The sequence below is a fragment of the Stenella coeruleoalba genome (assembly GCF_951394435.1).
Source record: "Stenella coeruleoalba genome assembly, chromosome: 2".
Taxonomy (NCBI): domain Eukaryota; kingdom Metazoa; phylum Chordata; class Mammalia; order Artiodactyla; family Delphinidae; genus Stenella; species Stenella coeruleoalba.
In genome coordinates, this window is record NC_137147.1 from 62,190,126 (window position 1) to 62,262,214 (window position 72,089).

General features: G+C 37.1%; 1 protein-coding gene and 1 pseudogene across 6 annotated transcripts; one reads left to right on the forward strand and one right to left on the reverse strand.

The window, feature by feature from the left end:
- Positions 1-8,496: 8,496 nt before the first annotated feature.
- BRMS1L (BRMS1 like transcriptional repressor) lies at positions 8,497-49,912 on the reverse strand. Of its 5 annotated transcripts, none has more exons than XM_079914763.1 (11): positions 49,685-49,912; positions 43,433-43,523; positions 39,513-39,640; positions 37,647-37,726; positions 30,719-30,778; positions 18,654-18,750; positions 17,515-17,598; positions 16,544-16,608; positions 15,437-15,476; positions 13,212-13,338; positions 8,497-11,829 (listed from the first exon to the last, which is right to left on the reverse strand). In XM_079914763.1, exons 1-11 carry the CDS (start codon positions 49,824-49,826, stop codon positions 11,712-11,714), a joined length of 1,032 nt encoding a protein of 343 aa, XP_079770889.1. In that variant the 5' UTR covers positions 49,827-49,912; the 3' UTR covers positions 8,497-11,711. The 5 variants fall into 5 exon arrangements, with proteins under 5 accessions (XP_079770889.1, XP_079770888.1, XP_079770892.1 ...); XM_079914762.1 differs by having other exon boundaries at positions 13,212-13,359; XM_079914766.1 differs by lacking the exon at positions 30,719-30,778.
- An 18,529-nt stretch (positions 49,913-68,441) lies between these two features.
- On the forward strand, positions 68,442-69,013 carry LOC307181921 (coiled-coil domain-containing protein 50-like; annotated as a pseudogene). The gene has a single exon. The product of its transcript is annotated as a coiled-coil domain-containing protein 50-like (transcript).
- Positions 69,014-72,089: the final 3,076 nt, after the last annotated feature.

The following is a 72,089-nucleotide window of genomic DNA, read 5'->3' on the forward strand; positions in this document are numbered from 1 at the left end:
GTGCTGGGGACACCTCATATCAGCTCAGCAGAGCCAGTTGTTAAATTTTCAGGAACTTTGTAAGCTGGATGTTAAACATATCCATTATTAAAAATTAAACTATATAAACTTACAATTAAATCATACTGAGAGAAAAGGTAGAAAATAAACAAAACTCATCATCTCCTAATTATTTTACTACATGTCATTACTACCTATGCTTTTAAGGTTATTTACATGGATTACATCTGCATGGTGGAAACACCATATTACTCTATCATGGTGAGAGGCTGCACAACTCTTCTCAACCCCGCCTTCAGTGACATCACATTTGGTAGCCTGAAGTCGACCATGGTGGGAGTATGTACGTCACAGAGATTGACAAATCCTATAAACTAGGGCTTTATTGTTTTTTACAATTGTCTAGACTTAAGAAACTGAAGGAGGAAATGGTAATAATGCAAATTAAACTTAAAAGTGTATTGCGTCTATAGCCATTACGTTTTTGAATAGCACCCCAAAAATGAGAAAATACTCGAAAACTATTATCCAGTTCATCGAAGAGGTCACTTGCATCATTGACAAATGAGTGAACTCATGATACACATCTTCATTGTTTCACATTTGTCTTACTCCTTAATATAAAATTTTACAGAGTTCCCTCTTGAGTTGTTTCCATGTGATGCTCAAAAATATGGTGGCTTGTTTTCTGAGATTTTCTTGGTTTTGTTACCACACACCACCTCGGTCTGAACCTTCTCTTTCCTTCATCTCTATCGTTTCCATGCTGCTCATCTTTGATTATATTCCCAGAAGTTTCTCCTCAGTGGGATCCCTGACCCAAAAGGGCTCCTGTCAGGTCTGTTTGGAGAGTTCATGGGGCGGGGCTTCTCCAGCTCCTTCAGTCCGTCTTCCTTCAGGGCCCTTGGTATTGGAGAGAGCAGAACCTCAGCAAGTGTCAGCTGCTCTCCTCAAAGTGGCCCACGTTGCTTTCCAGTGAATACCTGTTGGCTACTTTAAGGGTCTCCTCTTCCCTGTTGCTTCCTTCTTCCTCCTACACAGATGCTGTTTGTGTTTTGTGGCTGATGGTGGTTTGGCCTGACCTACCTATAGTTTGGGGTCTGTAAGGAAACTTCTCCATTTAGTTTTGTCGTAAATGGAGTCCATGAGTTTTTAGTTTTGCTATCTGGTTCCTCTGACTGCTTTTATGTGGAGAATAAAAGACATCGAAAAACCATGCTGCTGTCATCATCATCTCTCCAGAATTTTCCATCTAAAATTAATTTTTGTATTAATGTAGAAGTTCAACTTCCATATTTTCCCATATGGGTAACTATTTTTCCACAGCCACTATTGAAAAGTCCACTCTTTCTTCATGGCTCTGCAATCCTCCCTCAGTCATGTATTAAGCATTCACAGATGTCCAAGTGGGATGAGTGTGCTCCTGCACTCTGCGTTTTGTTCCCCTGATCTCATCGTCTATTCCTGTGCTGATACCTCACTGTTTAATGACAAAATCTTTATTAAAATTCTAGTATCTGGTGAGAAGATATCTCAGCTTATTCTTCTTTGGAAGTGTTTTGGGTGCTATTGTCCTTTGTTCTTCCATATCCATTTCCAAATCAAGTTTGTCAGGTTCCTTGAAAAACCCCGTTATTTTCTACATTTCATTTAAGTATTTAAAAATTTAAATGCCTCTTTCATACATTATAAGGGTAAATGTTGCTTCAAGATACTTTTGTTTTAGGTGCGTGTGTGTGGTATGTGTGTGCATACACGTGTATGTTTTAGGACATGTGTCCCTGTCAAAAGGAAAGCCACTGCCCTGGGTCATCCAGAAGGTTACCTTGGCACTGGTTCCCGCTCAGGCTTCCTCTTTTCCATTAGGTGTTGATGGCCTTCTTATCCCTTGCCAGACAGTCTGGGAGTTTTTAAATTGAGACAGGAAATCATAGGAAATAAAGAAATGTTAGTAATGTCTTTACTCTTAGGAAAACAGTTTGAAGACAAACAGTCTGAACTCTTGGGCCGCCCAAATCTTGGAATTCTAACAGGGACACCTCAAAGCGCCCTCTGCTGGCAGCCAGTATTAATCACCGCTAGAGTCAATAATTACAAATAATTACTAATGCAGACTTTACTTGTACATAACTACATTTTAAGCTCGTGATCACATATAGGGAGTTATATTTATATTTACTATGATGTTCTCCAACTGACAAAATGGAATTCAAGCACATAAGCTAAAATAGCTCTAACTTATACAGAATCTACAGTTAAAAGACATTCTTTTTGAATGACACAGATAGATCCTTAAAAATAATGTCCTTAAAGACAATACACACACACACACACACACACACACACACACACACACACACATATACACACACACACAGAGCACAATTAGTGCCTCTCTCTGAGGGGTAAGATTACAGGTATCTCACTATCTAAGTTAGATATATTCTATAATGGAAGTGCAAAAAAGAGACATTTTTTTCTTTACAAGTTTTCAAGTATTACAAACAAATCTAAATGCTACTTGAAAATGAAATGAACTAGTCATCTAAAATTATTGAGAATAACTGTTAGTTAAAAATGACTATTTTTGAAATTCTCTATTATGAACAGCTATCAGGAATAAATGTATACGTCAGAAATCTGTGCTTCTAACTTTACATTTTTCCCTGGTCAAAAATAAACAACCCATGACTAACCTCTTTCATTCTTCATGTAAAATTTCTGAGTGCCTAAGAGAGATGGCGATAACAAATGATAAAAATAAATTCTATGTAATTATGAAAATTAAAGTTGTATTTACTGTGGTTGATAAAGTCATTTATTAGTATACTACAATCTTAAAAATAGAGTTGAATAGTTTAAAATAGTTAATAAAATTAAGTGGAGAGATAAAATTATATCTTAAAATTCAGATCATCCATATTAATAATTTCTAAACTGATAATTACTCCTATGTCAGCATGGTATTGGAAGATATTTAAAATATCATTTATCTTGCTCAAAAAACTTAACTATTTTGTGTATTTACCCACTAATACATACAGTACCTGTTTATTTTAACTTTAATCTAGAAAGATTATAGAAAGTCTATGCTTCCCAATTTTCAAAGCTCTAATAATCGTATGCCTATATACTGAGGTCACTAAAACATCACCCTAACTTTGGGTATAACTCAATGTTTCAATGACAATGTTTATACCCTAAGAGAAGGAACTATGAAGCAATCTAGTTCTAGATCTTTATATAAAAGATCAGTGAAGTAATTCATTTTCCAGTGTGAATATTTATTAATTTGCTATTTATAAATATTCTTTATTGAATTATCAGCTAGGCCATTCCTGATTAATAACAGTCTAGAGATTCTATTGATTATAAGTAGATTATTGGGTAAAACACAACCATACAAAACTATTTTAAGAATGCTGAGGATAAAATTGGAGAAGTGGGGAGCAAAGCTTACAACAGGGTTATTGATTTAATAGACAAACTATTTACTGCCACATCCCTTCAGAGCACTTCGATCTGTACAAAAAGTTCTGTTTCCTTTTTTTAATTCCACACTCTGTTTCTGTAGTAACTCTAAAGCATATAATCCGTTGCAATGTTCCTAAGCCTTTTACATGGTGAATTCTTTTCAGTCAATAAACAGTAATAACAATATAATGCTTGTTTCGAACTTTATCTTCTTCCTGAATATCCCTTAATTAGTACGCAACAGAATTAAATGTGACTGCAGTCTCACTATACGATTTTGAATAATTAAAAGAAAAAATACAAATTCCAAACTAAGCACCTAAGTCTTGTAAGAATTTACTGCCACCTTCAGGTTTTAATCAAAATGCAATCGTAGTACAGCTTTTACATTTCCAGGAGAGTCCCTGGTTAATGTAGTTAAAATATTAACATTATTTTCTGGTTTGGGAAGCAAAGTGCTATCTAAGTTAGACTGCAGTACAAATGTCTTTCATGAAATACCCTTTCACCTTGTCTTTCATGATTCTTCTACAATGTAATTGAAAATGAAAGCCTACAGTATTTTATCAGTCACTATAATTACATACAGGGAGCTCCCAGAACACTGTCCAGAATATACCTAGGTATCTTCAGACTAAATCTAATTTAAAAAGCTCTTCAAGCAAAACAGTTTTAAAGGTTCCATGTGTCAGTGCCCTCCAGCCAAAGACGACCAGGAACACACCTATAGTTAAACAAGTTGGGTTTCTTGCTCACTGCAACGAGGGAGCGCACCATGGGGGCTGTGGGTGTCTGAGAAAGAAGGTGTGAGAAAGGACTTAGAAGATTTGGACTTATAGTGGGAGATGTGGGGTTGTGTTCATGGAAGTGGGGCTTGGCTCTGGATGGGATACTGTCAGGAAGTGGGGGCACTTCTGTGATTGGGCACTTTAATAAATCTTATTTATAAGGCAGGAGGAATGAAACAAGGCCAAAGCCACCATGGATAAAACAGCAGCAGCTGTTCATATTAGCCAGGATAGGGGAAGCTTTCAGATTTTTGTGGTTGGCAGGCTGACCTTGGTTTTGTCTATACTTACACAAGATTATGAGGGGGAGCAGGGTCTTGGTTTTTTCGTCTCACTTCATCGCGGGCACAGAGTGGCCTTGTTTGATGTTGATGTTCTATGCGATTGTTTATGCTCAACAGAACACAAAGGCCAGTGCCAGACAGTTCCCAGTTGTCAGGGACTGCTTTTCTTTCTCAGGGGAACGTTTGCAATTCTACCAATACCTTTAGTGTTATTCCTTGAATTTGTGGTGAAACCATAAAAGTTTATTGTTTTTTTAAGATGGAAATCAATAGAATTTGAAGCCCTGGTGTTCATGATACATGTTGTAAGCTAAAAAAAAAAAAAATTAGAAGGAGGGTATTTATTAGAAGACTCATGTAACATGAGGAAGATTGGGTGCAGGTGGACTGTGGGTTAGCTGGAAGCAGGAAGTTAAATGCCAAGAACAGTCTCTCATCTCTTCAGCTCTCCATGTCATCTTTCTCCACAGGGCAGGAAACTTAATTGCCTATTGCTTAATTGTCTTCCCACTTACATTTAAAAAGGGAGACTGACTCTCTTTCCACAGATATAATTTGAAAGATCCCAGGGGAGGGTCCCAGCTGGGGCAGCCTGAGTTACAGACCCACCTAATCTAAACAACTGTGACCAAGAACGGCAGAGCATGAGAGAGATGGATGCTCCCATTGGAACCACATGGTTGGGGAAGAAACAGTTTCTGGAAAAAGTAGAACTGGAGTGCTGGGCAAAAGAGCTGAAGTTCAGCCAGGAGTGAAAAAATCAGTTCTGGGTTTTAGAAATAAAATACCTGCTATAGGCAGTACTTTTTACAATAGTCAAGACATGGAAGCAACCTAAATGTCCATCGACAGATGACTGTATAAAGAAGATATGGTACATATATACAATGGAATATTACTCAGCCATAAAAAAGAACAAAATAATGCCATTTGCAGCAACATGGATGGACCCAGAGAGTATCATACTAAGTGAAGTAAGTCAGACAGAGAAAGACAAATATCATATATCACTTATATGTGAAATCTTAAAAAAAAAAGATACAAATGAACTCATTTACAAAACAGAAATAGACTCACAGACATAGAAAACAAACTTATGGTTACCAAAGGGGAAAATGGGGAGAGGGGGATAAATTAGGAGTTTGGGATTAACAGATACACACTACTATGTATAAAATAAACAACAAGGACCTACTGTATAGCACAGAGAACAATACTCAGTATCTTGTAATAACCTGTAATGGAAAAGAATCTGAAAAAGAATATATATATATTTTTTAATTTTTAAAGGTGATTAATAAAAAGTCTTGACATTAAAGAAAAAGACAAGCACAGAAGAGTACGTATAATATTCCTTTAATGTAAATAATGGGTCCTGCTTTGCCCTATTTTATTTACCTAGCAGAAAAACAACCAATATAAGTCATGGAATCTTCTAAAGCTCAAAATGGAGAGAGAAAAAGAGGAAGTCCAGAGAACTAGGAGAGGACACAGGAGGCATCTTGCAGGCAGTGGACAGACCAGCATCCTCTCCTTCTTTGGTCTTCCTTCACCTCGGCAGCCTCGCAGAGAGTGGACTTGGGCCATGACCATGACTGGTGCTAAGAACTCCCTTGAGCAGTCACACCAGGAGGAGGGAGAGGAGAGCTCTACAGGAGGGGAAGGGGAACGAGCAGACACAACCCTTGGGCTCCCCTGACTATGAGAAGCCTGAAACCTCCCAAAAGACCCTTGGGCATGAGGGACGGTACAGCTCAAGGGTGTATAGGAAAGGCCCAAACCAATTTGGCCCTGACATAGTGGGTACTGTCATTATTTATACATATATAAGTATATTGATAAAATACGTATAGGTTAACACCATGGAGGGTAAGCTTCAAATCAAAAACTGCTATAGTGGTGGGGGAGTTGGGGGGGGGAAGAACTGGGAGATTGGGACTGATATATACACACTACTATGTACAAAATAGAGAACTAATGAGAACCTGCTGTACAGCACAGGGAACTCCACTTCGCTGTACAGTAGAAACTAACACAACATTGCAAAACAACTATACCCCAATAAAAAAAAATTGCTGTAGCCAATGAATAATTTAAACAGTACCTGAAGTTTTTTTTAAATCGTCTTTCCTTAATAAGTGCAATTACCCATAAATGTACTTAAACATAATACACTGAAATCATAAATTTATCTTCAAAGAAGTGAAAACACTTCACTATTTTTGCCATTACCAATAACATTTTCATATTTGCTCAATAATAAGCGAAATATATTTCTTTCAACATCCCACTAATAGCAGGTATCATTTAGCCTCTGCCTGAGGATCTGGTTTCCTAAGCCGTTTAACATAAATTATAATCTTTACTAGCAGAGATGAAATGCTACCATGTGGCCTGCTTCTGGACTAGAATTATGGCTCTTCTCTCTTCAAGAGAATGCAACAGTCTCCTGGCAAGTTCACCCACTTCAGACTTCTATTAGATACAGAAAAATGGAAAAGGAAAGGAAAAATGAACTCTAAAGATTGTTACTACATAACTTTTCCCCTTGACCTTCTTTAATAAATTGTGTCTTTGAAAGAGAATATATTAACTTCAAGTTTAGGAACAAAGAAATTTTAGACTTATAGTTGCTTTCTAGTTATAGATAGATGATAGATAGAAAGAAGATAGATGATAGATAACATATATAACATATATACATTTTTCAGGAAGATCAGCAACTTGAGATAATCAACTAAGTTTAAGACCATTCAAAATATAAGTTCTGCCACAATCTTTTGCCTTGCATACCTTGAGGAAAAAAACCCCAGAAATTCCTAATATATGGTAAATTTATAAAGTAAGCATATCAGAATTCTGACATTTATGTTCATTTTGTTTCCAACATGAAAAATATTAAATAATGACTTTCTGTTTATATACTAAACATAGTTCCTGGCACATGGCAGGCATTCGAATTACCAGTATTATTATCACTGGCTGTCCATGAGCCAGGGGCCACACTGGTCCAATAAACTGGGCAGAGTAGCAAAGCACATAATATAGAAAGAACTTAGAGGGGGGCTGTGGACCAGGCCTGCACAGTGAGATCCTGGTCAGCAGAGCACCAGGAAAAAATAAAATCAAAAATAAGATACTAAAAATAGAGTTGCCATGATCCAGCAATCCCATTCCTGGGCATATATCCAGACAAAACTATAATTCAAAAAGATACATGCACCCCTATGTTCATAGCAGCACTATTCACAATAGCCAAGGCATGGAAACAACCTAAATGTACATCAACAGATGAATGGATAAAGAAGATATGGCATACGTATACAATGGAATATTAACCATAAAAAAGAATGAAATAATGCCATTTGCAGCAACGTGGATGGACCTAGAGATTAACATACTAAGCGAAGTAAGTCAGAGAGAGAAATACAGATACCATATGATATCACTTATACGTGAAATCTAAAATATGACACAAATGAACATATCTACAAACCAGAAACAGACTCACAGACACAGAAAACACACTTGGGGTTGCCAAGGGGGAAGTGGGGCTGGGGAAGCATGCGTTCAAAGTTTGGGACTAGCAGATGCAAACTATTATATATAGAATGGATAAACAACAAGGTCCTACTGTATAGTACAGGGAACTATATACAATATCCTGAGATAACCCATAATGGAAAAGAATATGAATATATATATGTATAACAATCATTTTGCTGTATATCAGAAATTAACATGACACTGTAAATCAACTATACTTCAATAAAATTTTTTTAAAAATAAGATGATAACAATGTGTCTGGCACAATACCAGGAAGGGGCTATCTCACAAGAGGACAGGTGACCCCTTCAAGTTTCGACAAAACCATCTTTTGATTCCAAGTTTGCTTTCACACAGATTTTCCTAGAAGGAAAAAATATGCCAAGTAGTTGACTTGAGGAGTCTGGTCTCCTTCTCAGTGAAAATTATTAAACTGACACTCGGCTGTCACTTCAATCCACTGTGAATGGGTCGGTCTAACTCCCCCAGAGCTGTCAACTCAGGCATGTTATTAGTTTGATAACAAAATACCACAGACTGCGTGGCTTAAACAACAGAAATGTATTTTCTCACAGTTCTGGAGGTTAAAAGTCCAAGATTGAGGTGTTGGCAGGTTCGGTTTCTCCTGAAGCCTCTCTCCTTGGCTTGCAAGTGGTGGACTTCTCACTGTCTTCACATGGTCCTTCCTCTGTGTTCACGTATCTGCTGTCCAAATTTCTCTGTGTCCAAATTTCCTTTTATAAGGACATCAGTCAGACTGGACGAGGGCCCAACCTAACACCCATTTTAACTTAATCACCTCTTTAAATGCCCCATCTCCAAATACAGTCACATTCTGAGGTAATGGGTATGATGGCTTCAAATTATGCATTGGAGGGGCGGGGGAGATACAATTCAGCCCACAACAGGGCATATGAATAAAGTTTAAGTTTCTGGGCCTATGAAGTAAGGGGCAAGACTCTGAGCCACAGTGACCAATGAGGGAAACCGCCTCAATTAATCCCACCTGACATATCAGGCACACTTCCAGTAGTTCATCTATGAAGACAATAGAAGGAACATACATTTTCCCTAACCTCCTTCTGAGCTTTTGTGTTCTTTGAAAAATACTTTACATTTCCTTACATTTAGCAATTAAAATCATTTATATTCCAACTTGGCAAGAGACTACATAAATCCTAACTAGTGTATTCATTCATCCTACAACCATTTTCCTTATCAATTCATTTTAGTTCAGTTTTAGTGTACTGGACTTACTGGATCCAAAAACAAAATCAGAAATAACCAACGTTCCTGTTCTTCTTTTTAAATAATTATCAAGTATTTAAGATTGTACATGGTTCTGTCAGTGGTGTTTGAGTTCTGAGTAACAACACACATATCAAAACAACTTTTACGTGAAGAAGTTTGCAATGAAAAGTACTCAGTGTCCACTGAGAAGAAGGGACAGAATGAGGAATGTACATTAGTGTTTGCTAATAATTATTAGTGATGAATTGGATTACTGATGATTAGATTCTTTTAATGGGAAATGTCGAGAAGGGATAGACCAAACATGAAATCCTGGAAGCTGTGACAGTTAAGGTCCATATATTGATACTAAGACAGAGTCTGATCGTAAACAAAGTACCAGCAGCTGCTAGATCACATTTTGCAGATTCTAACAGTTCCCCTAAACTAGACCGTTTTTGACCAGAAGTCAAATGGCAAACTGCCAACAACGAAATATATTTTATAGTATTTCAATCATAGACAAGCATACACTTACCTGAATCAGTATCAATATTATGGAAAAGTTACATATGATATAAACATTGAAGTTCTGAAAGTAAATGTACTAAATCATAGTCAGTTTTTAAAATAAAGACTTTCTACTTAAAATTTCAGAACTTACACGGTACACTTTTATTAAAGTAGAATATATATGCATATATTTAAATTAAATATAACTTAGCTGCCTTAAATATCTAAATATACGCCAATAGAGGTTGAATTGTGGTTTAGGGATGCAGAAACATTTGTTCAACACTCCGACACTCCATATCTATTAATGTAAATTGCCTTAAATCCTTCTTAGAAGTAGACAGGTTATAAATAATAAAAGTGCACAAGTCATTCAAGACACTACGAATGACACGCAAACACATCTTTTTATTATATACTAAATTTAAAAATCCAAATATTATTAAAAATGCTTATGAAACATTGTATACATAAGTACTGTCAAATACTATCAGATTATGACATTATGTACATTTGCTAAGGTTAATTAGAAACAGAACAACGTACATAACTGCTGATAATTAATTTCAGAAGTCAAATATTTTAACATTTGGCAACTGTGAAGTAGTGATCTGCACAGGAAGATGTTTGCAGAGGTAAAATAGCGAGAAAACAAATGGAACAATGCAGATATTCCTGCCCTAAGTGTTAATAAGTAGATCTCTTCCTCATCCTCTTAAGTCTCAATATAACAGAAATTAAAGTGCACAAGACCACCAGGAATACCTGATTTGGTTGTACCCTAATATATACTACAGCCAGTTGTGCTGCCATATTGAGGGTTTCAATTCCCTGTACTGTTCCTGAGGTTTTAGAAGTTAATTTTGAATGTGACTAGGGGAAGAGAGGCCAATGCTTTCTAAATTGCACCAAGTGGCCTTAAAGTGTAGAAACACCAAAGATAAAAATATTAATTTGGGAATAGATTCAAGGAGATCATCCCTGTCTATTTTGCCCTAGGAATAAAATTAGGATACGAATCTAGTTTTACCTCTGGAAAATGCTTACTAAAAATCTGTTTCAAAAGATCAGACATGTACAGCAAGCACCACAATACTGTCAGTTACTGTCCACCACTTACATACTGCATCATAAATACCAGGCATATATACCTGCCCTCGAAAGGTTCACAAGAAATAAAGGTAGAAGCATGTTATTACTTGACACTAATATTTCTAATCAACATGAAGTATAATTTGTAAAAATAGGTCACCTCCATACAATCAAGGAAAAGGAGAAGGAAAGCTCCTAGTCTACAAAAGTGCTCCTTTTAGCTTTCAAACCCAATAGCTTAATTTCGGGTAAAACAAGATTGCAAAGTAAGGCCATCAGTTCTAAATAAGCTGATGATGCCATCTATACATACTCACGTATATATGTTTAAATTTCAATTCTGATTTGACACAAATGTACTATTACAAACCATTTATAGGAAACATTTTATAGGGCTTATTTACAAATATATGATCAGTGACAAAGACACTGAAAATCAAGAAAACTGCAGATAAATGTAGCCATTGCTAACATAGTTCGCTAAAGGTAAGACAGATTTACATAAAAACCAAAGAAAAAAGTTTAGTAAGAAACCCCTACCATATATACCTATTGGTCACTGGGCCAAAAAGGCAAATAAATGTAATGATCATGATTAAACTTTTATCACTGTCTCTTTCAATAACATATCAACATGAGGTCTATTTAGAGTACTACCTACAAATACACAGTCTCTCATGATTCGATGAGAATATTAAGTTACTGAATATATTTTTTTATTCCCATGGCACATCATACTTGGTAACACTAATAAGGTAGATTTAGATAACACTTAAATCATGATTACGAATGTTTAATTGAATATTTTCCTTTCTGTAGCTGTGAAATGTAAAGCTTAGATTTGCTTCCATCAGGCCTCTTAAACCAAACTTCATCATGGTTAATTGTTGTAATTACAGCACTAAAAAGAAAAAAAATACGAATGAATGAATTACAATATGCCTTCTCCACTCATTTTAGAGCACAAACTATAAAACCAAAATAGCTGGACTATAAGAGTAGATTCAGGTATGTAATTGTCATTTATCGGAATGCTATCAGCAGGGCATGCTGTCAAAAATATCACATTCAGCAACACTTAATAGATAATCTCCTTTCTTTTCTTAATAGAGTTGGTAAAACTTACTACTAGAACTATTAAAAGCACATTGTCCCTAACTCCATTCCCACCCCACCTCCAAAAGACGAAAAAGTGGAGCTAACACCACTCCTTATGTAGTATTACACCTCCAACTCATATCAGCCTTGGCAGTAGGAAATCTTTCAAATGCCAAACTTAATTCCCAGTGTCAAGCATCTGTGGTACTTGTACAGATTTTTTTTAACACTACTAATCTTTACATAGACATCTTTCTAAAAATATATGTGTTTAATCCTCTTTTATGCTATTTCATCTCCTTTTTAACCACATTTATGCTAAGTAGTAGTAGTTAAATGTCTCAAAAGCAATAAGATAAAGCAAAGAATCCATGGGTATCATGTATAACCTAGTAATTAATTAGCTCAATGAGCTTCTATGAGAAAAGTTACTATACACACTGATCCTGAAATGAGTATTCTATACTAAACGCAAACACTTTATTTACTACTGATGCCTAGAAAAAGATAGTTTCTTACTGTAGAAGGTTACTACTCTGAGGATTAAATCCTAAACTACTAAAGGAATTAAAGCAGCAATGGGCAATAATATTTTCCAAAGGCCACACCAGATAAAACTTATAAGGCTCTATAAATAATTATATAAACTCTATTTAAGCCTAGACAGATTGAGTTTTTTAAAAGGCAATTTTCAGTTTTCAAGTTATACTTTAATTCCCACTACTCTAAGTTTTTGTTAATTTTCAATTCCTTTCCCATTCTAATTGAAGCAAATTTTTAATCTAAAATACTGTAATAGACCCCCAAAAGTTAAGGATTAATAGAGCCACACTGTGGCAGCATACTGTCAAATTCATAACAGTCTGGATTAAAGGTCATAATATTAGGATCATAGCAAGTCATCTATTATAAGAATTAATAAATGGGATTTCTTACCTGGCTAAATAATTCCAACATTTCCATTTGTGTTAATGCTTGTGTCCATGAACTTAATATGTAACTCTGGTGTATAAAATTAATACTGGTGTGTAAACATGCTAATCAAATCATATGTCAAGAGAAAAAAAGAATCCATAGGGAATTAATAATGTATTATGAATGCACTATGGAAGCAGCAAATATTTACTGACAACAATGTGGTAAACTCTAATACTGAGTAGCACTGAAATGATAAAGGCTTTTTACCTTGTAGGACATTCATCTTTTTTGTCAATACATATTGTCTGTCCACGTATATACCATTCACCATCATAATACAATCTTCCCTCTTCGGATCTAGCACTGTGCAGGTGTTTTTCCAGTTTCACAGGTGCTAAAGGGATCAGTTCAAAAACTGTTATATTAATGAGACATTGTCAGAAGAAAAGTGCAGAACATTAAGTATTAACACCAACCCATGCATATATGTGAAAAAACACTAACAATATTTCTTAGATAACAAACCTAAATCTAATGAAAACAAGAGAATTTCATTTCTTACATTTTTATATAATTCATTCAGTTTTTAATATAGCTATTTAATAAAGCTAAACAATATATAATAAATCAATTAACTAGACAAGTGTAAGAAGGAGAAGCAGATATATTATCAATTACTAGTGCCAACTTCAAGTGAGATTTAAAATCTGAATTGTCATATTTCTACTGAAAATTATATTTTTCATATTTTCTCCCCTGCAGCTGACACTTCCAAAAAAGCAAAGTTTAATAAATATTCCAAGAGTTCCCCAGGACTTTGATTCTAAAAAGGAAATGTCCTCAAGTAGAACTTCCATTTTGAAATCCTAGAAATGGTTTGAGATTCACCAGATAAACTCATGCAGAGAAAAAAAATGTTCTTTATAGAAACACACTGTCAAAAGCATACCATGAAATACACACCTCTGCATCATTCAAATGTCACCACCTCAGAAAGGTCTTCCCCAACCACTCTACCCACTCCTCAGTTAATCTTCATCACAGCTTTATATTTCCTTCATAGCAATTATTACAATTTGTCAGTATCTGTTAGTTATCTATTTACATATACATTATTATTCTGCTTCCCCCCAAGGAAGTTCTAGGAGGTCCATCTGTTGCACCATTGTATTCCCAGAACCTCAAATAGTGCCTCCTATATAGAAGGTGTTCAATAAGTATTCACTCATTCATTCGTTCAACAAATGTTTTCTGAGCACTGCGACTAAAAGAGAGATGTTTCTGACCTTTGTGGAGCTTACAATTCTCTCAGGAGACAGGTAAACATGTAAACGATCAATAAAAAATTACAAATTGTGTTAAGTGCCATGAAGAAAACAAATAGTACACATGCTAAAGATAACATAACAGGGGTCGGGGAGGAGACCCACTCAACCGTGTAGTGAGACTCTTAAAGGAATCCATGACTCAAAAATGTTCAGAATATAGGTAGTTGCCCTTCCACCTAATTCCCAAGGGAAGCAGTTTAGTACAATATTGCTAACAATTTCCTGACATCATATAACGTTTAAAAGAATCCTTGGGTTAAATATAAAATAGAAATTGATCTCTTATAGATTATCTGTTGGGATACGACTCTTCGTATTTAAAACATGTTTTATTTAAAATTCTTGCTTCATTGTTCTTAGGATTAGGAAACCTCATATACAGTGAAAGTAGGCAGAAACAGAGAAAGTTACCCTAGACAATAATGCCCATCACTATCTTGGCAGTGATTTCAGACTTTCCAAAAAATTGTGAATAGTATAATTTGATATAAATTTTACTAAGGCATATCAGAATGTGTAAATCTTAGTGGTGTGTAAATTTTCTTGATGAATCCCACTGCCAGCACTCTAATCTCTCGCCTAGAAAACACAGGCACAGAAGAAATTTTGCCCACAATTCCAGAGGATTCACAGGCTCCCTGAAGGCCATCCACGGACTCCTAAAACCTCCCCTACACAATTACTGAACCCATAAAAAACACTAAGTACATACTTTTAAAATTACTGATCCATTATCAGCAATTGAAATGTAGTTGAAACACTAAAAGAAGAAATACATTCCATTCAGAAATCTTGAAACTTTTACATGAGACAAAGACTCCAGAAGAATTCCTCATAATTCTGGGGATAGTGTTCACTGATGAAGTGAAACCAGTGATAGGGGACTGACTTAAAAAGTCTCCACAGGGCTTCCCTGGTGGCGCAGTGGTTAAGAGTCCGCCTGCTGATGCAGGGGACACGGGTTCGTGCCCCGGTCCGGGAAGATCCCACATGCCGCAGAGCGGCTGGGCCCGTGAGCCATGGCCACTGAGCCTGCGCGTCTGGAGCCTGTGCTCCACAATGGGAGAGGCTGCAACAATGAGAGGCCCGCGTACCGCAAAAAAAAAAAAAAAAAAAAAAAAGTCTCCATAGCGAAGATTTCTGAACTCAGACTAAATGACTTACGTTCTGTTTTCACTCTGTGTGGACCCAGTGTAGCCATTGCCTTAATTTAAAAAAAAAAAAAGAAGAAGAAAGATGTCTGAGTTCATAGGCAAAGTATATTTTAGTTTCTATTTAATATATACAACACTACTGATAAGCCCAATAACAAAAACAGTGAAATACGATCTTTAGCTGCTTCAATAAATTGGTAATATCTAAGACCATAGGAATATATAAAAAGAATAACAATTTCTCCTAGAGGTGTTATCAATATCCGAAATAATCTCAAATTCTCAACTAAGAAGCTTCTGAAAATAGAAAAATTTAATAAGAAAACAAGTCTCCACTTTCAAACAAGCACAGAAAATCCTATAATGCTTGAATGTTTACAGACAGGATGCAAGACATATGATAAGGGTTCAAATATTCACTTTCGTTTATTCAACAAATATTTATTGAGTGTATTCCATGAGCCATTATCAGGCTAAGAACTAGGCACAGAATGGTAATTTATTATTATTTTGGGGTAACCTAAATAAATGCTTTTCTGCACTTTTGCATGAATTATTAATTACATTATCACAGGAAAATACAGTCAAACAGCTGACATGCATCTCTTAAGATACTCTTGCAGGGACTTCCCTGGTGGCTCAGTGGTTAAGAATCCTCCTGCCAATGCAGGGGACACAGATTTGAGCCCTGGTCTGGGAAGATCCCACATGCCGCGGAGCAACTAAGCCCGTGCACCACAACTACTGAGCCTGCATGCCACAACTACTGAAGCCCGTGCGCCTAGAGCCCATGGTCCGCAACAAGAGAAGCCAATGCAGTGAGAAGCTTGTGCACCGCAACAAAGAGTAGCCCCCTGCTCGCCATAACTAGGGAAAGCCCACGCGCAGCAACGAGCACCTAACGCAGCCAAAGATAAACAAACAAATAAATAAATAAATTTATTTTAAAAACTCTTGCAATTCACTATTATCTGTATTAGTATTAACTGTCTTAGAGAGACTGTTGCAAAGTAAAGCATATTTACAATAATATTTTGATGTATTAGTGAAAAATCATAGACTCTTAAAAAGTAGACTATAAAAAATATACTTGCATTCCACTGCTCTTTAATCATACCTTCCTTATTGTTGTCCAGTCTTCAAGAATATCAAGATCTTGTAGCATATAAACTATATACGGACGTTGAAAAGTCAAGGTCAATTTAGCTGTAAGAATTTCACATTTTGAATTATACTTCCAAACTTCTGTTTTTCAGAGAATGGAACAATGACCTCTGGACAAAAACCTTCAGCATGCTGAATTCTGACTTCAAATTATTCTTCAAAAAACTTAGTACCAGGATAAATATGTTCCAGTACTTCAGATGTTATAACCATATTCCCTTAGTCCTATGGTATCAAGGATAGCAAGATATACCACCAACCTAATCACTGGTTTGAGGTGGGGGGAAAAAGGCAGGAGAGAGAGAAGGGTACCAAAGGGAATGCCAAGACTGAATGCACATACTAATTTAATTTAAAGACACTCCACTTTCAGAGACATTAAAAATGTTAAAAAGTACACATGAGGGCTTCCCTGGTGGCACAGTGGTTGAGAGTCCGCCTGCCGATGCAGGGGACACGGGTTCGTGCCCCGGTCCGGGAAGATCCCACATGCCGCGGAGCAGCTGGGCCCGTGAGCCATGGCCGCTGAGCCAGCACGTCCAGAGCCTGTGCTCTGCAACGGAAGAGGCCGCAACAGTGAGAGGCCCGCGTACCGCAAAAAAAAAAAAAAAAAGTACACATGAGAATTAAGCAATCATGCTACATACTAAACAGCTGCTTCATATCAAAGCCCTTGTGATCTACAAAGCCATATTAATTTCAAAGTTGGGATCGTTACTAAATTTCTACTCCTTCCATACTCCTCTTAATCTAAACTATACCCTTGTGCCTTCAATCGGTTTTATAAATCATCTTTCGCTTATTACAGGATCTTGCAAATAAAGACAATGTATACTAACAAAAGTTACAAAGATATGCACAATGCAAAAATGTACATTAAAACAAAACAAAACAAAAAAACCCAGAAAATTTGAAAAAGGATATCTGAAACCACAACTGGCTTCTTTTTGTCAGGACTGAAAGGGTCCTTCCTCTTTTTTCTTGACTGAAGCTCATCGTTCCACAGCTCTGGCAAGTAAATAAAAATTAAGTATTAGCTGATTTCTAGAGATCAAAGGAGGAAAGAAAGACTATATAATTTCATAGTAGCAAAATTTCATTGGTGTCTATGTTTATATACTGCATGTGTATACTATACATATATATATGACTATATATAATTTCATGAGCAGTTATATATTTTGAATTTTCCTCTGCTTTTATTAGAGCAAAATTCAACTTGGCACTTAGTGACTAATAACTGATAAACATATGTCAGGCACTGTGGTAAATATACATCACATGAATGGTCTCGACTAATCCTCAAAGCTACCTCTGAGGCAGATAGTCTCACTACTTCAATTATAGGAGGAGACTGATTTAGAAAAGCTAAAGTGACTGTCACTTGTAGTCACCCAACTACAAGTAATGCGTCATTAGAGCTCAGCTTGTCCACTCTGTCTACTCCATATCAGAGAAATAGAATTTATAACAAGTAAAATAATACATATGCAAGAACAATAGGATAACCCAGTAAATCTTCCATCCAGTGTAGAAAGCCTTTCCACGGTACCTCTGAAAAAGCCATTTCACCTTGGACTGATCTAATTAGTAGTAAGTATTTCCTTTTCCTGAGACAAAAATCTGCCTCCCTGGAAAGTCCATCCATTTGTCCTAGTTTGTGTGGGACCAAACAGAAAAGGGTTTTATTCCTTCTTCCACATGACAATCTTTCAAGGCTTAGAGGAAAGAACATATACTACAGCTGTCTTCCAATACTATTCTTATGTTTTAATAATATTCTTACTATTCTTGTAGTATACTATCTTATGCCTATAGTTCCTGTCTCGCTTCTGTTTTGTTCCCTTTCATGTGCTCCATTCTCTACGTCTTTCTGAAGTGTGAGTCCAAATCAAAGCAACGATCACAATCATATCAGATTCTTTAGCAGTCTTGCCCCTTCCTCTCTCATTAGGACACTTCATTTACATAACATATGTAAAGGAGACTACATACAGCGAGACACCTCAGTAAACCAAAGGTTTAGTGTCACTTAAACATGACAGTCACAGCATTCCCCTCACCTGAGGTAATATCAATGCTATGCCTGTCCTCTTCAAGCCTTCTTATCTTCTCCTCTAGTTCACTCTGCACTGTATCATATAACAAAAGCTTTTCACTCTGAAAAAAAAAAAGAAAGCAGATCACACATAAGTAGAAAGAACAAATCAGTCTATCTTAACTAAAAGTACCAAATAACTCACTCTTAAAGTATTTTAACATATGGCGCTTTTGTTTAATTTCAACTTAAAAATTTTAATGATAAAATGTCAAATATATGAATAAACTAACACTAGAAAATACAGAATCTAAATATAGGGACAAATATATACAATTAAATTGTTTAAGAACATCTAAATGTATATGTGATAAATAAAGAGGCAAATATTTACTTTACAAAAAAACTCATAGTAAGCTCCCATGGCCCCTTTTAAATATAAGCAGGTCCCACCTGTACCACAATGGAGACCTTGTCCTATAAAGTATATCATTATAAAATGGATCACTTTTTCTCATCAGAACAATTCCCTGTTAATATCGCAGAATTATATTAAAATAGACTAATATATCACCAGGAGAAAAATTCAAATCTAAACTTTACAATTATTTTAAACAATTCAATTATAGTCAAAATCCTAAAATTACAGATTAATTATATCCAAATCTTTCAACAAACCTACAGAAAGATTGAGTCACTTGCTAAGAGACAAGACTGTTCACTAGTAAATCAGACTAGAATCCAGGTCTACTACTTCTAGCCCACTGTATCCCTTATTTTAAAAGCCATAGAACACACATCAGTATAATATATAGATTTATTATATAAAAAGCTATGATAGATTTCCACCCATCCACCACACCCTTATCTCTAGTAAGGATATTAGCCTATTGGGCCAGATATATAGCTAGATGTGACTGTCTCATAGAGGCCACTGGAATGCAGTTAGTTATGATTTCTTGTGGATGGCATTAGCCATGCCCATTTTCAGCATTCCCAGTGTCACTTATGAAGTCCTCTCTTTTGGGTTTGAAATTTAGAGTCTACACATGCTTGAAGGTTCTCCTGAGTGGTAGAGAAAAGATGGCTTTTGTCAGGTTGAAGCAATCCAGGAGCTAGAGAGAAAGCAAAGCTGAAGAAGACTAAAACTAGATCTCATATGAAAAATTACCTCATTACATGCTACTCTCTATGCTTACTTCCTTTTACTTACCCCTCTGCCTTTGGCGAAGTCTAACAGATATTCTAGCCTTATCTACATTGTATTACAAGAATTGGTAAATGTTATGTAGCAGAGAAAAAGGGAGAGCAGGCTGTGGCCACAGTCAAGATCGTGTGACAGCTATAAATAGAGCCGGATTCTCCAACCAAAGATGACTCCGAATGCTAAGCAGGAGTGATAAGGCTTTTGCTTTTAAGAATATTTCAATTTTAAAAAAACTTTTAAGTAAAAATTAACATTAAAAAAAAGAATATGGAAGTTTAACTGCTGCATTCTCTTTGCTTTCCATTGATAAATTTGCCCTAGGCCAAGCAGAAATTCTAAAATAAATCTACCAATCATTCTTTACAATTTAAAAAAAAAAAAGCCACAATGGGACTAAAATGTTTGAAGCTATCTCTAAAAATATAATAGGTATATTTTAAAGTATACAAATAGAAGTATCTTGATTCTATCCTCACTGTTATTTCTTTGATCTTCTCTCCCTTATCCCCAACCCCTCAACAACTTTCCCTGAGAAGGAAAGTCATAATGAAGCAGCTAAAAGACACCTAGAAAAGAAAGAGGCATCCAAACTCCCTTGCTTTGGTGCCTGGAGAGGCCTCTATAGTCAATAGGTAACTTAGCTTTTTTAAAGTATTACTAATTATAATTACATGTTTGGCTTCAAAATCCCACAACCCTCCAATCTCCACACCTATACTTAGTGAAGGGCTCACTGAACCCTTTTGCAGGCTGACTGAGCCCTTTTGCAGGCTGACACCTATGCTCCTTCTCATCAGGGCAATGCCAGGGAGCCCCAGGAAAGTGGCTCCAAGGTTCCATGTTTGTACTCGTCTCCCGCTGGCCTGGGTTCAGAACCAGCTCCCTTTCGGCAGTTCCCTGACTTAGGCACCTCACAGTTCCCAACCTGGAATGGAGTCCTCGGAGATTTTCAAAGACTAGCATTACCAGAGAGTAAACCATATTAAAAAGCTACAATCATTTTTTTTTAAAGTGGGATACACTGGAATGAAAAGATAAGCAGAACAGAATTTAAAAGCCAAGAAATAGACCCATTGGTTATGGGAAATTTTATGAAAAGGGTGACTTTTCAAATCATTTGGAAACCTGATGACAATAAATGACAACAGAAAAATAAGTTTAACTATATAGAGAAAAACTCAGGTTCTTTGCCTCATGTTATACAAAAAAATTAATGGACTAAAGAGTTAAATTTACGAAATGAAATCCAAAAGAACTAAGGGGGACGCGGGTTCAATCCCTGGTCAGGGAACTAAGATCCCACATGCCATGGGGCAACTAAGCCCACGGGCCACAACGACTGAGCTCCCGTGCCTTGACGAGAGAGCCCGCGTGCCACAAACTACAGAGCCCACGCACTCTGGAACCCACGCACCACAACTAGAGAGAGAAGACCCAGCCGCCACAACAAGAGAGAAGCCCGTACGCTGCAACGAAGAGCCCGCGCAGCACAACAAAAAGATCCTGCATGCCTCAATGAAGATCCCATGTGCCGCAACTAAGATCTGATGCAGCCAAAAAATAAAGAAAAATATCAGCTTCAAAGAACTAAAGGAAGGATGGGGACTCTTTATTTGATGTTGGGGTGAGAGAAGTCTTTCAAAGCACAAAAATTAGAAGGACAAGTTATTTTTTTAAAACTATGCACACAGAAATTAAAAACACATTAAAAAGCAAATAAAAGTAAGAGGAAGGCAATAAAAAAATATTTACAACATGACAAAGGCCTAATAACCATAAGATGGAATTAAACAAGCATGGATAAGTCAGTAAGAAAAATCTAAATACTATCTATACTCACTGCCAAAATCAGCCAAAAAGAGAGACAGAAAACACAAGTGCAAATTAAAATGTGCATTATGTGATATTATTTTTCACTTGACAAAGTTGTTTCATTCTTTTCAAGTATAATAAACAATGCCAACCGATACTGAGAATATAAACCAACTCAACAATTTGGAAAGTAATTTAGAAACAAGTATTGAGGACTTCACTGATTGTATCCTTTGATCTAGTAATTACACTGAAGATTCCATCCTAAGGAAATAACAACCTCGACCAATGTTGTATGGAAAAGGATGCTCACAACAGCAATACTTGTAATGCCAAAAACTAGGAACAAAGTAAAATCCAGTAATAGAGTATTGGCTACATAAATTATTGTACATCCATACTACTACTCTGCAGACACCAAAAATTCAGAATTCAAAAAGTAGGGAGAAACTGCTAGAGTAAGATTACAAATGAACCCAGATCATAAACTCTCTCTTCCCTAAGACATAATGAAATAAACAAAAATATGTACAAAATAAATCAACAAACCACACTTGTAGTTCTCAGACAAAGGAAGGGGCACAATGTCATGCCATAATCTCTGAACGTGGTGACTAAACTGAGACAGAACCCCAATACCTGCATTATGTACACTACACACATGCGTGCACTTCATAAAGAAAGAATGAGAGAAGGGGGAATATTCTGAAAAGTCTGAGTTATACTTCCAAATCTAGAAAGAAATGAAGGAGGGTCTGGATGAGGGAAAATACATGAAAAGCCCTAGAGACAGAAAGCCCTCTTCATCATGGTAGGCTCACCAGTGAGAAGAAAACTTCCACAGCTCAGCAGCTGACAAGCTCTGCACATAGGCAGACTGTACTGACTCACTCTTAACTATGAATGATGGCCAAAGGACTAGTTATTTGTGAAAAGCATCGAAATGAAAGACACAGAGACAAACAAACAAAAAAGAAGTATAAAGAAACAGACACAAGTCAAGACACAAAAAAAAAATTCAAAACAACTACATTTAATACCCATAGAGGAAAGCGATTACACCCATAAGGAAAGAACAGGAGTTAGAAAAAATATTAAAAAATGAGTAATCAGAGGGCATAAGTGCTCTTGGAAATTAAACACATAATAGAAATAAAATATTTAGTAAAAGGAGTGGATGAGAAAGTTGAATATGCTCTAAAAAAGAATAAAATAAGAATAAAGGGAGGGAGGGGTAGGGACTTCCCTGGTGGCATAGTGGTTAGGAATCCACCTGCCAATGCAGGGGACACGGGTTCAAGCCCTGGTCTGGGAAGATCCCACATGCTGTGGAGCAACTAAGCCCATGTGCCACAACTACTGAGCTCACGTGCCACAACTACTGAAGGCCACGCACCTAGAGCCCGTGCTCCACAACAAGATAAGCCACTGCAATGAGCAGCCCGCGCGCTGCAACGAAGAGTAGCCCTCACTTGCCGCAACTAGAGAAAGCCCGCACACAGCAATGAAGATCCAACGCAGCCAAAAATAAATAAATTTTTAAAAAATGAAGGGAGAGGGGTGGAGGGAGGTACAATAAAGATATATAAGATCTATATAATATATAATAATTATATGAAATATAAGAAAATTCAAAGATCAATCTTGAAGGTCCAGCAGCCAACCAATAACAGTTTCAAAAAGAGAAAACAGAAAATAATGGAGAAGAACAATATAAGGAACTTCCCAGAACTAAAGATATGAGTTTCCTGATTTAAAGGTTCCTTTGAGTATTCATAATGAATGAAAAGAGACACACAACAAGGCACATCATCTTGCTGTTCCACAGCACCAAGGATAAAGAAAAATAGGTATTCAGGAAGAAAACAGGTCACGTACAAAGGATCAGGAATCAAAATAAGAGGCTTCTCATAAGCAATACTGGGAGCTAGAAGACAATGGAAAAATCCCTTCAAAATTCTGAGGAAACATGATTACTTACCATCTAGAATTCCATACTCTGAATTGGGAGTTAAGATGTTTTTGGACACGAAAGATGTAGGGTTTTAAAACATGTCCAATAAATGTTTGACATGCCTCCCTTCAAAAGGTAGAGTCTAATTCCTCTTCCCTTGAATGTGGGTAGGACTTAGTGACTCATCTCTAATGAACAGAATGTGGCAGAAATCTAAGTTATTAAAAACCCTGTCACTTCTGTCTTGCTCTCGTGACCCGTTCACTCTGGGAGAAGACAGTCACCAGGTCATGGGGGCCCTCAGTCAGCCTGTGGAGAGGCCCATGGGACTAAGGCTTCCAACCAACAACCAGCAACAGCTTGCCAGCCTTGGAAGTCAGTCACTTAGGAAGCAGACCCTACAGCCCCCCCTCAAGCCTTCAGACAACTGCTTCCCTGGCTGACCTCTTCACTGCAACTTCATGTGATTCCCTGAGTCGGAACCACCCAACTAAGTGGCTCCCAAATTCCTGACAATGGAGACTGCGAAATAATAAATGTTGATTATTGTTTTAAGCGACTAAATTTTGGAGTAATTTATTACAAAGCAATAGATAACCAATACAAGAGGTCTCAAACAACTAACTTCTGTACACTTTTTCCCAAGAAGCTACTCTATGAAACTGAAAAAAGAAAACAAGATCTAGCAGGAAAGATGTAAAGGGAATTTCCAGGGTGATGGTGAAGAGATACACCTTAAGACAGAGATGCAGCTGGCCTAGAAAGCATCTGAAGGATGCAGCAGGAAGGAACAGGTGAACAAGGGGTCCAGGGGTGGAGAAGTTGCGCCCAGGAGGGAGGACTCCAGAAGGAAATGGGTCTCATGGATTACCTGATGCATTTGATCACGTGGAAAATGGCATTGGGGGTTTTCATAAATCTGCTGGAGTCTCTGGGAAGAATTGGTAAATGAGAGAAAACTAACAAACAATAAATGAAGCAATTAATCCCAAGGTTAAAAAAATAGTTGTACAAAAAGGGAAGTTTAAGCAAAGTATAACTCTTGGATCAGTAAATAATATTTATAGTTACAATAAGAACAAAAATTGTGACACAACAATATTGGAAGAATGAGATGAGGGGAACTATTATGGAATCCTCAGCTTTCATAACAGGAAACCAAAAGGTAATATCTAAAACTGATATTATTTAGAAATATGAAGGTAAACTCCAGAAGCAGTAGATAAAAGATTTTGATAGACAATTGCTGCTGGGATGTAAAATGTGGAGATGGGAGAGGGACTGCTGTTTTTCATTACAAGCCTGTGCCTTCAGAAATATGTACACACATTATCCCGTAAAAACTGACTTTTAAAAGGGTATTCAGGGAGGGGGAATTGGATGAAGACAATCAAAAGGTACAAACTTCCAGTTATAAGATAAACAAGTAATAGGGATGTGATGTACAACATGATTAATATAATGAACACTGCTGTATGTTATATATGAAAGCTGTTAAGAGAGCAAATCCTAAGAGTTCTCATCTCGAGGAAAAATACTTTTTTCTCTTTCTTTAATTTTGTATCTATATGAGATGATGAATGTCCATTAAACTTATTATGATGATCATTTCACGATGTATGTAAATTAAATCATTATGCTGTACACTTTAAACTTACACAGTGCTATGTCAATTATATCTCAATAAAACTAGAAGAAAAATTAATTTTTCAAAATAAAACACAAAATGACCCCCCCCCAAAAAGTATTTAGAGCCATAAGGAAACGCTCATGAAATGCTGCTTATAAAAAAGTTAGGATACAAAATACTATACATAGAGTCATATCAGCTATGTGAAAAACAATTATACAAACACACATACTTATTAACAGTAATTACTTATGCTTGGTAGATTACGGTTGCTTCTATTGTCTTCTTTAGACTTACTTCTCAAGTTTTCTCAATAGACAGTTATTAATGTTATAATCAGAAAACAAAAAATAATTAAATGAATAGACAACCAAAAAATCAGAGCTCTGAAGAGCTCTCACCAATCTTCTCAAGAACTGAAATCCTAACCCTGAACCCTAAGGGCCTGGCTGAGACCTTGCTACCACCTGCTGTCGCATCTGAAAACGCATTTGCAGCTCTGTGGGGAGGCTTAAATGAGATAACCTAAATAAAGCATCTCCACCCATCTTAGTGCCTGGCACACTGTAGTATTCTATAAATATGATTTTCTCCCTTAATTTGACACAAACCATCTGCTGCCTAATTGTCTCTGTGGTTTTTGGCACACTCTCTATGTGCACACCTGTGTGAACCTGTCTAGTCTCTGGTCCCGGCCCCTCCTTCCTATCTGCTGCTAATCAAACTTTTATTCTGACAACTGTCAGTGTGTCTTCCTTCTTCCCACTTCCCTTGCCTCTCAGGTTATTTCTATATGAGTCAAATGTAGAACTAAGGAACAAGCAGATACAAAGCCCTGAACAACAAGTTCAGATTTAATGGTAAACTGCATGAATGACTAGAAAGATCAAAGGATTTCAATCCTGGTCTGCTGCTTATTAATTGTGTGACCCCCAAGCAAACTATTTAACCTCTCTGAGCCTTAGTTAACCCATTCATAAAAATCAAGATAATTCCTATGCTATAAAGTTGTAAGTACTAAAATGAGAGAAAGAATGTAAAACACATAACACTCTAAATGTAAGTTCCCATTCACCCTTTATTTCCTATCTAAAATGCCCTTGAACTACTAGTGAGTATTTTCAGATTAATTATATAATTAAACAGAGTAATTATAATATTAATTATGTATTAAACATACAAAACAGCAACCCATAACTAAACCACAAGAAATTTAGGTAAATATTTAGCATCTCTATGGAGGAGGGAGGACTGTCAAAGCTGAAAAATGATGAGAGAAAGAATATCAATATAATTGTCTAAGTAAAAAACATTACTTGAAGATATCTTATTGACTTGTATTTATGGCAATATAGTAGACTAGATATCCACAAAAAACAAAACAAAATAAAACTTTCACCACACCTAGACAGACATTCTAGATAAAATACCACAAAACTCTTTTTATAAGGTATAGCTAATCCCTTAAGAAAATAAGAGATTACCCCCAAAGACCAAATATAAACAAGGAGTTAAAAACCAGTATGCTAACCTGATATTAAAGCTGGGGTTTTCCAAAATATAGCAGAGGGAGGAACACTCCCAAACTCATTCTACAAGGCCACCATCACACTGATATCAAAACCAGACAAAGATGTCACAAAGAAAGAAAACTACAAGCCAACAACACTGTTGAACATAGATGCAAAAATCCTCAACAAAATACTAGCAAACAGAATTCAACAGCAAATTAAAAGGATCATACACCATGATCAAGTGGGGTTTATCCCAGGAATGCAAGAATTCTTCAATATATGCAAATCAATCAATCAATGTGATACACCAAATTAACAAATTGAAGGAGAAAAACCATATGACCATCTCAATCGATGCAGAGAAAGCTTTTGACAAAATTCAACACCGATATATGATAAAAACCCTGCAGAAAGTAGGCATAGAGGAAAATTTCCTCAACATAATAAAGGCCATATACGACAAACCCACAGCCAACATCATTCTCAATGGTGAAAAACTGAAACCATTTCCACTAAGATCAAGAACAAGACAAGGTTGCCCACTCTAACCACTATTATCCAACATAGTTTTGGAAATCCTAGCCACAGCAATCAGAGAAGAAAAAGAAATAAAAGGAATCCAAATTGGAAAAGAAGTAAAGCTGTCACTGTTTGCAGATGACATGATACTCTACATAGAGAATCCTAAAGATGCTACCAGAAAACTATTAGAGCTAATCAATGAATTTGGTAAAGTAGCAGGATACAAAATTAATGCACAGAAACCTCTGGCATTCCTATACACTAATGATGAAAAATCAGAAAGAGAAATTAAGAAAACACTCCCAGTTATGATTACAACAAAAAGAATAAAATATCTAGGAATAAACCTACCTAAGGACACAAAAGACCTGTATGCAGAAAATTATAAGACACTGATGAAAGAAATTACAGATGATACAAACAGATGGAGAGATATACCATGTTCTTCGATTGGAAGAATCAACATTGTGAAAAGGACTCTACTACCCAAAGTAATCTACAGATTCAATGCAATCCCTATCAAACTACCACTGGCATTTTTCACAGAACTAAAACAAAAAATTTCACAATTTGTATGGAAACACAAAAGACCCCGAACAGCCAAAGCAATCTTGAGAACGAAAAACGGAGCTGGAGGAATCAGGCTCCCTGACTTCAGACTATACTACAAAGCTACAGTAATCAAGACAGTATGGGGCTTCCCTGGTGGCACAGTGGTTGAGAGTCCGCCTGCCGATGCAGGGGACATGGGTTTGTGCCCCGGTCCGGGAAGATCCCACAAGCCGCGGAGAGGCTAGGCCCATGAGCCGTGGCCGCTGAGCCTGCGCGTCCAGAGCCTGTGCTCCGCGACGTGAGAGGCCACAACAGTGAGAGGCCCACGTACCGCAAAAACAAAAACAAAAACAAAAACAAAACAAAACAAAAAAAGACAGTATGGTACTGGCACAAAAACAGAAATATAGATCAATGGAACAGGATTAAAAGCCCAGAGATAAACCCACACACATATGGTCACCTTATCTTTGATAAAGGAGGCAAGAATATACAGTGGAGAAAAGACAGCCTCTTCAATAAGTGGTGCTGGGAAAACTGGACAGGTACATGTAAAAGTATGAAATTAGAACACTCCCTAACACCATACACAAAAATAAACTCAAAATGGATTAAAGACCTAAATGTAAGGCCAGACACTATAAAACTCTTAGAGGAAAACATAGGTAGAACACTCTATGACATAAATCACAGCAAGATCCTTTTTGACCCATCTCCTAGAGAAATGGAAATAAAAACAAAAATAAACAAATGGGACCTAATGAAACTTAAAAGCTTTTGCACAGCAAAGGAAACCATAAACAAGACCAAAAGACAACCCTCAGAATGGGAGAAAATATTTGCAAATGAAACAACTGACAAAGGATTAATCTAAATATATAAGCAGCTCAAGCAGCTCAATATCAAGAAAACAAACAATCCAATCCAAAAATGGGCAGAAGACCTAAATAGACATTTCGCCAAAGAAGATATACAGATTGCCAACAAAAACATGAAAGAATGCTCAACATCATTAATCATTAGAGAAATGCAAATCAAAACTATAATGAGATATCACCTCAAACCGGTCAGAATGGCCATCATCAAAAAAATCTATAAACAATAAATGCTGGGAAGGGTGCGGAGAAAAGGGAACCCTCTTGCACTGTTGGTGGGAATGTAAATTGATACAGCCACTATGGAGAGCAGTATGGAGGTTCCTTAAAAAACTAAAACTAGAACTACCATATGATCCAGCAATCCCACTACTGGGCATATACCCTGAGAAAACCATAATTCAAAAAGAGTCATATACCAAAATGTTCATTGCAGCCCTGTTTACAATAGCCAGGACATGGAAGCAACCTAAGTGTCCATCAACAGATGAATGGATAAAGATGTGGCACATATATACAATGGAATATTACTCAGCCATAAAAGGAAATGAAATTGAGTTATTTGTAGTGGGGTGGATGGATCTACAGTCTATCATACAGAGTAAAGTAAGTCAGAAAGAGAAAAACAAACACCGTATGCTAACACATATATATGGAATCTAAGGAAAAAAAAAAAGGTCATGAAGAACCTAGGGGCAAGACGGGAATAAAGACACAGACCTACCAGAGAATGGACTTGAGGATATGGGGAGGGAGAAGAGTAAGCTGTGACAAAGTGAGAGAGTGGCATGGACATATATACACTACCAAATGTAAAGTAGATAGCTAGTAGGAAGCAGCCGCATAGCACAGGGAGATCAGCTTGGTGCTCTGTGACCACCTAGAGGGGTGGGATAGGGAATGTGGGAGGGAGGGAGACGCAAGAGGGAAGAGATATGGGAACATATGTATATATATAACTGATTCACTTTGTTATAAAGCAGAAACTAACACACCATTGTAAAGCAATTATACTCCAATGAAGATGTTTAAAAAATAAATAAAAATAAAGCTGGGGTTTCCTTGAGGGTATTTGCTGCTTATTGAATGGAGAGGCATCACTTTTAATGGCTATTTGGTTAAAAGAGAAAGATCTTGGGGGAAACTGGGATCCCTGCATGGTCGTCAAGGGTTACTACCTTTAGTGAAAAGGGCGACTGAAAAAATCCACCTGAGGGAAATCTATCTGTCTCAGCCTAGGCAATAAGTGGGGAAAAAAGTTTTCCCTGAAAATATGTTATCTTGGGCCTGATTTCTACATCTTTGGGATTCAAATATAGACCCTGCATCTTCCAGAAAATCCAAAGCCAGAAAGCAGTCATGTGGTGCTGGCATACCAGGATGCCTGGCTGAAACAACTCAGCGGAAATAAAAGCAGACACTACCTGAAGAGCTACAGCCTGTGTCCAAGGCTCACAGAATTGCTACCAATAAAACCTCCAGCATCAGAAAATAAGGAAATAAGGTGTGAGGTTTGGCAGAAATAAAAAACAGCAGAATTAGGCTCTGAAGGATGTCAGATAATGACTTATTGAATAAAAGTATGAATTAATTATTGCAATATGGAAAACCGAATAAGGCCTTACAGATGACTAATCACAGTTCCAGAAGACAGAAGGAAAGAAAATGGAAGACAGACAATACCAGAAAAGGTAACAACTGAGAAATTTCCAGAATTAACAGAGAACAAATTCTGAGATTCAGAAAGCACAACCAATCCAAGTCAGGAGAGAAAAATAACCTCTATGGAGACACACAGTAGAGAAACTGAAGAACAACAAAGAGAAGAGTTTTTGCAGCCAGTGAGGGGAAGGAAAAATTTATCTACAAATGACTGTAACCTTCTAGCACAGACTATGGAAAGTAAGATCCTAAAAACATTAACAGGAAATAACTGTCATCCTGGAATGTTATAACCCCCTAAACTGTCCTTTCACAATTTTTACAAATAAAGCTATTTTTGAACAAATAAAAACTGAGCTTACCACTAACAGACTCTCAGTGAAGGAATGCCTAGGATGTTCTTCAAGAAGCAGAAAATAGACCTGCAAGGAAGGGTTGCAATTCGAAAACAGTGAACAAGAAACTAGTAAACTGTGGATAAACCTAAAAAGAACTAAATTTACGAGATCAAAATAACGTCTCATCTAAAGTATGAAAAACAAGATGGAACTAAAATAGTAAACAACTATACCTTGTAATTTGAGAGGGAGTAACTGGAGTTAGAGTTCTAAGGTCCTTTATAGGAGTTCTAAGGAGGAGGACAGAGTTATTAATTAATATTTAGATTCTACTAATGTAGGTATGCATGTTAAAAATTTAAGGTAATCATTAAAATATAGAAATGGAAGGTATGGAGATAATCATTAAAATAGAAATAGAGGGTATAACTTTATGATGTATTTTTAAAACTCAATAAATCACACATACCTCCCAAAAAAGGTCAGGAAAGAATAAAAAAAGGATCAAGCAGAACAAACTGAAAACATAAAACAGGTTGGAATTAAATATCAAAATACTTACCATCAATATAATTGGACTAAATTTATCAGTTAAAAGACAGAGATTGTTAAAATAGATTTTATTTTAATTCAAGGTTTATGCTATTTACGAGTAATACACCCAAAATACAAGGTCAGAAAAAAGTGAGAGGAAAAAAAAAAGGATGAAAAAACCTTTTATCAGGAAAATTCCAAGCCAAGTAAAACTAGGGTAGCTGTTTTAACTATCAGACAAAATAGACTTTAAGGCAAAAATCACTGTTACAGAGATAGAAGGGTATAAAAAAAGGATAAAATGTTACATTTATTAAAAAATAAAAATTCTAAAATATGTGAGTCTGCTAATACAGACTCTCTCTCTCTCTCTCGCTCTCTTTCTCTCTCTCTCTCTCTCTCTCTATATATATATAAAGCAGAAACTGATAGAATGAAAGATATGGAAAATTAAAAATCCCATTTACAAGAGTATCAAAAATAATAGAATAATTAGGAATAAACTAAAGTGAAAGACTTGTATACTGACAACGTAAAATGCTGATGAAAGAAATTAAAGAAAACACAAATAAGTGGAAAGCCCACGTTCGTGGATTGAAAGACTTAATATTGTTATTAAGACTTAATATTGTTAAAATGTCCATACTACCCAAAGCAATTTACAAATGTAATGTAACCTCTATCAAAATTCCAATGACTTTTTTTTTACAGAAATAGGAAAAACAATCCTAAAATTCATATGGAAACACAAAGGACCCCAAACAGCCAAAACAATCTTGAGAAAGAACAAAGCTGGAGGCCTCACATTTCCTAATTTTAAAATATATTACAAAGCTATACAAAATATATTACAAAGCTATTGTAATTTTAAAAATATGGTACTGGCATAAACATTTAGACGAATGGAACAGAATAAAGAAACCTGAGATAAACCCATGCATATATGGTCAACTGAACTTCAATAACGGTACCAAGACTACATAATGGGGAAAGGATAGACCTTCAACAAATGGTGTTGGGAAAACTGGAAAGCCACATGCAAAAGAATAAAACTTGACCCTTATCTTACACCATACACAAAAATCAACTCAAAATGGATTAAAGATTTAAATGTAGGACCTGAAACTGTAAAACCAATAGAAGAAAATAAGGAGGATAAGCTTTATGACATTGGTCTTGGCAATGATTTATTGGATATGACACCAAAAGCACAAACAAGACAACAAAAACGAAAAGATAAGTGGGACTATATCAAAACAAGAAAGCTTCTGCACAGCAAAGGAACAACTAGAGTGAAAAAGCAACCTAACAGAATGGGAGAAAATATTTGCAAATCATGTATCTAATAGGGGGTTAATATCCAAAATATGTAAGGAACTTGATTTAAAAAATGGGCAAAGGATTTGAATAGCCATTTCTGCAAAAAAAAACATAAAAGTGGCTGATAGGTACGTGAAAAGATGCTCAACATTACTAATCATAAGAAAATGCAAATCAAAATGACAATGAGGTATCACTTAATATCTGTTAGGATGCCTATATTCAAAAACCAAAAGATAATAAGTGTTGGTGAGGATATAGAAAAATTGGAACCTTTGTGCACAGTTTGTGGAAATGTAAAATGGTGTGGTCACTGTGAAAAACAGTATGGAGGTTCCCCAAAAACACTAAAAATAGAACTACCATATGGTCCAGCAATCCTACTTCTGAGTATATACCTAAAAGAACTGAAATCGGGGTCTTGAAAAGATATTTGCACTCCTATGTTCATTGCAGCATTATTCACAATAACCAAAATGTGAAAAACAACCTAAATGTACACTGAGGATGAATGGATAAAGAAAATGTGATATATACATACAATGAAGTATTATTCATCTTTAAAAAAAAGAAGGAAACCCTGCCATATGCTACAACATGGAAGAACCTTGAGGACATTATGCTAAGTGAAATAAGCCAGTCACTTAAGGACAAAGATTGCATGATATCAATTATATGAGATATATAAACTAGTCAAACACATAGAAGCAGAGAGTAGAATGGTGGTTGCCAGGGGCTATGGGGAAGGGGAAACAGGGAGTTGCTGTTCAATGGGTATAAAGTTTCAGTTATCTGTGATGGTTAAGTTCTAGAGATCTGTTGTACAACAAATGTGCCTAGAGCTAACAATACTATATTACACATTAAAATTTGTTAAGAAGGTAGATCTCATGTTAAGTGTTCTTACCCTAATTTTAAAAAGAGAGAAAAGGGCTTCCCTGGTGGCGCAGTGGTTGAGGGTCCGCCTGCCTATGCAGGGGACGCGGGTTCGTGCCCCGGTCTGGGAGGATCCCACGTGCCGCGGAGTGGCTGGGCCCGTGAGCCATGGCCGCTGGGCCTGCGCGTCCGGAGCCTGTGTTCCGCAACGGGAGAGGCCACACCGGTGAGAGGCCCGCGTACCGCAAAAAAAAAAAAAAAAAAAAAGAGAGAAAGAAAGAGAGAGAGCGGGTTAGGGGGAGGGAGGGAGGAAGGGAGGAAGGGAAGAAGGAAGGAAAGAAGGAAGGGAGGAAGGAAGACAGAGGAAAAAAGGAAAAAGATAAAACAAAACAAAGAAAAAGATGAAAGAAATTCCATGAGAGATGTTTCAACTGGGTGCTCTGGAATCATGAGCATTACAGCGTCTCTGGGACTGTACAATCCTTTTTGACCAAAGGAACTTGAGACAGTGGACATGCATTGTGAAGCATCTCATCATTAGCACCTTTGGTCTCCAGATCTCAAATTATGAATGACTTTACTATATTGAAAAGAACAGTATGTGAATTTTCTTAGGAAATGAAAGAAAACTAATATAAAAATAAAAGAAATAAATACAAGGAGGTATTAACAAATCCACCATCACAGAGAGAAATTCTGCTCACCTTCCTCAGTAATTGAAAGATGAAGCAGACAAAAAAAAAAGAGTGAGGAAACAATGCATATACTTATAAAAATAAATAAATGAATAAATTGAAAGTGTTACGAGGAATGAGATATTTGCAGTTTCAAAGTACTTCTCCACTAAATACTTACTAATCACAATGAGAAAAAGTTAAGTATACTTAGAAAAACCTAGAAGACATCACTTAAACCAAGTGATCAGAGTGTACATAACCTATCATGGTACATATCAAAATTGTGCACTGCCTATTAGAATTCAATGAGAAGAACACAGCATCATTGCTGTGATACTCCTACCAAAGATACAAAACCTGGTTCTAATCATGAAGAAACAGCAGACCAACTCAAAATTGAGGAACATTCTATAATATAACTGGCCTGAAATTTTCAAAAATGTAAAGATCATTAAAAAACCAAGGGAAGACTGAGGTATTGTTCCACACTGAAGGAGACTAAAAAGACAAGACAATTAAATGCAGTGACAAAGATAACATGTGATTCTGAACTGCATCTCTTTGCTATAAAGACTGCTATAGGGAAAACTGCTAAAACTTAAATGGAGTCAGAAGATTAGATGGTAGTAACAATATCAATGTACATTTCCTGATTTTGATGATTTTAGTCTGGTTATGTAAGAGAACATCCCTCATTTGTTTGAAATATTCATTATAGTATTCAGGGGTTATGGAGCATCATGTTGCCAACTCATTCTCATGTTCACCAAACAAGTTCTTTTGTACCTTCTTTCAACCCTACTATGAGATTGTTTTCAAAAATGCATCATAAAGACAAGATGTACTAAGCACTCATGGAACTGAAGATTGCAATGTTAAATATATGCTTCTATAGAAGAGAAAAATATGGAATATTCCTAACTTATTTTATGCATCTTGGAATCAAACAAAGATAATATAAGAATTAAAAATTAAATCTCACTTATTAACATAGAAATGAAGCTTCTAAACAAAATATCAGCAAACTGAATCTTGTAATGCACAAGAAAAATAATCATTCCAGGAATCCAAGGACAGTTTAACATTAGAAAATACATTAATAATTTAAGTGCAAAAAAAATGACTAATTCAACAGATGCAGACAAAAGTATTTAATAAACTCTAACAATATTTATGGGAAAATTCTTAGAAAAAAAGAAATAAATTTCCTTAACTTGATAAAAAGAGTATTTATTAAAACCAAACATCAAGTATCATACTAACTGGAAAACCATTAGAAGCATTCCCTTAAAGTCAAGAACACAGTAATGACCAGCTTTCACTGCTTCTATTCCAACATGTACTAGAGGTGCTATCAGTGCCATTAAGACAAGTGAAACAAATAAGAAGAGATCAGAGGACTTCCCTGGTGGCACAGTGGTTAAGAATCCACCTGCCATTGCAGGGGACATGGGTTTGATCCCTGGTCTGGGAAGATCCCAGACCCAGATCAACTAAGCCCGTGTGCCATAACTACTAACGCTGCACTCTAGAGCCCGAGAGCCACAACTACCGCAGCCTGTGTGCCCTAGAGTCCACACGTTGCAACTACTGAGCCCACCGTGCTGCAACTACTGAAGCCTTCATGCCTATAGCCCGTGCTCCATAAGAGAGGCCACCACAATGAGAAGCCCGCACACTGCAACAAAGAGTAGCCCCCGCTTGCCACAACTAGAGAAAGCCTGTGCGCAACAACGTAGACCCAACACAGCCAAAAATAAATAAAATTAAAAAAAAAAGAGAGATCAGAAAGGAAGAAAAAAGTTGCTATTATTCACAAATGACATTAGTATCTACATGGACAATCTAAGAATCTGTAATTAAATTATTAGAATTAAGAGAGGTAGATAAGATTGGATATAATATCCATATATAAATTACTTTTCTATGCAGCAGCAGAAAATAAAAAGCAATTTTTTAAAAGTTGTTACTAAAAAAAACAAAAAAAATTAACAATAACAACTGTAAGAAGGAAAAGAGCAAGATAAAATTATTAGGGTATTGATTTACTAAGAATTACTAGACTGAAAGCTGTAAAAAATGATGCTGTGACACTGGTGCAGAAAGAACCAAACAGACCAATGGAACAAATGAAAAAAAGCTAAAAACAAGCCAACACATATGTGGATATTTGATATAAAAAAGATGGGAGGGCTTCCCTGGTGGCACAGTGGTTGAGAGTCCGCCTGCCGATGCAGGGGACACGGGTTCGTGCCCCGGTCTGGGAGGATCCCACATGCCGCGGAGCGGATGGGCCCGTGAGCCATGGCCGCTGAGCCTGCCGGAGCCTGTGCTCCGCAACGGGAGAGGCCACAACAGTGAGAGGCCCGCGTACCGTAAAAAAAAAAAAAAAAAAAAAAAGAGATGGGATTGCTGATTAGTGGGAAAACAATGAAGAATATAATAGTGTCGAGAATTACCTATCCATATGCAAAAAAGTAAAATTAGAGCCATACTTTAACCACACATAAAAATTAATTAAAGGCAGTTTAGCAATCTGTTAAAAAGCAAAATTTCAACTTTTAAAAGAAAATACATCATTTTACCTCAAAGTGCGGAAGACACAAAAAGCATCTATCATAAAGGAAAGATGATAAATTCAACTACATTAAAATGTAAAATTTTGTTCATAAGGTCATCAGAAAAAGTGAAAAGATATTCCATTGCCTGGGTAAAAATATTTGCAAAGCAAATAACCAGCAATGCATTTGTATCCAGAGTATATAAAGAACTTCTACAGTCAATGAGGAAAAGACTAAAAGCCCAAAGTAAAGGCAAAAGATATGAACAGGCACTTCTTAGGAAAGAAAATCCAAGCAGCCAGTACACACCGAAAGACGTTTCACCTCAATTATAACCAAGAAAATGAAATAACAAGCTCCATCATTTTTATACCTATATATTCTTAGTATTTTAATGATTTATGAAGATATGGTACATTAAAGTAAGATAAGAATCATCATAGAACGCGTCCTCTTATTTTCACTAGTATATTTATGATCTTGTCTAGGTTTTATGAAAAGTTATCTGCAAAATCAGCACTATGTTTTCAAACGCTATTCAAAATAAACACAACATACAGAATTTATTTTTCCCCGTAGAGAATTTTGCCCTAAGATGTGGAAACAGATCTAGAGATTGAGAAATTAATATAGCCCAACAATCTAACTGTACTACTGGATATACATTTTTTGAGCCTTGAATATTATACTAATTATACTATTTTCAGTGATGCCAGATGACATAATCATTAAAGTCTTTTTAAGGTAACAGTTGCAAAACTTCTAAAATTATTTCACTTAGTTCTTTTCTATGGTCCCTTGTTTGTGTCCTATTTCCAATACAGCTTCCAGTGCAACTGTATTTAAAAAAAAACAAAACGTACAAGTGCTGAGCTAAAGTACTATTTAATTTTGTTTCATTTAGTTTATTTACTATTTTAACTGCTGTACTCATAAGACTTGAAGAGTTGAAATCAGCTTAAAAGTTAAGCAAAATAACAGTACCTCACAATGCTGGCGAGAAGCTTGAATTTCACATTCATATTTGTTCTTTACAGATTCTAAGCAGAGCTCTCTATAGATTCCTGCAACCAAACACAATTACTCTGATTATGTTAGCAATAAGGAGTTTCAATATCACTTCCCTACAGGAATTCTGTCCTAACTATTTTATAAGATGAATCAAGAAGAAACTGGCAAGTGAGTCTAACTTTACCTTTAAAAACTAAAAATAAAAGGCTCAGTTAAAATATATATCAAAGAAGACTAGAAAACTAATAAGAGTTTAAGTGCTAGAAAAAAACTACACTGCAATTTTTAGTTCTTACCCATTTTTCTAAAGAATACTCCTAAATGTTTGATAGAGAATGATTAAAATGAAAATAAAATTCTTCACCTATGAAAAACAATCTCTTGGGATTCATAAGGGAAACAGAGTCAATAAGCTCTGGTTTCTTAATCATACATACTCAAAGGAACAACTGGATACCATAACCATCAAAACCACTAGTTTTTAACTATTATTTATCTTCAGAGTCCAAAGCTTCCAAGAGGATTAAATGTAGAAACTAATATAACAAAATTTATAAACTGATACGAGGTTTGAGTGCTCCTAACAGGGCTTTACCTAGAGAATGGATGCTCAAGTGAGTTTAACTTAGAGGTACCAAGACAACAGCATAAAATAGGCACCATGGTCATGCAAACATGCCATCACAAAAATGGCAAATAAAGAGGTCGAGATGTATATGCTTAACTGTATGCCATAGTTGCCCCTAGAAATGTAATTCTGTTTCTTGTATAGAAAAGGCAAGGGACAGATATCTGGAACTATGCCATCAGCAACACATTCACACACACTACTTTTTGTACAATCAAAAAGTAAAGGAGGCTGCCTAACAGAAAAGTGAATAATTGACTGAAGTAATATTTCCTAAACATCCACTAAGTCTCACTTAGTGCTTTTAGAATGTCCAGGAAAATTAAGGACATGTTTACTTTTAAGGGTGTGCTAAGCCAATATGCAAAGACAGCAGATTAAGCATCACATCATCTACATACTTAATACTAAGCACTCAAGAATAAAATTTGGTTTAAGGTGGATTTAGTACAAAGATAACCTATTATCAACAATGCCTTAGGTATTATACAACAGGTACATGAGGATCAATTAGTGTCCCTCAAAAAGAAAACAATCGGCATCTCCATTAATTAAATTTCAGTTTTTAGTTTGACTATGAAAAATCATTAAGTGACCTTCAAATAGATATATCCCTTGTTATGCGTGGTAGGACACAATTCTGAGGCCAGATCCCAGTTACAAACAGAAGGCTGAAATTTAACCACACAAATATAGTACATCTTCATTTAGTCACAGCCACAAATGAGTCATCAAACTTATCAAAATAAAAACTCATGTCTAAACTGTAGGTTTGAAGGCGAATTCTCTGTTCTTTAATATCCTGATCAAACATTTAAAAAATGTTTTTACAAATAAAAAATCCTTATCACTCTTACAGATGAAAAATACTGAGGACTTAAATTGAACCTTAATAGGAAATTAAACTGCGATAGTAATAGTATCTCTTAATGAAAGTATCATGGTTTCTAATTGTTTCACATGTGTTTCACCCTCTCAACAACACTGTGAGCAATTTGAGGGCTTTTTTTCTTTTTTCAAGCCCCTACAGTAGCAGAGAAAAGCATGAGGCATTTAATAAATAACTGTGGGCTGACTGACAGTGAAATACTCTGGTCAACGTAAATACAGTTGTACTTTCATTAACAACAACCGCTCACTTGATAAACACCTTTTAAGTCTATTGAAGAGTTCATTTTCTACTATATGGAAAAGATGTTTCACTTTCCTACCTGCTACCTTTGTACGAATTTGCATATTTTCTTGTAAAGTTGCCAGTGGTTCCAAATATTCTGGTGCTTTTCCAGCTATGACTTCTTGTAGTTTTGCATCCACCTGACTTAATCGTTCTTTATAAAGTCTTAACAAAGCAAAAATTAAGATATTAATTTTAAAAGCCCAACAAAGGCTAACAATTTACCATTTCTATACATTCTCTTCTTAATATCATTCATATTCTAATAGCCTACCAAATGTATTTTTGCCTTGCTCTCAAGTGAAGAGAAGAATGCAGTTACATTATTTGGCTTTATGCACATAATCACAAAGAAATGTCTTTCTATTTTTTAGATATATCACTCTTTAATAGTTAACTTACAATACAAAAAATACAACTGAAATAACCACTTTTGGTCACTCTAGATGTTTTTGTTTTAACTGCAGAATAAATCAATTCTAAGAGAAAAGGTCAAATAAACACTGAGTTTAAAAAAAAATCATTTTGAATAATTTAGATACAGGCATTACTAGTTTTCAAAAATAAATAATTCCCTGTCTCCTCTCCGAGTTTCCTGAAAAGCAGTCAGTATTACAATATTCAGCCTACTTGATTTTTAAAAGAACAAAGAAGAAGTAGAGTGATGAAGGTAAAACCAATGGCTAGAGAACTTGTGATCTGGCATACTCAGTTCTTCTAGACTGCAAATGAAGAAGATATAACAATGAGTTGCTCAATAGATGGGGGAGTGAAAAGTGGGGCAAGGAATCCCTGTTGCTCTATTTATGAGTCCACATACAAATACTCCTAATTTACCAGCTGTCATCCCAATACCTTTAGCTTGATTATCAAAGACAGTATGTGAGACAACTCAATGTTTATTTTTAGCAATAATCCTGCAGGACAGAACTAACTCTTTTTTAACAGGAAAATGTTTAAATTGTCATTCTTTATGAAAGGCACTTCTAACCCTGGCTTTGTGGCATTTCAAGGGCATCCTAAAATTTCAAAGCAAACAATTTAAGGTCATTTTGTAAAATTTTTTTGCCATTTATTACTTCATCATAGGTGAAGAATATGTCATATACATCACAAGGATGGCATCTAGTAACTTCCAAAAGAAACCACTGCTTATGCTTGTAGGTGTTCGTATAAATAGCAGTTGGCTATTGAAAACATGATGATACCTGGCTTTCATATAAAATTCCACTCTTTCCTCTTGAAAATATAAACCAATACAATTAAGGCAACTAATATTAATTGTCTACTATTGGCCATTATAATTAGCATAGAGATTTATACAATGATTCTAAAGGAATAAAGCAAATTTGAGTGTTAATACAATAACTATTCTTTTTTTTAAACAAAAAGGGAAAAATTATCTGAACTAACTGCCAAAATAATACGTTATCACATCTGGGTTAAATTTTTCTAAAACGCAACATACAATGTGTAAAGTCAGAAAAGTACAACATGATACTTATAGTTTTTGAAGTTATAAATACAACTTTAGGCAAAATGCTAAAAATCTGATAAAAATGATGACTGCCCCTGAAAATCAAACTCATACAAAATACTGATAAGGTATCCTGAATAGGTGAACATCTTGAATGAAGAGGACATGTGAATGAACGATATTCAATTAGCTCACTTTTAAAAGAATAGATTCCTCAAAATCAGTATAATTTCTACAGCCTTGGAATCCAAGTATAAACTCATCAAAGGCAAGGATCATGAGTCCCTCAGCAGCAACCACAATACTATTCGCAGAATAGAAGCTCAATTAACGTTTGTTGGATGTTGAACGCTGAAATGAATGGAAACTTGGATGGCACAGGTTCCTCTATCTTTTTAAGGAGGTGGAAGAACTCACCTTCCACCACTTTACAAACTGCAAATTGTGGATTTGCTGCCTTAGGAATGGACTGCTACTGTGCCCTGTAGTAGCAGAACAGGCAAAGCAGGGTATTTATTACTACTATTATTATTATTACTATTATTATTATTATATTTCCCACCTCTGCCAAAGAGGATTTGAGACAGCTTACAGAGATACACAGTGTGACAAAATAAAAATAAAACACAAAGCAATGGGGCAAGACAAAAAAATAATTATAAACCTGGTGCCAAGATTTTTCTTTTCTAAAACATATTTCTAGATTCCAATTCCTTGAGAAAGAATCCTATTAAATAGTGGTAATGGGTCTACTTTTAACACTTTCAGAAATGAATAAAGCTGGTAGGGGGAACTGGCTGGTGGTCATAGTGAGCCATGAGAAAGTAATAATCAAGACAATTGCCTGCCCCAAGGTGAACAAGATTAGTCCAAATGACTCACTAGATGCAAAGTTCTCCTACGTAATATATTATACTAGCGCTTTACAGCAATTTTCATGTCTTGGATAACCATAAAAGGCACTTTAAAAGCTCAATAGGTGTATCTTAAATAATTGTTTAAGAATTATTCACTCACGGATTACTTGTGCTAAAATACAAAAATACAAATTTGCTTCCTCTTTTCCAGAATGATCCCAAATGAACTGAATGAACTCTCCATGTTGCCCAAATAATGGATTCCTGGGGATCCAAACTAATTTTAATTTCAAATTAATAATGTAAATCTTTAGAATAAGAAAATATCATGTTTTTTAAAGCCACAATTTTAAACTTTGGATTATTCTGGATTGCTTATATTAATTTGTTGCACTAGCAGGGAACATTATCTATATATTCATCTCTAATACCAGTGAAAGTTAAGACCAGAAATGGCATAAATCCAGCAGGATTCATATGGTAACCAAACCTGTCTTATTTTAGTCTGGCAATTTCAGATATTAAATGGGCTTTCATCTCTTCTTTGGGCCTCTCTAGGGAAGAAGTAGAAGAAAAGGAATAAGCAGCAAAATCACGAAGGATTCATAAACTGAAGAGCCAGCTTCTGAATAAGTTAAGGTGTCTTTCTCTCTTTCATTTACAATTCCTAAAATGTAGCTTGCCCCATAACCTTGCCAGCAAGTTCCAAACTGAAAGCTCACCTTTAAGATTTTTTTTTCATCTGCATCTGCATCTATTCTGTTCTCTCAAATCACTGGGGCCCATTCTTGCGTAACCAACTTTACATAAGAGTTCTGGCATTATAAGCAGGGGGAAAAAAATAATATCTAATAAACATGCACTACATGCCAGACAAATGGCTGAGAATTTTACAGACTGCTCATTCAATCTTTACAGTAGATAATAACGAATCTCTTATTATACCTTTGAAATCTGTCCAGAAAGCCTGGATTCAGAGCCTATGCTCTTTCTATTCCACTACAGTTCCTCCAAAGTAATGTGCCTTAGTGGAAGGGACACCACAGCACTTTCTGCACTAGGAGGCAGAAAGCCTGGCTTAATTTATCACTTTCTGAAGAACTATGAACAAATCACTTAACCTCTCTGAGCATCAATCTTCTCATGGGTAAATTAGAGATAAGACTATCTATCTCCCAACCTTACAGAGAAGCAAACTAAATAATGCGTGTGAAAACACGTAATGTATATATTACCCAATGTTAAGATATAAACAAAAATCACTATGCCATCTTTGGGAAATATCTCTTATTCTCACAATTTTAAAATGCTATCTTTATCCAATTATTTAACAAAGGAATAAATGAAGCAGATTAGAATCAAGGGTGCAACAACCCAGGAAAACATTTTCATTACCAACCCCACATAAAAATATTATATCCCCCCCAAAAACAGCCTCAAAACCCTTGATTAGTTAATGAGGCCTTCAGCAGGCAAACAATAGCCAAAGCCTTTTTCAGATCAGTCGGTCCCATAAAACACGAAAAGGAAAATAGTTTAGAGTGAATATAATTTCTCTCATGCTACTGTACACATGACAAGGTTAAGATTCGGTGACAATGACCTTCTGAAGTCACTACTTACTGATCCTTGAGATCGGTAAACTGTTTTTCAAGATTGGACATTTCATCTAAACATTCCATTCTTCTTCTTTCACAGTCTTCATCATCCATTTCTGTTAGTAAAAGGCAAATATCAAAGATAAAATTAATTTTATGTTCCAAATATATCTGAATGTTAATTCAAATGGTAAAAAAAAAAAAAGAAAAACACTGAAATATGAAGTTAGATATGCAAGGCCTACATTCAGCCTTAAAATACATATTTACCAAAAATAATTTCCACTATAGATTTTAACCTAAAATACAGATGAATTAAAACTATAACAGTCTCTAGACCTTCTTATTTTTATTCATTTTTAAATCATTTTAAAGGGCCGACATTAAACTGTGACTATGAAGTAATTAACCCACTTTTGGTCTGTTTTCCACCAAATCACGAGAACTTAAGCACCAAGATGATTATGTCCTTTAAAGGTTAATATTGCTCAAAAACACTTATGGAATTCTTCTTTCAGCACTGCTCACAAAGATGATTTGCGATTCAAATAAAAAAGAAGACTAATCTCATTATGTTTACCACAGAATATCTTGGTCTCCTACTCTTATATTCCCATTGATCCCTCTCCCCAAATTACTGTCAGTCAGTGCGAAAGAGGAAAATGAGGAGAAAAACAAGCAAACTTTTCAAGGAAAGCAACTGTTAGTTACCAGCTCTGTCCTATATTTCATATCTTCTATTTTTACATCACATACAGTTGACAATAACAGAAGCTCAAAATGATGTGCATATTGATCATCATCAAATAAAAGTCAAACTATGAGAAAGAGTTAAATTATGTTCAGTTATCTTCCAATAGTGAGGAAGTATACAATTTTTTTTAACTCTTCTGAAACAGATTAAAATTATTTCTGGCTCCTAATAGCTTATTCCTTGGCTATTTAAAACGTGGTCCCTCAAGACGACTCACTCTCCAATATCTCTGGATAGTTTTTCTGTAGCCTTAGGACCGGCCCAGTACCAAGGCTGGAGAAGAATAAAACTGTGGAAATTTAACATGCAAGACATATGGTAGAAAAGAAATGCTTTCACAACATGCAAAACTGCAAAGTTTATTTAAATAATTTCTTTGCACTTAAAAAATTTGACTTGTAGTTCAAATTATTGTTACATTTTTCACAAATTAAGTTGTTCATTATTTTCTGGGATAGAATAAAAAACAGTGAAAAATCACAAGGGTCAACATAAAAATTAGAGAGGCAGAATTTTAGTAAATAGATGTCATATTGCGAGATCCTAGCTCCCATAAAAATTAAAATTACAAAAAAAAACAAAGAACACTTGAAGATAAAATGTTTTACAGATCTAGGAAATGTATTCACATATAGTATAGATGTTCTTTCTCTGTATTCCTCACTTTTGAAATCTCACCTATTTTCATGACTAGGAAGATGACTTCCAAATTATGCTTCCCATACCAGGCAGGTCCCAACGCCACATTTCTACCTGTCAGTTGGGCACTCTGACTTAAATACACCAACAGGACCTCAAAAACAACATGTCTGTAATACTCTATCTTCCACCTTCATCTCAAATCTTTTACTTTTCTATTTCTGTTCATGCTACCACCATTCTCCTTGTATCTGGGTTTTTCTTCTTACCTTGACTCTTAAACTTGTAGTGATCAATCCCACTTTCTGCTTTTTTTGAAATCTTTCACATCTATATCTTTTCCTTTTCTAGCTCAAATCCTTCTCCCAACCAAACTGGTTTTCTCACTTTTTTGAATAAGCCTTAAGATCTGGCCTTTGCACTTTTTCTTATATTCCTCCTTCTATAGCAGGGGTCCCCAACCCCCAGGGCCATGGACTGGTACCACGTTAGGAACCGGTCCCCACAGCAGGAGGTGGGCAGCAGGCGAGCAAGCAGAACTTCATCTGTCTTTATAGCCACTCCCCATCGCTCGCATTACCACCTGAGCTCCACCTCCTGTAAGATCAGCAGCAGCATTAGATTCTCATAGGACCACAAACCCTACTGTGAACTGCGCATGCAAGGGATCTAGATTACGCACTCCTTATGAGAATCTAATGCCTGATGATCTGAGGTGGAGCTGAGGCAGTGATGCTAGCACTGGGGAGCAGCTGCAAATACAGATTATCATTAGCAGATAAGTTTGCACAGAGACGATAATAAATCAATTGCTTGCAGACTCATATCAAAACCCTGTCAGTGGGACTTCCCTGGTGGCACAGTGGTTAAGAACCCACCTGTCAATGCAGGGGACATGGGTTCTATCCCTGGTCCAGGAAGATCCCACATGCTGCAGAGCAACTAAGCCCATGCACCACAACTAATGAGCCTGCACGCCACAACTACTGAGCCCACACATCGCAACTACTGAAGCCCGCATGCTCTAGGTCCCACATGCCACAACTACTGAGGCCGAGTGCTGCAACTACTGAAGCCCACATGCCTGGAGCCCGTGCTCAGCAACAAGAGAAGCCACTGCAATGAGAAGCCCGTGCACTGCAATAAAGAATAGCCCCCACTTGCCGCAACTAGAGAAAGCCTGCATGCAGCAACGAAGACCCAACACAGCCAAAAAGTAAGTAAAATTTAAAATTTTTTTTTAAAAAACCCTATCAGTGAGTGGCAAGTGACAATTAAGCTGCATCTGATGGAGGCTTTATAGTGGCAAGTGAGTTGATGTACTTCAATTGTACAGCTGCATCTTGTGGCAGGCTTTAAGTCAGAATCCGACACTTATTTTAGTCTGCGCCTGGCCCACCCATTATTTTATTTACCACTTCCATCCGTGCTTCTTTCCCCCACTGTGCACTTGTCTCAGTCACAGTTTTGGTAAGCCCACAAGCTAACCCTAGCCAAAATGAGTAAAAAACAAATATCGCTGAAGAGCTTCTTTGAAAAGGGGGAAAGACCCAATGATGAGACAGCAGAAGACTCTAAGACTACCAACAAAAAGAAAGCTGGGTTTAAAAGAAAATACCAAGAGTCCTACTTAAATTACAGGTTCGTTGCAACAGGTGATTTACATTTTCCAAGCCCACTTTGTATAACATGTGGCGACCAGCTATCCAACGAAGCCATAAAACCTTCAAAACTGCTTCACAACATGGACACCAAGCACCCTGCATTAAAAGACAAGCCTTTGGAGTTTTTCAAAAGAAAACGACGTGAACACGAAGAACAGAAGCAATTACTGAAGGCCACCACTTCATCAAATGTGCCTGCACTGAGAGCATCATTCTTAGTGGCTAAACGTATTGCTAAAACTAAGAAGCCTTTTACTATTGATGAAGAGTTGATCCTGCTTGCTGCTAAGGACGTTTGTCGTGAACTTTTAGGAGAGAATGCAGTTCAAAAGGTGGCACGTAAAAAAAAAAAAAAAAAAAAGGTGGCACGTGTTCCTCTTCCGGCTAGCACCGTAACTAGATGAACTGATGAAATAGCACAGGATATCAAGGCACAATTATTAGAGAGGATTAATGAGTCACCGTGGTACACAATCCAGGTTGATGAATCTACCAATATTGACAACAAGGCAACAATGCTTGTTTTTGTGAGATACATTTTTCAGGAGGATGTGCATGAGGATATGTTATGTGCACTTTTGTTGCCAACCAATACCACAGCTGCAGAACTATTCAAGTCTTTGAATGATAACAGGAAAACTGAATTGGCCATTTTGTGTCAGTATATGCATAGACAGAGCGGCTGCCATGACTGGACGGCTTTCTGGTTTCACTACTCGGGTCAAAGAGGTTGCTTTTGAATGTGAGTCTACGCACTGTGTCATCCATAGAGAAATGCTGGCTAGCCAAAAAATGTCACCTGAACTTAACAACATTTTTCAGGATATGATTAAAATTATCAACCACATTAAAGTACATGTCCTTAACTCATGTCTGTTCACGCAGCTCTGTGAGGAGACGGACACACGTCTTCTCTTACACACAGAAGTGAGATGGCTTTCTAAAGGTAGATCACTGGCCAGAGTTTTTGAGTTATGAGAGCCGCTCCAGAGATTTCTTTTAGGAAAACAGTCACCAACGGCAGCACATTTCAGTGACACAGAATGGGTCGCAAAACTTACTTGGTGTGACATATTCAACCTGCTCAACGAACTCAACCTGTCACTTCAGGGGAGAACGACAACTGTGTTCGAGTCAGCAGATAAAGTGGCTGCATTCAGAGCCAAACTGGAATTATGGGGGCGACGAGTGAACACTGGGATTTCTGACATGTTTCAAACATTAGCAGAGATTTTGAAAGAGACTGAGGCAGGGCCTTCTTTCTCCTAGCTGGTGCATGATCACCTATCTCAGCTTTCTAAAGAGTTGAACATTACTTTCCAACCACAAAAGACCCCAAAACTGGGAAGAAATGGATCCGCGACCCATTTGTGAATAAGCCAGGTGAAATCGACTTTGTCAATGCTAGAAGAGGATCAACTGCTTGAGATCGCAAATGACGGTGGCCTTAAAAGTATGTTTGAGACAACTTCAAATCTCCATAGGTTCTGGATTGAAGTCAAGGCGGAATATCCTGAAATTGTCACAAAAGCACTGAAAAGCCTGCTTCCATTTCCAACTCTTATCTTAATGAAGCAGGGTTTTCTGCAGTGACAGCAGCCAAAACGAGATCACGGAGTAGACTGGACATAAGCAACACATTACAGGTGTCACTGTCTCCCGTCACCCCCAGGTGGGACCATCTAGTTGCAGGAAAACAAGCTCAGGGCTCCCAGTGACTCTGCATTACGGTGAGTTGTATAATTATTTCATTATATATTACAATGTAATAATAACAGAAATAAAGTGCACAATAAATGTAATGGGCTTGAATCATCCCTAAACCATCCCCCCCTCCCCGGTCCGTGGAAAAATTATCTTCCACGAAACCAGTCCCTAGTTCCAAAAAGCTTGGGGACCGCTGTTCTATAGAAACACCTGAACATTACCACTCCAGTCCAAGTTCTACCCATTCTTTGAGGTAATTTAGGTAACCCCACCTTCTTCATCTAGCCTTTGCTGACCACCCTATACTGAAAAGATTTCCTCTGCCTCAATTCCTACAGTATTGTTTATAGTTAAGCATTTGTTTGGCAATTTAATCAAGTGGTGACCTATGACAGCTCTTTAATTGCAGTCAGATTATAACTATTTATAGCTCACAATGAGTAGAACCCAGTACTGCACAAGGAAGTCACTCAGAAATACTTATTTTGGGGTGGTTGATTTATTGACTGAAATTACATACTTCCATGGAGGTTTCCTTTGAAAGGCAAACCTGAAAAGAGGGTGTCAGGGTGCTGACAGACTGTCATCAACTTGTCATCAATCCTTGCTTCACATGGCCAAAATCAGGACAAGACAAAGAAATAAGTCTCATCTTCATCATATGGATAAAAGGAAAAGAATCCAGGTAATCACAAATTCCATGTTTTTTAAATAACCATTACTAAAAGTTTGCAAAAATTCACTTGTGGTGTTAACCTGCCCTCCTCTACCCCACCCCACCTTCCCCCCCGAAAAAACAAAACTAAAATAGCCCAAAGTTAGAAAAGATTGCAGGAAAGAAAAGATTTGGAGAATTTCAAAGTTGCCAAAAATCAGCCAATTTATAAGCATATGAAGATCCCCAATCACCCCTGATGTTAGGCTCTTCTTAGTCTTGACAAGTGCAGAGAGATGCTGTAAACGGTCCAGCTCCCACGTCAGCCCCTCGAAAGAGCACTAATATCAAGTGCTGACACGCTGACTTGGAAGCTGAGATTAAAAAATTCTAAGCCAGCCAAGAACCAATACAAATCTACCCTCGGCTCCGACAACCCACCCACGTTGACAAGTAAGGGTTGCAAAGGTGCAAAATAAGAAGTCGGTGGTCTGGGAAGAGGAGGCATTTGCAGGGTCTCCCAGACAAGATGCGGCACATTCCTGGCTCCGGATAGCCCCGGGCACTACCCAGAGATTCCCAAGGGCGGGGCGGACCGCGAGCAGGACCGCGCAGCGTACGGGAGCTGGGCGAGTCCAGGCCCGGGCCCTGCCCCGCCCCGCCAACCGGGACCCGCCAGGAGCCGGGCAGCGCCCAGCGAACAGTCCGGGTGCCAGGGAGAGCTGGGAGCCAGTCTCCGCCCCTTCCCTCTCTCTCCTCCCCGTTCTCCCAGCAGGACGCAGCTGCCCGGCGTGCGGAGAGCGGCCTGTCGCTAGCCTGGCGCGAGGACTCGGGGTCCCAGCCCGCTGGGTCGCGTACCTGAGCTATCTCCATCCTCGGAGACCGACGAGCTCTCGGTGTCCTCGTCCTCGGAGCTGCTCCCCTCGTTTTCGGCGTAGTCCACCTCCATCTCATCGTGATGGTTCGTCTCCTTCTTATCCCCTCGGGAATGGACTGGCATTTTCCAGCCGCGCCGTCGCTTCCCACTCCCGGCGCCCAGCCCGGCCACCGCCGCTTCAGAGAAGGGCGCGCCGAACGCCCCGACCCACCCAGCGGCCGAGCTTTTTCTGACCCCCCTCGGCTCCTCCCCGCCCCCGCCGGAGCCTCACAACCTAACCCACAGGCTTTGCGCTGGGAGCTCTGCCATTGGTGGAGGCAGTCCTCCGAGCCTGGGGCTGGAGCTTGTCCTGCTCGGGTCCGGTTGGTTGCCGGTAATTACGGCGCGGCCTCGCGGTATGTGTCGGGAGTTGTAGTCCTTACTGCTCAGACCTGTAGGGGCCGCCAGCTTCCAAGCTTCAACAGTCCTGATCACTTCTCCCCTCTGGACTTCAAGTCCCACAAGGCACGAAAGCTGCCAGAGTCGATCGCAGTTTATAAACTAAACAGAAACAGATTGTGAGAATTTGGTCTGTATTGATTCTTTTCCCGCCAAGTGATTGAGCTCCCAGGCCGTCCAAGATGTTTCTGTCAGACGAAAATATCTTTTGCCTGAGGTTTTTTCCTCCTCTTTGAGGATACGGGAACTGGAGAAATGTCTCTTTACCTAAGCACTTTTATTTACTACTAATAAACTATTATTTAATTAATTTCTGCAGGCAACTTGCACTTTCTATGTTGCACAAAAGTCTTTAAATTGTTATTGAAACTTTTGCAATCCATAATATGGAAGGAAAGGAAGTTTTATCATGGCACTTTTCTCTAGTATGTTTTGCATTATTTTTTACCATTTGCAGCCTGAAAATGCTACCAATCTTAACTTCAGTTTTCAAAGAAAAATACATATTTGACTTAATGAAATGTTATATTTTATCAATGGTAGGGATGATAGACAAGGAAAACTCATTAAATATAATCATAATAACATACTAATTGACCACTTTTACTCTATATCAGGTACCCTGGTAAGTTCTTTAAATGAGTTATATTGAGTTAAATTCTCAATTTAATAGCCCTGAGGTAGTTGCTATTATTATACCCATTTTACAGATGAGGAAATTTTACTTGCAGACAAACCTAAAAACGGTATTTTATCAATTATAAAGACAGGGCTTCTTCCTGAAGTGGCAATTTGCTATTGACAGAGATTTCATAGAATATTGTGGGTTGTACAGCATTTCTCAAACACAAGGCCCAAAGACATTTGACAGAGAATGATAAGAGTATCCAAGCATAAATTTATTAAAGTTAGATTTGGAATTTAATGACAGAAAACATTTCAAGGGCTATCCATCTCTTGGCTTAGATCCAAATTATGGGGCTTTTATTATCTAGTGTCAGCCTACTTGTCAGCCTACTCTTCTTACTGTAGTCTCCAAAACTGAACTCCTCAATTGATAAACACACAAATTGTTTCCCATTTCAATGTTTCTGCATATCCTATTCTCTCTGCAACCCTCTTCCACTCCTTTTTTTCAAAGCCACTTTCCTGACAACGTTCATCACCAGCAGCACCTCCACCATTCAGTACACACTCCTGTGCCTTCAGGTTGCTACTGTACTTTGTACTTTGCAACTTTGTACTTGTTTCTGTCCAACTGTATTGTGAATTGTTTAGCAGATGCATCTCACCTATTGGATTGTGAATTCCTTGAGAACAGGGACTGTCTTATTCTGGGATGCAATTTCGGAGGCAAGCATGTGAGTACATGCACGTACATTATGTGAGTGGTGTGGACTAAAGTGGGGCAGCTGCTTTTAGCTCCAGCCAATTGTTGCTACATCAGAATTCTGGCCTAGATGTCAAATCTTCCAGTTTTCAAGAGAAACTGGAAATTTAGATCTCTATGTGAAATAACCAGATTTGTAAACATTATCTCAAGTGCATTTTTTTTTTTTTGCTGTTGTTTTGGTTTGGTTTGGTTTATTAAACTCCAGACCAAACAAAAACAGCTGTGGATAAATCCCTGGCCTCTGTTAATCTCTGTTATATCAGCAGCTATCAGAGTATGTGCTAAATAGTAACAATCACTTAGATTTCTGGTCACTATGTGCCAAGCACTGTTACATGCTTTAAGTACATTAATTCATTTAATCCTTATAACAACTCTATGAAGTAGATATAAAATTATGCCTTCTATTTTGTAGATATGGAAACTGAAGCTCAGAGCAGTTAGGTTACTTGGCCAAGGCCACACAGCTAATAAATAGCAGATTTAAGATTTGAATTTGAGTAGTCTGACATCAGAGCCTGCACTCAACTACCAGTATACAGTGCCCCTGTAACAGGTGCTTTCTATGTTTCTGCTGTTTAAAGGAAAACAGAAGGAAGTTGGGAGAGGAGGCATAGATTCTAGCCCTGGTTCTGCTAGTAATCAACAATTCAATTTGGCAAATCACACGATCTCTGGTCACTTGTAAAATGAGAAGTTTGTATTAACGTTATCTTTAAGTTCTCTTCTGGGGCTTCCCTGGTGGTGCAGTGGTTAAGAATCCGCCTGCCAATTCAGGGGACACAGGTTCTAGCCCTGGTCCGGGAAGATCCCACATGCCTTGGAGCAACTAAGCCTGTGCGCCACAACTACTGAGCCCACACGCCACAACTATTGAAGCCCACCTGCTCTAGGGCCTACATGCTGCAACTACTGAGTCTGCAAGCCACAACTACTGAAGCCCACATGCCTAGAGCCTGTGCTCTGCTCCACAACAAGAGAAGCCACCGCAATGAGAAGCCCGCGCACCACAACAAAGAGTAACCCCCACTTGCCTCAACTAAAGAAAGCCCGCATGCAGAAACAAAGACCCAATGCAGCCATAAATAAATAAATAAATAAATAAAATAATAAGTTATCTTCCAGCTCTAAAATTCCTGTCACCATTATATTTATGTTTAAGGCAGACAAAATAATGGAAGATTATACAATTAGAGTTGCATGATGGTGTTTTGCTTAAAAGGGTAATTTCTCTCTCCTCTCCCCAAACAGATTTTAGAAAAGATGCCTAGGGAGTGTAAGAGGAACCATAAGGGGAAAAAAATGAATAAGGCTGGAAAAGAATGTTGCCAATTTAGAAAGTACAAATTAATGTGAAGAAAACCATGAACACAGAATGAAGTTTCCTCAATCGAGGCATATTAATAGATAGGAATGATGCCTTCCATTTATGTAGCACTTTACATTTCATGTAGGGCTTACACAATCATTAGATACATTTTAAATCTCACTTTTCATTGATCCATCCATACGCACTCATTTATTGAAAGCCTTCTAAAACTCATGGTCGGTCATCAGCAAAATCTACTATATCATCACCTCTTCTCTGAAATGTTCCCTTAACTTTCTTGTTCTAAAGGGAACATTGCTCTCCCCTAGGACTCTGCTTCCTTTGCACCCCTACTCCCACTGAGCCTTGTCATGGAGTAGGTATGTTCCATGTCCCCCTTGTTCCTTCTAGATGATCATTCCCCCCCGCCAAAAAAACCCAGCTTGTCATCAGCGTATACCACATAGTATCTCTACTTGTGGCTGTCATGTACATACTGCCCAGACTCATTCCCCCTCATTTTTTGAAGGTTTTAGCTCTTGGTTCATTCTCTCCCGTGGTATGCCTATCATAATCCTTGGTCATTTTAGTATTCATGTAAATAATCCTATACCACTCCATTTCCTACTCGGTTTGCTCTGGTACAGAGTAGACATAAAATAATTCTGGCTTTTTCTTTCTAGTTTTCCTCCCATACCTTCTTTGGGGTAACTTTTTTCAATCTGTCTTATTAAATATTTTAATATTACATGATAATTTAAACACATAGAAAGGTATTCAGAATATTTTATGTATATATATATATATATATATATATATATATATATATAAACAGTATTGCTCTCTAAGCTTTGTCAAATCTTAGAATTTTACCACATTTGCTCCAGACCCCTCTTCAGTCCCAGTTTTTTCCTTCCCTCTCCAGAGTAACCATTATTCTGACTTCAGTGTTTTTGATTGCCGTGCATGTGTACATACCATTTTTGTATATTATGTATCCATAAATAATAGAAAGGATTGTCTAACATGTTTTAAAGTAGTCTCATACACTACATATCATGCTACAACTTCCTTTTTCCTCAACAATTTTTTAATATGTATTTATTTATTTATTTGGCTGCACTGGGTCTTAGTTGCAGCACGCAGGATCTTTAGTTGCAGCATGCCGGATCTAGTTCCCTGACCAGGGGTCAAATCCGGGCCCCCTGTGTTGGGAGCGTGGAGTCTTAACTACTGAACCACCAGTCCCTCAGCAATGTTTTTGAGATGTATCTATTATGATACAGGTAGCTCTAAATCCAGTTATTTTAACCTGCTCTAAGGTAGTCCCTTGAGTACATATATTCCATTGAATGAATATTAAAAACTTTACTCACTTACCTGTTAATGGACAGTTAGGTTGCTTCCAATTTTTTCATTATTAAAAACAGTTGCCTCAATGAATATTCTTGTATTTATCTTTCGGGGCATGTGTGTGAGGATTTCTCTAGGTTAGTGGTCTCCAAAGTGGGGCATGTGAATCCAGGGAGTATATCCTAGGGGACAGGAAGAAAAGATTAAAATTTCTGTGTATATAATTTTCAATTTCATCTTTGTCTGGAATAAAGTAGATGTAGGAAGGAAGCTGTACGCCCATTTTTTACTCTGAGTTACACTCATTATATATCCTGTGCTTACTTGTTTTTAATCAGCAGATCCTGCCCCTAAAGGGAAGCAAACTTAATTTCAACCACTACCACGTGGTGGAGCTGAGACATCAGCTCTACAGCCACAAACCTTGCTGCTGATTGACCCAGGCCAGATGCTGATAACTTGAAAAACAAACGCAGGAGACCAGAGGCAGCGACTAATGGCTAATATTCAAATCAGTGTAAACATTTTAATCATTCAAACTAAATCTAGGTCTTTAGAGATCTACATTGACAACTAAATGAGACCAATTTATTATCAATGCTATGAGACCATGATTTCAATTGCTTAAGAACGAAACCATCTAAAGGTGCTTGAAATAGCCTGTTGACTGGTACAGGGCCCAGCCTTGTATTAATTGTCTATTTGCAGAAATTAGTTCTTGGATTAATTCAATTATAAATTTTATAACATTCCTATTAGCATGTTTATATTATTATTCCACTGTTTCATAGCTCAAATTATCATGTGCTTTTCTGTAGTCAATATCTGATTTTTTTTTTTTTAGTAGAGAAATTTTCCTTTTCTCTTAAGATTTTTCTCAAGGGCAAGTATTTTATATGCAGTTTTATTTTTAATGTGTATTTTTCCTCTTCAGATAATTTTTCTGTATAGTTAAAGTGGGTATCTTTTATCCTCCTCAGTATCTATCCCCTTTTTGAAGCAATAGCTCCTTGATTTTCCCTTCAAGAGCCCCCTCTGCTCCATTCATCCCATATGGTTCAGGTGACCAATCAGAATATTATATTCTCCTGGTTCAGGGATGGAGATGTGGACTAACCTAGGCCATGATGCGCATTGCCAGAACTTTTATTGGCTCTATCAGGAAGAAGTTTCCGTCTTTTGAAGTTAAAATTTCGATTAAGCCTATGAGCCTAGCTTTACTAGGGCCATTTCTCCCTCCATATATGACTGGGGGAAACAGGGAGGCAGGCATGGGAACCAACAGAAAGAAGAAACAAAGCTAAAATAGAAGATTCCTGATGACATTGTTTAAGCACCTGCATCCACGTGTGTTCAATGTTAATCCTTAGACTTTCAGTTACATGAACCAATGAATTCCTTTTCTTTGTTGAGTCTTAACCATTGGACCTCCAGGGAAGTCCCTGAATTCCTCTTCTTATTGAAGAGGTTTTGATTGGTTATTTGTTCCTTTCGGTTGAAAGAGTTCTGACTACAACAGACAGTTAATTTTCTTGTCTTTAAAATGTGTGTGTTTTTTTAAAGGAAGCAGTGAATGAAATATTTTTAAATCTCCCATCATAATTTCTTATCTATTCTTGTCAAAAGTCCCCTTCATATTCACTTATATATTACTATATTCACTTATATATTCACTTATATATTACTATATTCACTTATATATTCACTTATATATTACTATATATATTCACTTATATATTCACTTATATATTATTCACTTATATATTCACTTATATATTCACTTATATATTACTATAATATTTATTGAATGTATATTATATGTCAGGTACTGTGGTTTCAAGAGATTCATCGACGAACAAAACAGATACAGCCTCTGCTTTTACAGAGTTTAGAGAAACGTAAAGAGATAAATATTAAAAAGTTAACTATACAAGTTAAGGTGTGCTCTCTGCTGGTGTTATGAGAGTATAACACAGAGACCTGTAGGAGTGGGTGTCAGGTAAGACCTCTCCAAAGTAGTAATATTTCAGCTAATACCTGAGAGATAGGTTGGAATTAGCCCATCTAGAAGGGAGGGAAGGGGGAATATTATAAACTGAGGGAACGGCATATGTAAAAGTCCTGATGTAGAAAAGAGCTTTCTCATGTTCATGTTTGAGGAATTAAGAGATCACTATGGACAGTCAGCATATAAGGGTGAAAGGGGTACAAGGTGAGGTTGGTAAGTTAGGGAAAGGCCACATCTCACAGGGCCTGGTAGATTACAATAAGGATATATGGTTTTTATTTATTTTTGATCCTAAATGCAGTGGGTTTCCCTTAGGAAGTTTATAGGACTGGATTATATGATTAGACTAGTGGTAAGATTACATTAATTTAAGATCAGATCTTCAGAAAAAAAAAAGTTTGTAAGAAGGGATTATACGATTAGACTAGTGGTAAGATTACATTAATTTAAGATCAGATCTTTAGGAAAAAAAAGTTTGTAAGAAGGGATTATACGATTGGACTAGTGGTAAGATTACATTAATTTAAGATCAGATCACTGGTTGCTTATTGGAAAATGGACTGGATAGGAACAGGGAAAGGAATAAGTCAATCAGATGTTGAGGTAAGATAATGGTGGCTTGGACAGGAGTAGAGGCTGTGTGGAGAAAAGAAATGGACAAATTTGAGATACTGGGAGATAAAAATCAACAAAACTTAATAGTGGATTAAATATGGGGCATGAGAAAGAGGATATACAACATAGTTTACTTATCTCCCTTCTCTTTGAATTCGATTTATTTCCTTATGCTAATAAATAATGTCAGCAGCCTTTGCGTCAACAAATCTCATGAAAAATATATTTCACTTAAGAAGTTCTATACTCACTGTATATTATTTTCAGCGCTCTCTGTCCTTAACCAATCACAAAATCTCTTCCAGTGCTTCTTTTTTTCTTCCAGTTTCATTGAGATATACTTGACAACACTGCAAAAGTTTAAGGTATTCATCATAATGATTTGATTTACAAGAAGTGATTATCACAATAAGTTTAGGGAACATCCATCATCTCATATAGGTACAAAATTAAAGAAATACAAAAATATATTTTTCCTTGCGATGAGAACTCTTTAGAATTTACACTCAACTTTCATACATAACATACAGCAGTGTTAATTATATTTATCACGTTGTGTATTACATTCTTAGTTCTTCTAATGCTTCTTGACTTGTGTGTGAATGTTACCTGTTTTCTCTAAAAATTCAATCATAATCTGTGAAATTAAACAGAAAGAAATTACAAAATGTTTTGACATTGGAACCGATGATGCAAACGCAATGATAGGTAAAATGGTTGGCACAATAGCGTGAAGGCAGTGGTACCAAACCATACTAATATTCATTGTATTCTTCATTGCCGGTTTCACTTATGAATGTCCTTGATGAAGCAGGAAAAGTTACTCTTTATGAGATCCCAGGCACTGAGTACATCTTTTTAATATTTTCTCTGGCAAAACCTACATACTGAAGTACAATGGTGGTCTTCAGGAAAAGCACTTGTGCGATTGAGTTGTGAGCTAACCTAGCAACTTGATTCAAGGAATGGCAGTTTTACTTGAAAGAGCTGACAAACCAGTTATTCAGACTTGGTTATCTGACAAATATTTTCACAAAAAATCAAATAAACAAAGTGAGCCTGTCACTTTTAGTAAAACAAGTGATGGTATTTGTTACGAAAGATAAAATTCAAGCTTCCAAATGATAATTAGGAATTTGGAAAACTTTTATTCACCATAGTGATCATGACAACCTTTTAATACTTAAAGGATTTTCTGATGTATATGCTTTTTAAAATACTTATATTGTTTAATGAAATGTATTAACATTTGGAATATCTGTATATCAGTGAACAATTATTTTCCAAATGGCAAATGTATAATGTTACAAAATTATGCATGGGTAAAAGATCCATTTAAAGTGCAAGATTTTAATGTAAAGAATACAAAAAGTTTACCGATATGCTTTCATAATCCACATTACAACTAATCTTTAAGAAAGCACCAATCGTTGAGTTTTAGTTTAGGTTAGTTTTAGCATAGTGACCACAATTATCCGAAAAAAAAAAATTAAAATATTCCCCCTTTGGGGACTTCCCTGGTGGTCCAGCGGTTAAGACTCCGCACTCCCGATGCAGGGGACCCGGGTTTGATCCCTGGTCAGGGAGCTACATCCCGCATGCCGCGACTAAAAAAACGAAAAAAGGTCCCGCATGCCGCGAATAAAAACATCCCGTGTGCCGCAATGAAGATCCCGCGTGCCTCAAATAAGACCCTGGGCAGCCAAATAAATAAATAAGAGTGCAATAGAGTTTTAAAAAAAAAATTTCCCTTTCTCCACTGTAAAGTTACTCCCCCTGCCCCTTCCATACTGTACTCTTTGGAAGAAACTCGTTATGTGCAGACCAGACCTAAGAAGTAGGGAGTTATTCTCCATCTCCTTGGGTATCTACATAAATTCTTTGGAATTCTTTTTGCATGGGAGATTTGTCTCTTCTCCCTCATTTATTTTTTATTCAGTCATTATTTATATCAGTATGGACTCATGGATGTTTATTTTATATTTTGTGTTATAATCTAATACTACTTTATTTATTTTGTTGTTCACATTGTCTCAACTTTGACCATTAGGTGCTCTTTCAGTTGATGTACTCCTATAATTTGTGCGTGTGTGTGTATATGTGTGTGTGTGTAGCATTTCCTTATTTCTGTCACTACAAAATGTTCCAGGCTCATCTTGTATATGAGACCTAGAATCAGCTCCAGGCCTAGAACCATACATTATTCCAAAGAGCCTTGTTTCTTTTTTTTTTTTCATTGGAAAATGGTACTAAAAAAACCAGCATCTGGGTGTTAGGTGTGCTTGCTGCTACTAGGGTGTCATTGCTTCTAAGCCCTCTCAGCTGATGAGCAAGGAAATATACATGTGTTTACTAATCCATCTATATTCCTGTCTATAAATATTTCTATATGTAACTATCTACATTAAGCTAAACATGAGTTCCTGATGATGTCTCCAACTCAAATCCACTACCACATGGATGAATCTACCCTCCTCCCTGGGCTTATCTGAAAAATTCCCACTCCAACAAGAAGAAGCTTGGGTCCTGCCATCGGCCATCCACTTACATAATTATTTAATTCCAATATACATGTATACCAGTATCAAAATTCTTAAGCCATACCCCCCATGGGGGTAAAGACTTAATCAACTAGAGTACAGTGTTTATGTACATTTTCTTTAGTCCTCAGTCTTACAGATTCCTCTCATTTTCAAATGAGTATGTTTTCCCTACCTTCTTCAGTGAAGCTGTTGCATACATTGTAATACAGTTACTTTGTCACATTCTGTGTTCCAACCTGGGATCCTCTGACCTTCTAATTGATTTTTTAAATTTGCATACATTACGGTTCATTCTATGTTCTATAAGGTTCTACGAGTACTGATAAATGCACAGAGTCAAGTATCCACAATTACAATATCATATAGAATTATTTCACCACTCTAAAAAATCCCCACTTCTTCACCTATTCACCCCTCTTTCCTCTTCTCCAAGCCTCTGGCAACCACTGATTTTTACTGTTGCTATAATATTGTCTTTTCCAGAATGTCATATAATTAAAATCATAAAGTATGTGGCCTTTTCAGACTGGCTTCTTTCACTTAGTAATAAGCACTTAAGATTCATTCCTGTGTTTTCATGGCTTGATTTTTTTTCGTTGATGAATAGTATCCCATTGTATGGGTGTAACAGTTTTTTTATTCACTCACCTATTAAAGGACATCTTGGTTCTTCCAATTTTTGGAGTTATGAATAAAGATAATACAAATATTTGTGTGCAAATTTTGGTGAGGTCATATTTTCAAATCAATTGGGTAAATATCTTGGAGTGTAATTGCTGGATCATATTGTAAGAATATGTTTAACTTTACAAGAAACTGCCAATCTGTCTTCCAAAGCAGGCTGTACCGTTTTACAGTCCCACAAGCAATGAATAAGAGTTCCTGGGCTTCCCTGGTGGCGCAGTGGTTGAGAATCTGCCTGCTAATGCAGGGGACACGGGTTTGAGCCCTGGTCTGGGAAGATCCTACATGCCGCGGAGCAACTAGGCCCGTGAGCCACAACTACTGAGCCTGCGCATCTGGAGCCTGTGCTCCGCAACAAGAGAGGCCACGATAGTGAGAGGCCCGCACACCGTGATGAAGAGTGGCCCCCGCTTGCCACAACTGGAGGAAGCCCTTGCACAGAAACAAAGACCCAACACAGCAAAAATAAATAAATAAAATTAATTTTAAAAAGGGCAGAATAGGTGATAGTGTGCCCCAAGCACACTATTTAAAAAAAAAAAAAAAAAGAGTTCCTGTGCTCTGCATTCCCACCAGCATTTGATGCAGCATTTGTTTTGAATTTTGGTCATTCTAATATGTGTGCAATAGTATCTTACTGTTGCTTTAATTTGTGATTCCCTAATGATAAATGATATTGAGGATCTTTTCATATGCTTATTTGCCATCTGTATATCTTCTTTGGTAAGGTGTCTATCCAGTCTTTTGCCCATTTTTTAATTGGGTCACTTGTTTTCTTGATAGGTCGCTGTATTGGGTTGGCCAAAATATTCCTTCAGTTTTTAGGTAAAAACAAAAGACACATTTTTCATTTTCACCAAGAACTTTATTGAACAACATAGTCACCCTTTTGTTCCACTACCTTCTGCCATTTTTCTGGCAACTTCACAATTCCATCTTCCCAAAATTTTTTATCTTTTTGAGCAAAGAACTGTTCCAGGTACCTTTGACGGTCTTCCAGGGAATTGAACTTTTTTGCATTAAGAGAATTTTGTAAAGACCTAAATAAATGGAAATCCAAAGGTGCAATGTCTAGTGAATACAGCAGATGAATCAGAACTTCCCAGCCAAGCTGTAACAATTTTTGCCTGGTCATCAAAGAAACATGCTGTCTTCCATTATCCTGATGGAAGATTATGCATTTTCTGTTGACTAATTCTGGAGGCTTTTCGTCAAGGGCTGCTTTCAGTTGGTCTAATTGGGAGCAGTACTTGTTGGAATTAATCGTTTGGTTTTCCAGAAGGAGCTCATAATAGAGGACTCCCTTCCAATCCCACCATATACACAACATCACCTTCTTTGGATGAAGACCAGCTTTTGGTGTGGTTGGTGGTGGTTCATTTCGCTTGCCCCATGATCTTTTCCATTCGACATTATTGTACAGTAGCCACTTTTCATCACCCATCACATTTTGTTTTAAAAACGGAACATTTTCATTATGTTTCAGTAGAGACTTGCACGTGGAAATATGGTCAAGAAGGTTTTTTTTGCTTAACTTACGTGGAACCCAAACATCAAAGCAATGAACATAACCAAGCTGGTGCAAATGATTTTCTACGCTTGATTTGGATATTTTGGGTATAACGGCTATCTCCCGCATGGTATAACGTTGATTGTTCTCAGTTAACGTCTCAATTTGATCACTATCAACTTCAACTGTTCTAAACGAGCCTGGAGCATTGTCCAGCGAGAAATCTCCAGCATGAAACTTCACAAATCACTTTGATATGTTCGATCAGTCACAGCACCTTATCCATACACTGAACAAATCTTTTTTGTGTTTCAGTTGCTTTTTTACCTTTCTCAAAAGGCATAATATGCCAAAAATGTTGCTTTTTTCTTCCATCTTCAATATTAAAATGATTACACAAAAATTCACCAATTTCGATAAGTTTTTTTTAAATGCACACTGATATAACAGCTGTCACAATACAATCTAACAAAATTGTTTCGAATGAAGTTAAAGACAGCTAAGTGCTACTAGAGCCATCTTGCAGAAAAAAACGAACGAAACTTTTGGCCAACCCAACATGTTTTAAACAAGTCTTTTTTTAGATATGAGTTTTGGGAAGATTTGTGTTTGCAAGGCTATGGCTTTTTTGCAAAGATTTGTGTTCTGCAAGTCTATGGCTTATCTTGTGATTCCCTTAACCGTGTCTTTCCCACAGCAGAAACTTTAATTTTAATAAAATCTAACATCAATTTTTTTCTGTCATGGGTTATGCTTTTGGTGCTATACCTAAAACCTCATCACCAAATGAAAGCTCACCTAGATTTTCTGTTTTCTTTTAGTAGTTTTACAGTTTTGCACTTTACTTCTATGTATCCTCCGTTTTGAGTTAACTTTTGTGAAAGGTGTAAGGTCTGTGTCTAGGCTTATTTTTTGCATGTGGATGTCACTCGTTTCAGCACATTTGTTGAAAAGATTATCTTTTCTCCATTGAATTGCCTTTGCTCCTTTGTCAAATGCCAGTTGACTATATTTGTGTGGTCTATTTCTGGGCTCCGTATTCTGTTCCATTGATTGCTGTGTCTATTCTTTCACCAGTACCACACTCTCTTGATTACTATAGTTGTATAGTGAGTTTTGAAATCAGGTTGTAGCAACTTTATTCTTTTTCAGTGTTGTGTTATCTATTCTGGATCTTTTGCCTTTCCACATAAACTTTAATTTTTTTATTATTTATTTATCTGGCCACACTGCACGGCATGCGGGATCTTAGTTCCCCGACCAGGGATTGAACACACCCCCTGCAATGGAAGCTCGGAATCTTAACCACTCGACCACCAGGGAAGTCCCTCCACATAAATTTTAGAATCAGTGTGTTGATACCTACAAAATAGCTTCCTGGAATTTTGATTTGTATTGTGTTCACTCTATAGATCAAGTTGGGAAGAATTGACATCTTTAAAAAATTGAATGCTCCGTTCCATGAACATGAAATATCTCTCCACTTATTTATATAGTTGATTTCTTTCATCCGGATTTTGTAGTTTCCTCAGGTTTAATTTTTAATAATGTAATAAATTAACAAAAGCTCTTTGGGGGTCGTCAATAATTTCGATCCTGAGACAAAGAGCTTTGAGAACTGCTGGTCTCTCTCTTGATCACTTCTTTTGGTTCTTAATTTTCTAACTGCTAACTTCAGTTCCTTGCCATTCGTGTCTCATTAGGATTCAGTTGGTAAGCATTCTCCTGTTACTATTGCAACACAGTTGGAATTTCAACCTTCTCATTCACAAGTAATGAAACTAAAGCAGATACCATGTCTAAAGTACTGGAAGTAAATGTACAGCTTTTATAATAAATGTAATCAGCTAATAATGACTGCACACAGTGATTTCCCTCCAAAGAGTATGGTATGGAAAAGCCAAAAACAAAACAAAACAAAACACTTTACATTAAAGAAACCTGACAATACTTCCGTCAGGTGATCTAGGTCAACATCAACAGTGGAGGTCAGGATGATAGCATGTACCATTGATATGATGTGAGGAAAATGGTACTTTACCTCCATGATCTTCCTCCCCCAAAACCAAAACCTTAGTCTAATCATGAGAAAAACACCTGACAAATTTCAGCAGAAGGGCATCCTTCAATAAACCTGACCAGTACTCCTCAGAACTCTTAAGGTCATCAAAACCAAGGAAAAGATGAGAAATTATCACAGCCAAAGGGAGCCTAAGGAGAAATAATAACTAAATGTAATAAGGTATCCTAGATAAGATCATGGAACAGAAAAAGGACATTAGATAAAAATAAAACTATGGAATTTAACTAATAATAACATATCATTACTGGTTTTTTAAATGTAATAAATATACCATACTAATATCAGATGTTAATAACAGGGGAAACTGCAGCAGTTGGGCAAATGGGTACTCTTCATACTATTGACCCAATTTTCCTGTACATTTTAAATTGTTTTAAAAAATAAGTCTGTTCAGTAAAAAGATCAGTGGTTGCCAGGGGTTAGAGGGAGGGATGAATAGGTGGAGCACAAAGGATATTTAGGGCTATGAAAATACTCTGCATGATGCTATAATAGTGGACACATGTCATTATACATTTGTCCAAACCCATAAAATGGGTATCACCAAAAGCAAACCCTAATGTAAACTATGGTTTTTGGGTGACAATGATATGTCAATGTAGGTTCACCAACTGTAACAAATGTACCACTCTCGTGGGGAATGTTGCTAAGTGAGGGAGGCTGTGTATGTGTGGGAGGAGGGAGCATACAGGAAATCTCTGCATCTTCCTCTCACTGTGAACCTAAAACTAAACTACAGAAATAAAGTCTATTTAAAAATCTATTCATTTTTAAAAATCTCTTAAAATTGAATAAACCTGACTTTATAATAAATAGTAATGTAACACTCACATTTGGGAGATTGATGATGACATATTTTTCTTGGGATGTTCATGATTGTAAACTTAAGTTTGAATTCTAGTTTCCACAAGCAATATTTCAAAGAGAATTTTCTGAGTTTTTCTTTTCAAAATAAATATGTCTCCAGTGGGGAGAGCTTATACTTTTATAGAGAAAATCAGGCAGTGGGCTGGGCATGCTATCTCTAAATTACATTAATACCACTTTGTTTTGCAATAGTGTTGCCTTTTTTCCTCAGGTGAGCCAGCCATATAATTATTATTAATGATATGTTACAATTTTTATTTTCTAAAATTATTTCATTCATTTACTAAACATTTACTGAGTGCCTTGCAAGAGAAAGGGAGGGGAACTGACAATCATTCTTCCATACAACAGATATTTATTGAGGGCTTTTTTTTTCCTTTAAATAAATAAATTTATTTATTTTTCGCTGCACTGGGTCTTCGTTGCTGTGTACGGGCTTTCTCTAGTTGTGGTGAGTGGGGGCTACTCTTCATTGTGGTGCCTGGGCTTCGCATTGCAGTGCTTGTTGCAGAGCACGGGCTCTAGGTGCACACGTTTCAGTAGTTGTGGCACACAGGCTCAATACTTGTGGAGCACAGGCTTAGTTGCTCCGCGGCATGTGGGATCTTCCTGGACCAGGGTTCGAACCCGTGTCCCCTGCACTGGCAGGCGGATTCTTAACCACTGTGCCACCAGGGAAGCCCTACTGAGGGCATTTTGTACAGAGTATTTTGCAAGAAGATGGGATACAAGATAGTGGGAGAGCAAATTTTTAAACAATTACACAAATTGCTCCGTTAAAATTCTATGAAGGGAGTTTCCACAGTGGAAGCTACTTCAAGTAGGCAGCCCTGAGAGAGCACTGTGGTGTTGAAACCATCAAAACACAGTACACATGACTCAAGGCAGCTGTGTGACTGACAGGGTCTTGGTGCTCCGGCCCGGTGTCAGACCTGAGCCTCTGAGGTGGGAGAGCTGAGTTCAGGACATTGGACCACCAGAGACCTCCTGGCCCCACGTAATATCAGTCGGCGAGAGCTCTCCCAGAGATCTCTGTCTCAATGCTAAGACCCAGCTCCACCCAAAGCCAGCAAGCTCCAGTGCTGGACGCCCCATGCCAAACAACTAGCAAGACAGGAACACAACCCCACCCATTAGCAGAGAGGCTGCCTAAAATAATACTAAGTTCACAGACACCCAAAAACACACCAATGGACGCAGCCCTGCCCACCAGAAAGACAAAATCCAGCCCCACCCACCAGAACACAGGCAGCAGTCCCCTCCACCAGGAAGCCTGCACAAGCCACTGAGCCAACCTTGCCCACTGGGGGCAGACACCAAAAACAAGTACAAACCTGCAGCCTGCGAAAAGGAGACCCCAAACACAGTAAATAAGTTAAGCAAAATGAGAAGATAGAGCAATATGCAGCAGATGAAGGAACAAGGTAAAAACGCACCACACCAAACAAATGAAGATGAAATAGATAGTCTACCTGAAAAAGAATTCAGAGTAATAATAGATATCCAAAATCTTGGAAAAAGAATGGAGAAAATACAAGAAATGTTTAACAAGGACCTAGAAGAACTAAAGAGCAAACAAATAATGATGAACAACACAATAAATGAAATTAAAAATTCTCTAGAAGGAAGCAATAGCAGAATAACTGAGGCAGAAAATGGATAAGAGACCTGGAAGATAAAATAGTGGAAATAACTACTGCACAGCAGAATAAAGAAAAATGAATGAAAAGAACTGAAGACAGTCTCAGAGACCTCTGGGACAACATTAAATACACCAACATTCAAATTATAGGGGTCCAAGAAGAGGAAGAGAAAAAGAAAGGGTCTGAGAAAATATTGGAAGAGATTATAGTTGAAAACTTCCCTAATATAGGAAAGGAAATAGTCAATCAAGTCCAGGAAGTGCAGAGAGTCCCATACAGGATGAATCCAAGGAGAAACATGCCAAGACACATATTAATCAAACTATCAAAAATTAAATACAAAGAAAAAAATATTACAAGTAGCAACAGAAAAACAAATAATATACAAGGGAATTCCAATAAGGTTGACAGCTGATCTTTCAGCAGAAACTCTGCAAGCCAGAAGGGAGTGGCAGGACATATTTAAAGTGATGAAAGGGAAAAACCTACAACCAAGATTACCCTATCCAGCAAGGATCTCATTCAGATTTCACAGAGAAATTAAAACCTTTACAGACAAGCAAAAGCTAAGGGAATTCAGCACCACCAAACTAGGTTTATAACAAATGCTAAGGGAACTTACCTAGGCAGGAAACACAAGAGGAGGGAACGACCTACAAAACAAACCCAAAACAATTAAGAAAATGGTTATAGGAACATATATATCAATAATTGCCTTAAATGTAAATGGATTAAATGCTCCAACCAAAAGACATAGAATGGCTGAATGGATACAAAAACAAGACCCGTATATATGCTGTCTACAAGAGACCCACTTCAGACCTAGGAACACATACAGACTGAAAGTGAGGGTATGGAAAAAGATATTCCATGCAAATGGAAATTTAAAAAAAGCTGGAGTAGCAATTCTCATATCAGACGAAATAGACTTTAAAATGAAGACTATTACAAGAGACAGTGAAGGACACTACATAATGATCTAGGGATCAATCCAAGAAGAAGATATAATAATTGTAAATATTTATGTACCCAACATAGGAGCACCTCAGTACATAAGGCAAATGCTAACAGCCATAAAAGGGGAAATCGACAAACATAGTAGGGGACTTTAACACCCCACTTTCACCAATGGAGAGATCATCCAAAATGAAAATAAATAAGGAAACACAAGCTTTAAATGACACATTAGACAAGATGGACTTAATTGATATTTATAGGACATTCCATCCAAAAACAACAGAATACACTTTCTTCTCAAGTGCTCATGGAACATTCTCTAAGATAGATCACATCTTGGGTCACAAATCATGCCTTGGTAAATTTAAGAAAACTGAAATCATATCAAGTATCTTTTGTGACCACAACACTATGAGACTAGATATCAATTACAGGAAATAATTGTAAAATATACAAACACATGGAGGCTAAACTATACACTACTAAATAACCGAGAGATCACTGAAGAAATCAAAGCGGAAATCAAAAAATACCTAGAAACAAATGACAATGAAAACATGATGACCAAAAACCTATGGGATGCAGCAAAAGCAGTTCTGGGGGGGAAGTTTATAGCAATTCAATCTTATCTCAAGAAACAAGAAAAATCACAAATAAACAACCTAACCTACACCTAAAGCAGTTAGAGAAAGAAAAACAAAAAAACCCCAAAGTTAGCAGAAGGAAAGAAATCATAAATATCATATCAGAAATAAATGAAAAAGAAAAGAAGGAACCAATAGCAAAGATCAATAAAACTAAAAGATGATTCTTGGGGGCCACGCTCGCCCCCAGGCCACCTCCTGCACCCCCCGAACCTCGGTCCGGCCAGAGCCCCTTCCCCACCGGCGCGCGGGGTGGGGAGGGGCGGCGGCGAGGCCAAGGTGACCAGAAGCAGGCAGGGACTCGGCTCTCGTGGAAGCGGACCCCTGGGGGCTTCGGCAGGTCTCACCAGGGCCACCGGCAGGAGAGGGCAGGGAGGGGAGCGCAGCGGAGCCTTCGGAGCCCGGATTAGCACCATGGAGAGGTAAAGTAGAATTGCATGGGAAAATCATGGAAGTTGATTACTCAGTCTCCATAAAGCTCAGTGAACAACAAGACTGAAATTGCTCAGGAGATTCAGGAGAAGCTGGCTATTGAGGCCGAGAGACGACGCATTCAGGAGAAGAAGGATGAGGACATAGCTCGACTCTTGCAAGAAAAAGAGTTACAGGAAGAGAAAAAGCGAAAAAACACTTTCTAGAGTCCCCTGGAGCCAACACTTATGGTGATGGTTACTATTATGAAGATGGAGGAATGAAGCCCAGGTTGATGAAGGAAGCGGTCTCTACTCCATCACGAGTGACCAACAGGGGGTCAGAAATGGTATGATGCTGAAATTGCCAGAAAACTGCAAGAAGAAGAAATTTTGGCTACCCAGGTGGACAGGAGAGGAGCTCAGGTAGCTCAGGATGAGGAAATCGCTAGACTTCTAATGGCTGAAGAAAAGAAAGCTTACAGGAAAGCCAGGGAATGGGAGAAATCGTCTTTGGACAAAAGAAAGCATGACCCCGAGTGGAAGCCCAAGACAGCTAAATCAGCACACTCAAAGTCAAAAGAGAGTGATGAACCTCACCATTCTAAGAATGACAGGCCAGCACGGCCACTACCACCTACCATGACAGAGGCTGAGGATTCGGATTACACTCATTTTACAAACCAGCATAATTCCACACGTCATTTCTCAAAGTCAGAGTCTTCTCATAAAGGTTTACATTATAAGCCGTAAAAACCTAGGAACCTGTCTTGAAAACAGACTCACTGTAGCAAAATTACTGGATGATACAGAATGCGTTCCATGCTTATTTTTTTCTCCTACATTTTGTATTCCTCAGATTTATCCTCAAGTGTTTTTTAGACCATAAATAATTTTCATTCATTTAAAATGTTTTGGTTATTCCTGATCACTTGGGCAGTACAAGAAAATCTAGCTTCTGAATATTGGCCACCTTTATGCTGCATATGCTTCCTGGGATATAGTATCTAAGAGCTCTATAAAATGCCATTTTCGTTATGTATGGAGAATTGATATCTAGGGAATAGGCTTTATTTAGCAATTAGAATCTTGTGGAGATAATGATCAAAGTAACACAATGTTTGGATGCAATGCAGAATAAAAGAATATAAGAAATAATAAAAAAAAGATGATCCTTGAGAAGATAAACAAAATTGATAAACCACTATCCAGGCTCATCAAGATAAAAAGGGAGAAGTTTCAAATCAACAGAATTAGAAATGAAAAAGGAGAAGTAATGACTGACACTGAAGAAATACAAAGAATCATGAGAGATTACTACAAGCACCTATATATCAATAAAATGGACAACCTGGAAGAAATGGACAAATTCTTAGAAAAGCACAACCTTCTGAGACTGAACCAGGAAGACATAGAAAATATAAACAGACCAATCACAAGCACTGAAATTGAAACTGTGATTAGAAATCTTCCCACAAACAAAAGCCCAGGACCAGATGGCTTTACATGTGAATTCTATCAAATATTTAGAGAGAGCTAACACCTATCCCTCACAAACTCTTCCAAAATATAGCAGAGGGAGGAATGAACACTCTCAAACTCATTCCACGAAGCCACCATCACCCTGATACTAAACCAGACAAAGATGTAAAAAGAAAAGACACCTACAGACCAATATCACTGTTGAACATAGATGCAAAAATCCTCAACAAAATACTAGCAAACAGAATCCAACAGCACATTAAAAGGATCATACACCATGATAAAGGGGGGTTTATCCCAGGAATTCAAGGATTCTTCAATATACACAAATCAATCAATGTGATACACCATATTAACAAGCTGAAGGATAAAAACCATATGATAATCTCAATAGATGCAGAAAAAGCTTTCAACAAAATTTAACACCCATTTACGATAAAAACTCTCCAGAAAGCAGGCATAGAGGGAACTTACCTCAACATAATAAACGCCGTATATGACAAACCCACAGCCAACATCATTCTCAATGGTGAAACACTGAAACCATTTCCTCTAATAGCACAATAGGCACAAGAAAAGGATGCGCACTCTCTCCACTATTATTGAACATAGTTTTGGAAGTTTTAGGCACAGCAATCAAACAAGAAAAAGAAATAAAAGGAATCCAAATTGGAAAAGAAGAAGTAAAACTGTCACTGTTTGCAGATGACATGATACTATACATAGAGAATCCTAAAGATTCTACCAGAAAACTACTAGAGCTAATCAATGAATTTGGTAAAGTAGCAGGATACAAAACTAATGCACAGAAATCTCTTGCATTCCTATACACTAATGATGAAAAATCTGAAAGTGAAATCAAGAAAACACTCCCATTTACCACTGCAACAAAAAGAATAAATTACCTAGGAATAAACTTACCTAAGAAGACAAAAGACCTGTATGCAGAAAACTGTAAGACACTGATGAAAGAAATTAAAGATGATACAAATAGATGGAGAGATATACCATGTTTCGGGGTTGGAAGAATCAACATTGTGAAAATGACTATACTACCCAAAGCAATCTACAGATTCAATGCAATCCCTATCAAGCTACCAATGGCATTTTTCAAGAACTAGAACAAAAAATTTCACAATTTGTATGGAAACACAAAACACACCGAACAGCCAAAGCAATCTTAAGAAAGAAGAATAGAGCTGGAGGAATCAGCCTCCCGGACTTCAGACTATACTACAAAGCTACAGTAATCAAGACGGTATAGTACTGGCACAAAAACAGAAATATAGATCAATAGAACAGGATAGAAAGCCCAGAGATAAACCCACACACTTATGGTTACCCTATCTTTGATAAAGGAGGCAAGAATATACAATGGGGAAAAACAGCTTCTTCAATAAGTGGTGCTGGGAAACCTGGACAGGTACATGTAAAAGAATGAAACTAGAACACTTCCTAACACCATACAGAAAAATAAACTCAAAATGGATTAAAAACCTAAATGTATGGCCACACACTATAAAACTCTTAGAGGAAAACATAGGCAGAACAGTCTATGACATAAATCACAGCCATATCCCTTTTGACCCACCTCCTAGAGAAATGGAAATAAAAACAAAAAGAAACAAATGGGACCTAATGAAACTTAAAAGCTTTTGCAAAGCAAAGGAAACCCTGAACAAGACAAAAAAACAACCCTGAGAATGGGAGAAAATATTTGCAAACGAAGGAACTGACAAAGGATTAATCTCCAAAATATACAAGCAGCTCATGCAGCTCAATATCAAAAAAACAAACAACCCAATCCAAAAATGGACAGAAGACCTAAATAGACATTTCTCCAAAGAAGACATACAGATTGCCAACAAACACATGAAAGAATGCTCAACATCACTGATCATTAGAGAAATGCAAATCAAAACTACAATGAGATATCATCTCACACCAGTCAGAATGACCATCATCAAAAAATCTACGAACAACAAATGCTGGAGAGGGTGTAGAGAAAAGGGAACCTGCTCGCACTCTTGGTGGGAATGTAAATTGATACAACCGCTATGGAGAACAGTATGGAGGTTCGTTAAAAAACTAAAAATAGAATTACCATATGACCCAGCAATCCCACTACTGGGCATATACCCAGAGAAAACCATAATTCAAAAAGACACATGCACCCCAATGTTCATTGCAACACTATTTACCATAGCCAGGTCATGGACGCAACCTAAGCGTCCATCGACAGATGACTGGATAAGAAGATGTGGCACATGTATACAATGGAATATTACTCAGCCATAAAAAGAAATGAATTGAGTTAATTGCAGTGAGGTGGGTGGACCTAGAGTCTGTCATACAGGGTGAAGTAAGTCAGAAAGAGAAAAACAAATACCATATGCTAATATATATATATATGGAATCTAAAAAAAAAAGAAAAAGAAAAAATGGTT

What these genes read in the sequence shown, in the direction of transcription:
- BRMS1L (XM_079914762.1), bottom strand. Translation starts at nt 49,826, where the DNA reads ATGCCAGTCCATTCCCGAGGGGATAAGAAGGAGACGAACCATCACGAT. An exon ending in AATTCGTACAAAGGTAGCAG is followed by an intron (nt 37,727 to 39,512) that starts GTAGGAAAGTGA and finishes GTTTGGTTGCAG; the next exon opens with GAATCTATAGAGAGCTCTGC. An exon ending in TAGCATTGATATTACCTCAG is followed by an intron (nt 17,599 to 18,653) that starts GTGAGGGGAATG and finishes TTTACTTGCCAG; the next exon opens with AGCTGTGGAACGATGAGCTT.